The sequence below is a fragment of the Talpa europaea genome, assembly GCF_964194135.1.
Source record: "Talpa europaea genome assembly, chromosome: 4".
Lineage (NCBI taxonomy): Eukaryota > Metazoa > Chordata > Mammalia > Eulipotyphla > Talpidae > Talpa > Talpa europaea.
Window position 1 is genome coordinate 29,965,003 of NC_140070.1, and position 58,117 is coordinate 30,023,119.

General features: G+C 43.6%; 1 protein-coding gene and 1 pseudogene across 2 annotated transcripts; one reads left to right on the plus strand and one right to left on the minus strand.

Annotated features, from left to right (window-relative positions):
- Positions 1-8,075: 8,075 nt before the first annotated feature.
- On the plus strand, positions 8,076-53,646 carry SH2D4A (SH2 domain containing 4A; the record flags this gene model as incomplete). Its single annotated transcript, XM_084231043.1, has 9 exons — positions 8,076-8,256; positions 17,948-18,107; positions 18,802-18,973; positions 33,974-34,054; positions 38,180-38,291; positions 40,161-40,359; positions 43,277-43,401; positions 52,859-53,079; positions 53,554-53,646. The coding sequence occupies 9 exons, from the start codon at positions 8,076-8,078 to the stop codon at positions 53,644-53,646; spliced, it is 1,344 nt and encodes a 447-aa protein (XP_084087169.1).
- Positions 15,427-16,226, minus strand: LOC311169706 (large ribosomal subunit protein eL8-like; annotated as a pseudogene). The gene has a single exon. The product of its transcript is annotated as a large ribosomal subunit protein eL8-like (transcript).
- Positions 53,647-58,117: the final 4,471 nt, after the last annotated feature.

Here is a 58,117-nt window from a genome sequence, read left to right on the forward strand (position 1 = left end):
TGATGTGAGTGATGGAAAGGAGATGAGAGAAAAGGAAGGAGATACTGAGCTCCACACTGAGTGAGTGATTGCACTATTTGTACACTATGTGCAGCCTACGTTCATTTGGGCTGAAAATATCCATTTAATTAATGTGCACTGAGTGTTTATTGGGTGCCTGAGAGCTGGGAAAGATCAAACTTGCAGAGGACTAGTTCTTGCTATCGAATGTTTTCAGGTGTAAAGGGGCATAAAACATACACACTCACAGAGAGTGCTGCCTTGAAGACAGTAGCAGGGCCCCAGCTGTCTGCTATCTGTCCTCCTCACCCTGCCCCTCACTCCGGTGCTCATTAAATGGTTTATTAAGTGGTTCTCTGACGTGTTAAACCCTAACTTGTGATACAAAAGCTATACACCAGAAAGAGGCAGGGACTGTTTCCTGCTGATCAGCAGGAAAGGTTTCCTAAGGCCTGATAGAAGGAGGCGGGATTTTTATAAGCCAAGTTGTGGGGCAAGACCTTTTAGACAAAGGCCACAGTGTGAGCTGCAGGGCCCGTGTAGGTTTAGGGCCTGGAACATGCCAGATTTTATGAATGCAGGGTTTGTATTTAGGAAAATGATATGGCTGAGGGAGATTAGTGTTAGATTGTCCTGGTCCTTGAAAGTCTTACCTTGGATAAGAAGGAGGGGTGGGCATCAAAGATAAATTAGCAACAAAATAAAAGATCAGAGTTAATATTTAAAAAGATGGATCTGACAACTGCATTCACGAATGTCTGACCTGGAGAGCCTGCTGCAGAGTTTCTGAAAGCATGACCTGTAGCCCCATCTTTGACCTGATCACTTGGAGTGCTTGTTCAAAATGCAGATACCAGGGCCTTGCACATACTCTTTCTTCAGTCTGAAGTGAGGTTTTGTGTTTAAACAAGCTTTCTAGTACATGGGATTTCCTGCACAGGAGGGCTAGCTAAAACTGGCTTAGAAAAAACCAGTGAGGATTTATATATAGGTTATGCATTGCCATGTCATAAATTACCCCAAACTTAGAGGCTTAAGACAACACAAATTTAGTAGCTCAACAAGACATGCGAGGAGTTTGAGTGTGGCTTAACTAAGTAGTCTCATGAATTTGCATTGAAGCTCCCAGCCAGAGCTGCAGATATCTCAAGCTTTGATTGGTATTGGAGGATCCTTTTCCAAACTCATTCTGGGGCTTATGTTGGGGTCCTCAGCTCCTCTCCACACTGGCCATTCCATAGAGCTTCTGACAACATAGCAGTTGGTCCCCTGAGAATGAATAATCCCCCCCCCCAACACACACACACACAGTGGGGTAGGGGGGGTGTGTATAGGTGGATGGAGAGGCCAAGATAGGAACAAGGTCTTTTACAACATAATCTCAGAAGTAACATAGTAGGAGGTGGGGATCACTGAGGCTAACACAGTGTAGGTTCCAGAGGGACATGTGAGGCAGTAGCCTGAAATGATAGTGTGCATTGTGAAATAAAGTGAAATGATGTGTTTGAGCACTTACCACAAGGAACTGCTCTAAACACTTCATAGGTACTGACTCATTTAACCCTCACAACTTCTTAATAAGGTACGCCCTGCTAGTAACCATAGAGGGAAACTCAGGTACAGAGAGCCAGCAAAGTGGGAATACTAAGACTTTTCAGGATATAGAGAGCAGTTGAGTATGGAGGGAGGTGCCTGGCTGTTGTCCTAGGAATTTTTCCTGGCTGATGATCCGCACTTTGTAGTTCTTCAGTTGTTCTATCCATGCTGTCAGGATTCCTTTTGCTTTGATCACAGCAGTTAACCAAAGGCAAGTGACACTGCACAGGATATCATTTAATAAGGAGTACAAACCAAGCCTAAACCTGAAATTCTCTCCTGATACGATCCCCAGACTTGTTCCTAAATAACTAGGTCTCAGGACTCCTCTCCTTGTCAACACTCTTTGTAACTGAGTCTCTTCTGCAGCTTCTGAGAAAGCTTCATCCTTTAAAGAGCAAGTGAGCCTTCTGAATGTCTGGAAGAGCCTACTTTTTTGCATGTTTCTCCAACACCTGCGATGTGGAGGATCACCTAAGCAGGCTGTTTCCTCTGCATTCTGGAAGTTCCTCACGGTAGAAAATGCCCTCCAACCTTTCCACTCTGCTTCTGCTGAACTTTCCTCTAAGAGGTTTGTTTTTCCTGTCCTCAGTCAGTTCCTCCCCACATGCACCACCCCAACCTGTTCTTGCTGCAATTCACAAGATTCATTTACCTTTTTTTCCTCCAGATTTCTTTCACTTTCTCTCACTATCTCTGTTGTTTTCCGTTTCCATAGATCCCGTCTTTTCCCTCTTGATCCTGTCCTACAAAGACACACTTTACAGACAAGTGTCCGGGGGAGTTTGGTGGCTTCCTTCAAGTCAACAAAAGGGGCAAGGGGCGGGGGAGTAAAACCCCCTCTGGGGACACAGGAGCAAAACCCAGAGGTGAGCGGACTTGACTTGCAGGACCCAGTCCGGTGTAACTGAGAAGGGCCTGGTTGCCTCCGCAGGCTCCACCTTGCAAGAAAACCTGCGCTCCAGAGCAGAGGGGGCCGCACCCCTGACGTTTGTAAGTTCCGCGGGAGATGGTGGAGGGCGGTGGCCTGGCCCAGGACCTCTGCAGCTGGGGCAGCGCGGGGACAGCGCGCCTGGGTGGCAGCCGCCCTGCCCTGCCTGGCCCAGGCCGGAGCTGGAGCTGCTCCAGACGCCCGGGTGGGGCGCACACCCAGTCAGTCACCCGGCATGTGGGCCGCGGGTGGGGCGGCGCGGGCGGGCGGGGGCTGAGGGCGCTGTTGGCCCACAGCTCGGCCCGGGTGTCGGTCCCGCCAGCCTGTGCCACTCGCGGGCGCCTCTGCCGGCCCCTGGCTCCCCTCCCTGGCCGCCCCCGGACGTGGCCGGTGCTGGGGGCGCTCTGCCGGCGAGCCCAGGGCGGTGCCCAGGTACAGAGGTAGGTGCGGGGTGGGGAAGGGAAGTTGGCACAGGGGGAAGGCGGGACGATCTTCCAGCGCCGACGGGAGGCGCGGGCCTGGGACCCAACTTGGGGCCTCTCTGCGTCTCGGGGCGGCTCAGGTGCGGGGCTGGGCCGGGTCCGGTGTCGGGGATCGGGTGTCTGGAGCTGCGGGCAGGTGAGCGGCGGAGCAGGAGGGCCCGGGGCTGGAGGTCGTGGTAGGGGGAGCCCGGAGGAGGCAGTTCTGGGCTTCGCAGGGGGTTTGGGATCCTGGAGGGATATGGACAGGCACAACCCGCTGGGTACCCCCGGGAGGAGCCCGGCGGCCGGCCAGCGTCTGCGGCTGCGAGGGGGGCGCCAGGCCAGTCTAGAGATTCTGGACTCTAGAAGTGGCCGCGCGTCTCTGCCCTCAGCCTCCCGGGGCGTGGTGACCGGAGCCCCATCTGGTGCGCTGGGGGAGCCAGCACCTGCGCTCCTGTGGGGCGGGCTGTGGGAACAACTTTAGCCCCTTACCTTCTCCCAGAGTCCAGGAAATGGGTTCAGCCCGCTGCGCTGTCCTGGCGCGAGGGCACCCCGAGGGCACCCACACCCAGAGGTGCCCACATGAAGTAGGGGCACCTGGCCACTAGGTCCATTGTTAGGCAGAACCAGATGGCGGCCCTAGTCAGGGAGGCAGTGACATTCTTCAAGCCTGTGGACATGGCTGATGCTCCTAATCTTGGGGTTCTCGCTGGAAGGGTATGGGGGTAAAGAGGCAGTGAGCAGTCACTATTTGTATTTTTCTGGAATTTTTCTTTCCCTCCCCAAGGGCCTTCTCTCTCTAAGCTTTTCCTCACCTAAAAAGGCTTTTGTGTGATTGAACTGATGAATAGAACAACTTAGATACATTTTTTTAAGTAAATAAATGAGTGGGTAAAGATTAGGCAAATGAATGGAATTTTCCAGGTAAATCTGTGAGCACAGCAATTTCAAGTTTATGAAGAATGGGATATGTTTACAAAATTTAACAAGTTGCTCTCATCTCTGGTAATTCATTTTATACTCAGAAATAGCCCTTCTGCAAATAAATTAATAAAGTAAGCTTGAATAAGATAACTGAAAGTCTGAAAATAGAGCTGACTGTTTTAGAAGAATTAGAATTCAAACTATATTCTTAACATTGAGGTTATACTGTCCATATCACAGTATTTTTGTGGTTAAAGCTGTATAGCAGGTCTTAGAGTCTTCAGAAACACTATTTTTGTATAAGAAAAAATGTGGAAGGTGTGAGAGTCAGGCCAAATTTCTGGGTACCTGGAAAATATCTCATCCTATGACCCTTCAGAAATTTGTTTTTGGAATAAACAGCAGCTGTGGATATGTTGCTTGTTATTTCTCTCTTAAGCAAAATGCTGTATAAGAAGAAAACCAAGTTGGACAAGGTTTTCATTTTGTTAGCACTTGCATAACTGGAAGATTGTTGCACTTGATACATGAGGCAGGAGAAAGTCAGTCTGGGCAATGACTGTCCAGTCAGGAGTGAAAATGGAAAAAACCCTGGTGCATTAATTTCCTCATTTCTGTTTCCTCTCCCCTAGCTGCACTTGTCTCTGTAACTTTACCTAGATGATATGACATAGTCCTCAACAAACATTCACAATGCCGGACCTAGTTTACAGATGAGGAAACTGAGTCCCCAGAAGTGAAGTGATAGCCCAAAGTCACACAGCTTCTGAGAGGCTGGGCTGGGAGTCGGGCTGATGTCCCTGCTGGGTCCTGTGTATACTCTTTGCTGTTTCTGAGTTTCCCATCTCAGACAGGAAGAAAAATTCCACAGCAGTGGAATCAGCAGTCTTAGAACAGCATGCACGTTATTCAGCAGCCTGATCATATAAGACAGTGGTAAGCTGGGTTCCAACTTTGTATCTCTGAGGTCAAAGGGAAGTCCATATCAGTCCTTCAAGAGCCACTAGATCACTTGAATACTAAAAAATTCATGTTTGCTACAAAATAAAACAGAATGAAAATTGTGAAAGAGCTTGAGTATCTCATCAGAGAAGTGTTGTTGGACTTGTGAGCAGCTGGACCATTTGTGCCACTCCAAGTAGTTGAATAAAAGGGAAACTGAGGGCACAAAGTGTCCAGAGAGTAAAGTGAGCAAAGAACATTAGCCCCTGGGCCAGCATGTCAGCCAGCTGCAAGCTTTCATTCTTGGGATGAGGTCTTTTCAATGTCTGCCTTCCCTAAGTTCATCTCCAATTATCCTGCTGAGGCATTTTCTCAGAAAGGCACCGTGTACAGCAAACTTCAGTTAACTTTTCTCCTGCTGCAAGAATTTGCCGGTCTTCATTCTGATATTTCACATGTGGTACCACATCCTGATGATGTTCTGATTCTATGCTCAGCAAGAAACATTTTGCACTGGTGAAGGAGTACAGCAGAACTGACCCAGAACCAGACTGCCCAGCCCTGCCACTTTTCATCTCTTCATCTGTGAAGTGGGGTAGTAAGGGAGTGAAGTCCAGGTTGCTGTAGAGACTGAGTGAATTAACACAAGTCAAATGCTGAAGGTTGTAACTGGCACAGTGAACGTTAGCTCTTATCAGACAATCTGGGTAGGGAAGAGGGGAGGAATGTGATTTGATGGTGTCAAGGTTTACCCTCACCATCATTGTTGCTAGGATTCACTCCATTCAAAATGGGGACAGCAGAAACCCTGGACTACTCCCTCTCTACCATGTTTTATTTCTGTGAAATCAATCACTAGAGTCATGGAATGTCCCGATGTAAGAACGTTTACTGGAATGTCAAGGAGTCATTCATTGTGGTTTCTCACCACTAGTTTTTTCACTGGAGTCAAGTGTGCCCAGGAAGTACTTCCTGTGGCTCTTATCATCTGCAGACAAGAATCAGCCTGGAACCTCTCCTTCGGTGTGGACTTTGTTGGCCCTGTCCCTCAAGAAGGTACAGGACCTAAAAGTCAAGACGACATTACAAAACCTCAATTTTGTGACTATTACAGATTTTGAAGGTCATCTCAACCCCAAATACAAAGCCAGGAAGGTGGTTAGGGAAGAGCATGGCTGGCTGAGTTAGATTCAGACACTGCTCTTCATTCTCTCTAAATTTTCTCTTAATGTTATGTCCCATTTGGGTTCTGGTAGTTGAATTCTGCAGGAGATTACAGGGTGCAGCTAGGAAGAAAAGTGGTAGCTTCAATAACTATACAATAAATAGCTAGTGAATCGATCTATGCACTATGCACTTCAACCACACTGGGTTCCTCAGGTGTTGAGCATGCTTATCTCAAAAGACTGGTGTAAATGGAGAATCAGGCTTGCAAGGATGAGGGAAAACTGAAGGAGTTTCCCATAAATGGGAGGAACATCGCCTGGCTGAGGAACAACAAGGTGAAGGAACTAGGAGGAGCCAAGATATGTTAGGGTGACAAGTCTGAAGTTTAAGAGTATTTGAGCTTGCTATGGAGAAACAAGATATTTGAGGTGGCATGGCTAGATGGTGAGATTATTAAGGCATTGCAAGCACCAAATTATTTGTCAAGTTCTTAGGACATAGAGGATACTGAAAAATTGCAGTCAGTAAATTTTTTGTGTATGTGTCATTTTGTATTGAGACAAATTGAAAATCTTTTTTTTCTCCAGAGTGGAAAAATATTTCCTTCTGATTACAAAAATATGAAGACTTACTATTTGTTATTTTTTTAATCAAAAAAATAGAGATGTGGGCCTCCCCGGTGGCGCAGTGGTTGAGCGCTGGGTTGAGAAGCTGCCCGCAGCCTCTGAAGTGTCAGTTCGATCCCCGGCTGCTCCCTGGCCACCGGGTGAGGGTCCCACATGGCGCGCAGACCTCTCCTGCCGCCCGCTGCTCCCCTCAGCAGTGTACTTCGGTCCTTCTGCCTGCTCTGCTCCCCGCTCTGGCTCTGGTGAATTCTCTCACCCTCCCGCGCTTCTGACTGCACCCAGTGCTTGTATAAATAAATAAATAAATCTTCAAATCCTTTAAAAAAAAAATAGAGATGTGTGAAGTAGAATGAAACCTCAGTAGACGTGCTAACTAACACCCCTCTAACCCTCCATGGAACCACTGTAGATAGCACTTGTGCTTGATTCCATGGGAGCCCCATAATAAAGCCCTATAATAAAGTCTGTACTAAAGCAAGGCATCTTTGTAATGAGCCTAATCACCCCTTATTCACCCAGTTATCTAGTCTGTAAATTTAGATTTTATTAAATTAGGTTATCTGGAGGAAGTGCACCTAATACCTGGTGACCTTCCAGAATGCACATGAGTATTCTCTCCTGCACCTGTATTGTTTTCATGGTTCTAGTAGGCATTGTCCTTTTGTGAAGCTGAAAGTGTATAATTGTGTTTATTTAGTGCTACTTTCAAGGGAAAGTAGGAAAATGCATTGTAGTCGAATTTTTATTTCTTCTTTGAGCACGATTCTGTTTAGTTTAGGGGTTATACTCTCTGAAATCTCAAAAATGGTATTTTCTTTTGAAATAAGCTGTTTAGAGAGAGCCTTTTAGTTTCTTCCTGTGCATTTTTGTTTTGTTTTGTTTTGTTTTAATTCTCTATCAGCCATTCAGCTGGTAGTTTGTTAGGCTCTGAGGTAATGTTATGTTTGCTCAGCTGGGAGTAGGCCAAACCTGTGTTACAATTTTTTTATTTCCCTGAGACTGACCTGTAAAAAGTTAGAGTTTGTTTTGTTATTTTTGATAAAGTATCTCTTGGAAATTATAGGATAGAGGTTACACAAGCTCTTAACAAAACTCTCTCAGCCTTTCTTCTTTCCCCTGAAATGAAAAGCGACACTCTATTTCCTTGAAGCTTTATTCTTCAGTCTGTCCTTACCCGGCATCTTCACATTTTAATACTGACTGATTTTTGACTGCTGCTCTTTACAGGCCCACGAACGGCATTTTGATCAGGATGTTTGGTGTTGGAAACCAAGAGCCTGTTTGCTGAATTCTCCTCCAAGTCATTCAGGATCACGCTAGTCTCCGGAAGGGCTGAGGGTGCAGCCAAGTGCCACCCAGGGAAGGCACACCTGGAAGCCATTTTCAAGAACTTTTGCCACAGGTGTAAAAGACTCCAGACCTGCAAAGATGCTGAAACAGATACTGTCACAGATGTACATAGATCCGGATCTGCTGGCAGAGCTCAGCGAAGAACAGAAACAGATCCTGTTCCTCAAGATGAGGGAGGAACAGATCCGCCGATGGAAAGAAAGAGAAGCAGCAATGGAAAAAAAGGAGTTGATGCCAATGAAATCCAGACCCAAGAAAGGTACACTTGTGTGAATGTGTTAGTAGAATGGTTCCCAGCTTGTTTAACATTTCACACTAGTTAGAAGCACAGCAGGTGCAAGTTCCAGTTTGGTGTGGTGTTGAGGTGCTAATAGTGCCTGAAGTCTGTGTGCCTGCACGTACTTACATGCACATGCACAGCATTTGCCATAGAGCTGCATCTCTCTAAGTGGGTCTCTTATTTGAAGCCAGACTGATCTTAAGCTGAAATAAAGTTACCCATTGAATTTGATTTCAGGGGTATTAAGGAGTGTTTCTATCCCCTTTATTGTCACAGATACTGAGTCTTCTCTCAGCATATAAAATCCTTGTATCAGCCTCTTCAAAGCTATCGTGTTTGCATTTCTGGGACTTCATGAGATTTTTCTTTGAGTTGACTTTTTCAGGGAAACTCCTTCTTAAAATCAAATTCTGCTGCAAGGAAAAAAGTCATGATGCTTATTTTGTAGCAGAGTTAAGTTTTCAGGTGTCCTTCCTGACCATAGGGTCACTGGTAGCTTGAGGGGGCTTCTGGAGACCCCAGGGGAGGAGTTCTTTGTGTATCAAGACTTAAAGCATACACACAAACAGACGTAGAAAAGTACACATTAACCACCCCTCCCCACCCCAAATTCTGTCATGGATGAATACCTAAGCTTTAAAAAAAAAAACACACACACAGCCTTCAAGGTCATTTACAGAGGCTTTTAAGACCAAATTCTCATTCCTCATTAAGCCAGGAAAATGAAAATTTGATAAAAGCATTCAGGGTTTCACTTGCATGGGTATATACACACAGACTCAAAAAGGAAGCCAGTGCAGTAACCTTTAGATTCTACTGCCTTTTGTTAAAATCTTTTTCTAAATAAGCCGTTATGGTATGGAAATGATATGGAAATACATGAGTATCTCATTCATTATTATTATATTCTTATCAATAGCAGCTATTTATTAGATACCTATTTTTGCCAGCCGCTACCCAAAACACTTTTATATGCATTATGTTTCATCTTCATAAAACTACTACAAATCTGCTATCAATTTGTCCTGTTTTACAGGTAGAGAAACTTAGAATCAGCAGAGTAAATATATGCAAGGTCACACCCCAGTATATGCCTGGATTACTATGCTGGACTTCACAGTACTCTACACCACTCAAAACAGAATTTTTCCTTCAACAAGAAACATGTCCCAACTGAAGTCAGAGTTTGCCAGCTATAACAGGGCCTTGTTGGGCCCCATGTCAGCGAACATAACATATGAATGTGGTGGGTGACTTTGGGGATGAGTAAGGCTGAAAGATTCTTGCCCCAGTATCAGTGGCCCAGAGTACAACTTTGGGCATTTTACATTTGGACTCCTTGCAGTAACTTAAGATAGTAATTCAGTTTCTTTGCTTCAATTCTTCCTTCGCAGAGTTTTGAATCTGCCTCTCAGAAAACCTATATTACTTTGTTAAGGTTCATGAAAAAACATATTAATATACCTGGTGGAAGTTCTATCAGTTGATAATTTCATGTCAGTAGTTTATTATCCCCTTAAATTTAACACTTGAAAAAAAAAATAAATGTTGCACTCAATTAGTTTCTCTTTTGATTATAGAAAAAGTTTGAGGTTCTTCCTACAATTTCCCCTAAAAAGATAGCACTTCTCTACCTTTCATTGTTTTCTGTCTTTGAAGATAAAAATCTTCACAGATAGTCCAAGGTGGTATTATCATGGCTGGTGCTCCCAAAATCTCCCTTGTGCTGTGGACCCATTAAGCCCCTGGCTACTGTTTGTTGAGGCCTCACCATATGTTTTTCTGGTTTTATGCCTATTTCCCTGCCTCCCCCATCCTACCCAATACAGCTGGCACTGGCCGGGTTACATTCTTCTTAATTCTCAGCCCTGCTGTGGCTTTGGAGACTGTACCTTTCTTGCCTCACTAATAATGTCTCATTCCTTTACACCATTCTAGAGCATCACTAACAGCTCTTTCATTGTCATCTGGTATTTATTTTTCTCTACAAATATAGAGTCTATTATAGTGAGTTTTTCCAAAAAGGATTGCAAGTTGTGTAGCCCAGGAAACTCTCAACCTGGAAACTCTCAACCTTTTAGTAATTGTAAGGCTACAGTAGGAGGTATACTGAAAAACCATCAAAAGGGTGGACTTACTGAGTGATAAATCAGAAAATCATCCACAATGTGGTGGGGAAATGTGCTTCTTTGTGGCAGAGAGAATTATGAACTGCTCTGCTTGCTGGGGTTAAGAAAAGGTTAAGGTCTAGGGCTGCGTCATCCAGAATGGAAGCCATTGCCACATGCAGCTGCTGAGATGTGAAATGAGGCTAATCTAGATTGAGTGTGCCAGAGTGCAAATTACCACTTTTAAAGCCTTCTTAGGGAAAAAAACAATGTAAAATAACTTTATATTATTACATATTGACATGTTAATATTTGGGGAAAATAAAATATGTAATATTAAATTTCTCCTGTTTCTTTTGATTTTTTAATGTGGCTACTAGAAAATGTATACACATGGATATAGATCACATTTGGACATGTTGCTCTAGACTGTAAAAGTAGCTAGCTGTATCAGAGCCTGAGCTCATGCCTTAAATATATTAACTCATTAAATAATCACAACCAAGCCTAAAGCTGAACTGCTCGCATTTTACAGAAGAGGAAAGTGAGGCTGAGGGATACTCACTAACTTGCCCTGGTCAGCAATAGTAAGTGGTGGAATTGGACTAGATTCCACATCAGACTGTCCCAAAGCCGGTGCTTTTAATAAATGTGCTGCCTGCAGTTTCATAATGGTTTCTATTGTCTGTAGGTGTTTGCACACATTTAAACACGTGCTTGCATTAGGGCTGTGCCGTGGAGACGTGTCATGTATGACTTTTTTCCTGTAACACAAACAGAGGAGGGCCTCCACTTAGCAGAGGGTTGTTTCACCAGATCTCTCTAGTTGATAGAAACCTAACACAACAGGCTAGCATCTGATCTCTATGTGCGGTGCAGGGCAGCCTCTGTGTATCCTTGAAACAGATTGGGACTCATGACGCTTCCTCTGCTGGATTCTCCTTGTGCAAAGCCTTTTCTCATTCATTAGAAATAAATAAAGCCATTGCTTTGTGCTCCCCCACCAGGCCTTTCTCCTCTCCTTGCTCTTGAACCCGCTGAGGTGACTCCACTCCCAGACATGGTCTGATATCAGTAGATTCCTCAGTGTCAGGACTGCTGAGCTGCCTCTCAGAGCCTCTGTCTCGGTGTTGTGGGTCATTTGATTGCTCCACGACAGTTTCCTTTTCATGTCTGTCTGACCCTATTTACCCAGGGTTCTGAGGGGGGCCTCATTCTGCACTGGTTTGTAACCCTGAAATATGGAAGAGGGACTCATGGATTCATTTGAAAATTTACTGAAAACTAGGTGCTGGGAAATGCACACAGACAACATTTTGTGTAGTTTCACAATGTTCACAGACTCATAGGTTCACAGCTCCTAGGTATGGGTAAGATCCTGTATTGTTTCCCAGTGTCCCTTTTCTGCCTTTTAGGGTTACCTGCCACCCTATGCCTGTGTCTCTCCAATCCACATTGCTAAGCCAGCCTCTCACCTGCACTTTGGTCTTGTGTCAGTTACCTGGTAAGCATCTCACTGGGATGACTCATAAGTGCTGCAAGCTTGAGGCAAATCCAGTTCATCAGCATCACCCAACTCTCCCCATCACCCCCAGGACTGAGGCTGCCTCTCATTCTCTGTCATGACCAGGGGTGTGGCTTTCTCCTCATTACTAAAGCAAGAAACCCAGGAGCCACCTTGGTTATTCCCAACCTCACCACACACCTAGTCCCTGAACTCCATGGATTTTACTTCATCTGCTCCACTCCATTCCATAGGGCTTTTCCCCCACCACAGTACTGGTCCATCAGTATGTGCCAGGCATTGATGTCTATGTTGTATTTATGCACTTCTATTTAATTCTCATAAAAATTCGGCGAGGCCAGTGTTGTGCCCTACATTCCTACAAATAAGGAAACAATCTTAGAAAACGTAATTTGTGTGGGTCGCTGGGAGAGCTGGGATTTGAATTCATGTCCAGCTCAACTCCAAGTCTGTTCTGAACCACTGGTCCTGGCCCCACCTCCTGCCTCAGTATCTGTCCCTCTAACTCTGAGCTTGCTCCTGTAACTGGGTTTGGCTTCCCCAACATCCTTTCAGTCTTTTTGCCTCTAAAATAAGCATAAAGATTTATTTACATTTTAAAAGATGCACTTTAGTGTTAGTAAGTACAGGATTATACAAAACTAGCAAGCGATGGAGGGAGCAACAGTGGTGAGTCATTTCAACAGGACTTGACCTTGGCCTTCACTAAAATGCACCTGGGCTGGATCTACCCCTCCCCTCCCCCATCCTGATCTGTGGGCAGGACAGAATGTGACGGGGACTCCACACATCCCAATTGGCTCAGCCAAGCCTTTTTTATATTCCTTTCCTGATGTCCCTTTTGCTGGGTTCCCTTTTTGCTCCTAGAAGTGCTACAATTTGGATGTCACATTATGAGGCTGCTCTAAACACAGATTTTTGCAGTTTTGAGTTCTGGTTCTGATTGCACTAGCTCTATGATTTTAGGCAAGTTACTAACCTCCCTGAGTCTCAAGTTTCTCATTGTAAACTTGGGCAATAACCTTAGAAGATACTCTAAATATTCCATGGCATGTGTGGCACAGACATCCATCAGAAGGGACATGAGCATAGCACCCTCCACCTGCAGGCACTGCTACCCAGGCATTCTTTAGTGTCTGGTTCAGGGGGTGCAGTATTCTACAGGAGAGGCTGGTATGGTAGGAGATGCTGGGATGTTGGAAGTTTGGGGAACTCAAATATAGTGATATTTTTAAAACCTGGGTATTGGTCGTTACCCTGTTTATACCTTCCCTGATGACGCCCTAAGTGCATTTAGTATGTACATTTGTTAGGAGGCCCCTGCTATTGAGGCTCCTCGACTTCTGTTCACTCAGTCCTTGGTCTCCTCTTTGTGGGGACAGACTGGACAAATCTCTAATGCTCTCTTACCCTAGCCCCTCACATCTCATAATATTCTTGTCCTTCCAATTGAATCCAGTTGCAATGGAGAGTGGTGCTGACTGTGCATTGTACAGTCCCAGCCCCTGCGGGCCCTGAAAGATGCATGACCTGCACTGGGGCAGAGGGTCCTGCCTGCAGCCCCAGACCCCTGCTGGGCTAACCACCCCTGCAGAAATCTGACACTATGGGGATGTGAGTAGCCAGGCTCTCATAGAAGACTGGAATCAGCCTGGCCGTTTCCTTGCCAAGGATGTGCGTCATCCTGTTTTTATGTGATATTACACAACTCTGCCCAGTTAGCATTCTATATGGTGACTGAGGCATGGATAAGAGTCATTAGACAGTGGTTCTCTGTAGCGTGGTACCAAGCAGAACTGACCCACTATTCTAGAAAGTTGGTTTTAGAAGAAATCAAGAACCCTAAGATAGCATACATGATGAACACTGCAGTATATAAACATGATTCAAGGACTGGAGGAAACTTATAATTAAATGGAAGTACTATAAAAAGTTCCCTCTCTCAATGTCCTCTTATTAAAGAGTGCATATAAATTCAAGGTGAAGGAGACAGAAAATCCAATGTCTGGACAGCATTAAATTAAGGCAAGGGGCAGTGCCTACCTCAGGGTCCTGTGACTTTGTACCTTTTTCTTAAGGGGGTTTGCTGGGGAGAGAAGCGGGGTCCTACACATATCACTTTTCAGCACTGAGAAGACTAGCTCTTCTCGTCAATGCTGTCTTCTTTGCCTGTTCCCGGCACACCCCTTTATAGAGAGGCCGTAATAGTCTTCCTGCATGCTGGTGTGCAACTGAGGGTGCAGAGACAACACTCAGTTTACGGCAATGACTTCCCTACCTGCCAAAACCTTAAGGAGGGACTCGAGTGGAACCATTAAAAGCCCCTCCAGTATCTGGGCTTTCAGATCCCTTTTAAGAGCTTTGTTGGTGAGGAACAATTTGAATAGGGATGATGGAGTACTGCTGTGGCAAGAGTCCATTTTTTTGCATCTGGCTCAATCTGATTTTCTGTATCAAATTCCATCCTCTTGCCTGAAAGAAGCCACTGTTTCTTATCTTCTCCACACTCTGACCTCGCCCTCCTTCACAGTTTCAACATCCTGGGCCTCTCCGTTGGGTCTCTTCTCTACTTTTAGTTTCTAAGCACCCTCTTGTGTTCATAAGCGATGCTAGGATTTCTCTCCCACTCCTCTGGCCCCCAGAGCAGCGGCTTCTCCTCTGAGATTACCCCACAGCCCAAGCGCTCCCAGGAGGTGTTTTTGGGAGGGCATGCACCGCACTGCACCAAGCAGAGCTGCTGGACTGTCCTCATTCTCCTCCTGACACCCTGGCACTCTGCCACTGGCCTCTTGGGTGTCTTCCTGCTGTCAAAAAGTACTAGTAGAGGGGGCCTTCCCAGTGGCGCAGCAGGTTGAGCGCAGCGCTGTGAAGCTCTCTGCAGCCTCTACAGTGTGGGTTCAATTCCCGGCCCACTGGGGAGATACCGACACGGTGCGGCAGACCTCTCCTGCCTTGCCTGCTGCTCCCCTCAGCAGTGTGTACGGTCCATCTGCCTGTTCTATTCTCCACTCTGTCTCTGGTGAATCCTCTCACCCTCCCGTGCCTTTGACTGTACCCTAGCTCTTGTATAAATAAAAATAAATCTTTAGAAATAACCCACACAGTTTGGTTCCAGTACTAGTAGAGTTATTTAGATGAAGGTTGAGAGATGGACATAGTAAAAAGTATTATTAGTGGCCCTGAGAGTGTAATGTACGGAGTTTTATGAAGTATGGCAGCTTTCTAAAGTTAATGAACCACTTGCATTTCCTCAAACACTGGAGCTAGCAGGAACAGCTCATGAGGACACTCTGGGGTTGCTTTTCCTTTCATACTTGGGTGCCACTTATGCTGTTTGTCCACTTGTAAAAACAGGGTGAGACCAGTTTCTCTGAGTGGTACATTTGATTCCTTTTATGGTGAAGACTGATTCTCCCCGCCACTTTCCTCCTCACCCCATCTTTCTCTCTCTCTCTCTCTTTTTTTTGAAGGAGAATATTGATCACTTTTGTCTACAGAAGATGCAACAACATATGTTTAGCCCAGTTTAGTGGCAAATTCTTTAGCCTTTGTCGTCTCCAGCTTGACAATATGAGCCACAGATTTTGGACCAAGGATGTTGCCTATACGATGACAATAGATGTCATCATATCTGTCATTATAGTCAGTCCTGATAGCTTCTACCAGCTTAGCCAGGGTCCCTTTGTCTTCCAAGTTAACCTGTGTGAAGGTGACAGCAGCACACGTTTTCTTGTGGGCTGGACACCCCAGCCTTATCTTCCTTTGTTAATACAGTCGGAAACCCCCATTTTCCAACACAGGGCAGGCAGGAAGATGACCAGCTTGTTGGGGATTATGTCACATGCCGAAACCACCAGCTGGTCCTTCTTGTTCTCCACCAGGGTGGGGACAGTATTAACCTCTGCTTGACAGATAGGTGGCCTCTCCGTGGGGACATCCCCTGAGCCAGCAGCTTCTTCTCAACCCAGGCCAACAATCTTTGCTTCTTGTCTTACTTGATCTCTGATGTGTATTTGGGGACCAGCTGAGGCCTTTGAGCAGCTATTTGGCCATCCAAGGCCTAGTGAACTGGTTAATTGCGGGGCCAGGGTGGGTACATTCTCAGCTGCTTATAGAGAATGGCCCTTGCCACTGCAGCCTGCTGTAGGGGACCATTTGACACAGCGCTAAGTTCCCTTTTGGGCTGACTGTCCTGTTCATGCCAAAGTTCTTAGGTCTTTTCTCAAATGAGATTTGCCACATTGTGGCCTCCTGCAACTTCACACTGGCAGGGTGGAGACCACCTTCTTCCCGCTGGCCTTCTTTCCTTTCAGCATTTTGGACAGCAGCAGGAGAGAGTCCTCTCTCTCTCTCTTCCTTCCTTCCTTCCTTCCTTCCTTGCTTCCTTGCTTCCTTCCTTTCTTCCTTCCTTTCTTTCTTTCTTCCTTTCTTTCCTCCTTTCTTTTTCTTTCTTTCTTTCTTTCTTTCTTTCTTTCTTTCTTTCTTTCTTTCTTTCTTTCTTTCTTTCTTTCTTTCTTTCTTTCTTTCTTTCTTTCTTTCTTTCTTTCTTTCTTTCCTTCTTTCTTTCCTTCTTTCTTTCTTTCTTTCTCTCTCTTTCTTTCTCTCTCTCTCTTTCTTTCTCTCTTTTTCTCTCTTACTTTCTTTCTTTCTTTCATTGAACTAACATTTGTTTAAAATACTGTGGTTCAGCGACACAGGCTCACACATCCTTAAATATATGTCACCACTCCACACCCACCACCAAGTCACCTCTAGTCCTCCACCAGAGTCTACTGGGGGGACTTTCTCTTATAACCTCCATTTCACAGTCAGAATTCTAGGGCTTGCCTTTGGTTTCATCCCATATCTTTATTTAGAATTTTGTTATACTGCAGAAAGTCTCCACTGCACTGAGAGAGGGGAGTGGGCCAACATAAAGAACAAATCTGACTTTGAGTAGCCTGCTTTCTAGAAGTTAACAATAGAGTGGACACAGTGGACAGAAGATGATTTACTTGGAAACCTTCTTCTACTGTGTGTAAGAAGATAAGATCCAGGCCTAGTGGGGCTTCCTATCCTGTAAGCACAGCCTAGCCCAGCTTCCCATCAGGTACCCTTTTCCATATACTCAGCAGGAATCAACTATGAACCAAAATTACCAGGAAGGTCTGTTCTAGGTGCTTAGCTTTAGGGACTGCACCTCTTGACTTTCCTAGATATGCCCCATCTTACCCAGCTTTCTGGGAGGATGACTTGTGTGTCTACATCTCAGGAGCATGGGAACTAGGATGAAATACAACCCCAGCCACCAATGTAAACAAAGGTTATTTAAGTAGCTTCACCAAGTAGCTATCACACTGCCCATAGTACTTTCTTCTCACAATCTGGTGTGAATCTCTGAGTCACCATGTATGTAAATAATAGGAGAGTGATGATAGCAGTTAACCCCTCATGAACTGCTATTATGTGGCAGTCACTAGAGCAGTACCTGGTGCACCTCACCTGCCCACTGCCCTCAGCAATCCTAGGTAGTACATATTAGTATTCCCATCTTGCAGATGAAGAAATTGAGGCTTAAAGGAATTAAATAATTAGTCTAAGTCACACAGTTAGCAAGGGGCAAGGCTAGAATTTGAGTTCTAGCCAATCTAACTCTAAAACATATGTTTTTTACCCAGCAATGAGCCTTAAAACGAGAGTAGAAACACCAACCCCTGGAGCAGCTGTGTATTCCTGGGTTATAGGAGATTCTTAGACTTCAGAGGTCCTGATATCTGTTAGCTCAGTGACCCTAGAGGATAATGCCAACAATGTGTGTCTGCTTCTTAACTTCTTTATTTATAAAATGGGGAATTGCAAAACCCAACACTGCTGTGGCCTCTCCTGCTGCTGCCCCTCCCACTGCTCCCTGGGGTGGACTTGCTCCTGAGCAGAGTGGAAGTGCTTTGCCTCATCTAGTAGTTCCCACTCTCCCCCTAAGACCTAAACTGTCTAATAATGGGAGACATGATCTATGATTGAAGATATTTGTTCAATTCAAGTTTTGTTTTGCTTACAGAAAATGGCAAATCTGTCCACTGGAAACTGGGAGCCGATAAGGAAGTCTGGGTCTGGGTGATGGGGGAACACCATCTAGATAAGCCTTACGATGTGCTCTGTGATGAAATTCTTGCTGAGCGGGCCCAGCTGACAGCAAAGCAGGATGCAGAAGACCTCAGGTATGAGATCTGCAAGTCAGTGAGAGGCTGCCAGACTTTACGGAACAGTGTAAAGAAGCCCCTTCCCCACAGTGAATGGAGTGGTATTTGAGGAACTCAAAAGAACTTTAGATCTCTCTGGAAAGTTTCTTTAGACTTTTGGGGGTTTTATTCCTTCACACAATGCTATCAACTCACCTGTCCCACGCCCCATTTGTCATTCCAGTTTGATCTGGATGTGGCTTGCCCAGGGATCTCTGGATTCACCAGAGCCATCCGTGAACAACATAGACCAACCCAGCTGGTGTCAATGCCCACAAACTCCTATAACTTTAAAACCATGCGTGGGCACATGGACATACAGGAATTGTCTGATCGTGAGAGGGTTGTGTGCTCTAGCCATTTAGTTTCTGAATCAGGAGTTGAACAGACTTGGGTTCAAATCTGACTGTACTGTTAAGTGACTTTGGAGAAATTGTATAATTGTTTCGAGCCTCTTACAACAAAATGAGGATAACAATGCCATCCTCATAGGGTTGACATGAGGGCTATGTTAATTCTTCAAAAAAACCTAGCAAAGGGCTCAGTGTAGTGTAAGTTCTAAGTACATAGTATCTATTACTGTTTTTCACATAATTTGAATGTTGACATCCGATTTGCAAAATCTTTCCATGTTGAAGAATGTTTTTGCAAGTCCTTATTTGTTTCTCTCCAGAAAAACTCAGTCCAAAGAATGCACGAACATCTTGAAAACAGCATCACATAGCTATGATCTGCAGACTCCAGATAATTGGGAGACTCAGAACATCAGTAAGAAAGCAGCAGGAGAGGAAGAACCAAAGCAGAACGCTAGATCAGCACCCACTCTGGAAAGACAGACAATTCCAGTGAGTCCTAATATCGTAAACATGAGGAATTTCATAATGGGGGAGGGAAATATAGGGGTCATTGACATGCGTGGAATCTTAAATTGATTTTTCTGGGAAAAGTCCCTTACAATGTGAAGGCCTAGCTGTTTATTTCATTTTAGGAGGTTTGGCTCACCTTCTACTTCATTAAAAAAAAAAAAAAAAAAAAGGTAAACTATCCCTTTTTCATGGGGCTAAAGGTGTGAGGAAAGAACTCTCGGAATAAAATTCTGCATTTTAAGAGAATTTCGGAGTTTATTTTTCCCAGCCATGTCTTTTGTAACAGGGACTATATTTTTCTGTGAAATGCCAGAAGTAAACATGCAAGGCTTTGTGGGACATTTGCTCTCTGCTCTGTACACAAAGGAACTGCATGGCCTTGCTCCAACAGAACTTCACCTACCAAGACAGGCAGAGGGCTAGCTTTGGCCTGTGGGTGGTAATTTGCTATCCTCTAACTCCGGCACGTTTGTAATCTAGATGATGTTCCACTGACTCTTCTTGCTTTTGTTGAAGACTGAACTTCAGTAGCTCTTTCGCCTCATAAATCCTCCCTGTGATTGTAGGACAGCTATTGCCCTCAAACAACAGAATTTTATACTTGGTTTCTGAGTATAAAATTTTATGTTTCAGGTGGTTTTAAAAGATCAAACATAATTTGCTTCTTGGACTATAGTTTGAAAGAACAACACAGCTATATCACGAAAGTGCCTTCCTTATCAGGAATTCAATTACCCTGAGAATTACCAGGGGATTTGCAGTTGATTGACTTGATTCAAGTCTTAAGTGCCTCCTCACTGCCTGTGTGTGTCCTTGATCCCTTTGTGGTTAGCAAGCAGCAATTCAGTTATCTCTCCTGCCTACTTCATGGTATGGTAATACTCTAATAATTAATAAGCTGAGGGTCTTAAAATGGCAAAGCAAACTGCTAAGTCTCTCATCTAATCCTCACAACAGTATAAAGCAGGGACTGTTTTGTCCATTTTATAGGTACGGAAACTGAAAGTAGGTATGAGTGCTCTACTTGCTCAAGGTCTCTGTGGTTGGTAAAGAGCTGACTCAGGATTCAAAACTAGATCTGCCCCACCCCCAGGTTATTCCTTAACTATTGTACTCAATTGCTTCATTTATGTGTGCCATGTGAAGAAGCTTTATAAATGCCTATAAAAATGAGGCTAAAATATTTAGGGGTACAAAATTCTAAAATGTGGTTATATCCCAGGGTACTTTCCTCACATCTGCATTGAAGCACCTAAGTTTCCCCAGACCTGCTTTGCACTCAGTGTGTTTGATAACAACTCTCTCCAGACACCAAGCCCCTATCTAACACCCCTAAAATGAAGGCCAACACAGCAACAAATCCCCTTCAACAGTAGTTCATATATGTTCTTATCTGTGTTCTTGAATTACAAACCTTTCCTAAAACATATTTTTTTCAGAAGTATTTAATACAAAATATTAAAATAGTAATTAAAATAGATGCTAGTTATTATTTTACTGTATCATAAATATTACATGGAAAGTGGCATGTTCCATTCCTTAGATGTCTGCTAAACTATCATGTGGAAAGAAACTGGGCAGGTGGGGAAGGAAGCATTTGGGTACAAGGAATATTTCAGTTTGTCATATTATATATTATATTTACATATATATTTAGAAAAATAGAATGATTGAGGGATTCACTCATTCATTTCAAAACTGTCCTTTATGTGCTAGTCATGGAATTACAATGTTGGAGTAAAAACAGAACCACTGCTGTCATAAACTCTATAACTGAGGAGGCAGGGGAGACTTCCCATACAATTTACATGACAGTAAGTCTCCAAGGAAAAGGATATTTTTCTATGTGCCTCCAATCCAGTGGAGTTTGAGCAATGCCAGTGATGCAGGGTAGCTTTGCAGAGGAGGTAGAGATGATGGCAGAAGCATGACTGGGGCTGGGGTTCCAGTAGGAGCTGTGGCGTTGAGGAACGAGGCTTTGAGAACCAAAGAAGGCTGTGTGGCTGGAGTGACTGCGGGGAGCATCAGACTAATGAGAGGAAGGGAAAGCTGGACAACAGGATCTTGGGGCTGACTTCACTGTTTTTGATTCTGTTTTCCGAGAACTATTAGAAATTTTCAGTGATTTTTGAACCAGTCTGACCTGATCCAATTTATATTTTGGAAAGAACTGATCATTCTTGGATCAGAGTAGGTAGAACAACAAGGTATAGTATAACTCTAGTTTTTAAGCTTGAATCCTGGGAGAATGGGCGGGTGTGTCATTAGCATAAACAGAACATCTGGAGAAGGACCTAGTTTCAAAAGATAGCAAATGTCTAGTTTGGAGACATCAAGCGTTTCTTATGCTACTCGAGGTTGCAGTAGAGATATAAGCTATTTTTTACTTAATAATAAAGCACATGCAATTTGACTTAGAGTTCACAAAAGTTCTCGTGTACTTGACTCTTCACAACACTCCTGTGAAGTAGTCAATGCAAGTATTATTTCTTTTGTACAGATAAAGAAACTCGAATAGATACTCAAAGAAATTATGTGCCCCAAAATTACAGTTAGAATGTCCTCTCATATAACTTGGACAGTTTAAAACAGAATTCATCATCTTCCCTGCAGCTACTGTCTTAGACAAGAACTCTGGTGAGGAAGGCAGCCCAGCGCTTTGGCAGTCATCCAATCCATATATGATTCCAAATGCAATTCAGGTTTGCATAGTGAAGGTTTCCATGTTTCAGCTGTAATTTATTTCAGCTATAATATCTAGAACAATATTGTCATGCCTTAAAATTGTCATTGTCTATAAAAGGGCTAAAATGTAATGTAAAAGGAAAAATCTTCAAGCAGTTTTTATTGAAATTAGTGATCATAGTGAATAACCATGGAGAAATTTAAAGGGCAATCAATCAGTCTTCCAGAATTATAAACACTTTTCAAGGAAAACTCCCTAAAGTGAAATGAAATGATCGTATGTTAGATTTGTAATTTCCCACATGACAGACCATCACCAGAAAATGTGCCCCATGTTCTAATCAGGATCTCCTGAACTGAACCTGGGAAATGACCTCATCTGAAATCTCAGAAGAGCTATTGAGAGGAAGTGAACATTAAATTCAACCCAAATATTGATGTGCATTCTGCATTGTAGAAGCTCTTGCTAGAAGTCAGTGCTTCCAGTTAGTAATTGGCCCTTACGTTGGTTCCCAGATGTCACAATAGACTAGGTTTCTGCATTTATATCAGTCAGTGTTTTCTCAACCCTGCTCTGGTTAACTTATGAAAGGATCAGAATAGGGCCTTCCTGGTGGCACAGGAGTTAAAAACACAGCACTATCAAGCTATCACCAGCCATTGCAGCACTACTTCGATCCTGGCCAAGGAGCTGACCCATATGGCACAGCAGACCTCTCCTGTCTCACCTGCTGCTCCCCTCTGCAGTGTATTTCAGTAGATCTGCCTGTTCTGTTCCCCATTCTCTCTGGTGAATCCTCTCACCCACCCCCACACACCTCTGGCCTACACCCCAGTTTCTTGTACACATAAATAAATAAATCTTTTTTAAAAAAGAAAGGACCAGACCAACCACTATGGAAAGCTGTGTGGAGATTCCTCAACCTACTAAAGATAGAGCTTCCATATGATCCAGCAATTCCACTCCTAGGTATTTACCCAAAGGACACAGAAACATTAATTCCAAAGAGCACCTGCACCCCTATGTTTATAGCAGCACGATTTACAATAGCTAAGCTATGGAAATAACCCAAATGCCCAAAAATAGATGACTGGATCAAGAAGATGTGGCACATATACGCAATGGAATATTACTCAGCAATCAGAAAAGATAAACTCATGCAATTTGCAGCAACATGGATGGAGCTGGAAGGGATCATGCTCAGCGAAATAAGCCAGAAAGAAAAAGAAAAATACCGGATGGTCTCACTCATAACAGGAATCTAGAAAACCTAAATAAGGGACCAGGAAAAGGAATAACTATAAGAAAAAAATCAAAATCAACAAGCAACTATAAACCAGAGACACACTGTGGGAGGTGGCAGGGAAAGAAGGGTTGGGGTCAAAATCAGGGGGTTACAATTGTATGGGGAATATAAAAACAAAAAAAAAGAAAAAGAAAAAGAAAGGACCAGAGTGAACATGTGGGTTCTAACCCCTATGGGCCTATATAGGACTTGGGGTAAATCCCATTCACTCTTTCATTATTGTCCCCCTTCCCCCAGTAATAGTTCAAGTAAGGTGAAATCACGTTTAAAAGAATGTCAAAGCTGAACATCAAGGGAAGAAAAAAGTATATCCTAGGACCCTGGAATGTTCTTTGGGGGGGCAGGCAGATTAGCCTAGTAACTGGTGATAGTGGTAGGGCTGAGGAATTGGGCATTTGACATAGATGTAGCTCTGTACAGCTTTCAAAAGACCTAGATTCACTCTTTCACTTCATCGTCACAACAACCATAGGAGGTATGAAGCAGAGTATTGAATTAAGGACATTGACTTTTGTAAGAAGCTGAGCTGTAACTGGATCCTTCACTCTGGCCAGCCCCAGGGGAAGTTGTCACACCTGTATCTTAACCATCACTGTTGGGATTAGTGATTTCGCTTCCACTCTCCCCTCCTGCCCTTTGACAGAATGTTTTAGATCCAGATGCTATTCATTTTTTAAAATAGAGCAGAAGGCCTTTTGATAAGAAAACATGGAGAAAGAGAAAGAGGAGTGAGTGAGGAAGCAGTGGACAGAGGAGTAAATCGAACTTCCTGGATATCTCCAAACTATCTGATTCAAGTCAGTGGTGCCTCCAGAGTTGGGGCTCCACTGTGCCCCTTCCCGCAGCTGTTTCTCACATTTCCGGCAGCCTTTCTACCCTGCATCAGGACAGCATTGAGCTGAGGGCAGGGTTTATCTCAAGGGCTGGTGGATGGGGAGTGGGGGCATGGGAGACAAATTTCAGAATCTTGTGACGCTTCTGTTTTCTCATTTTTTTAGAAACTGGGAATAAGCAACCTGCCTTGTTTATCTCATGAGTATTTTTTTTTTTTGGTACAAATTACATAATATATTTGGAAAACTACAAATGTCATTAGAATTCCAAGGTGTTGTTTTAACTAGAGACACTGGAAGCCTTGTCACCTCTGTCTGACAGGGTCCTACCCATGGGCGGCACTGTTAGGCTCTGGGATGAATCAGTCCTTCCCTGAGCAAATATTTGTCAAGGGCTTAATATGAGCAAGGATAGATATTAAGGAGCTGCAAGGGAAGCACAGGACAAAGTCTTCACCTCTCAGGAGTTTTAAGCCCACTGAAAAGAAAAGAAGCACTCAGAAAGGGCAGTGTAAAGCCTAAAGTGGACACACTCAAGCTCCAGGTGGGGGTGGCTGACTGGTTTGTGCGAGACAGGGATGAAGCTGGGCTTGACATCTGGGGAGGAGGAGCCTGCAGTTCTAGAGAGCAAAATGTTAATGGTAAGAAAGTGAAAAGTACCATGTGTTAGGCAGTCAGGGAGGAGAGCAGCCTGGCAGGATACAGTGCTTTGGCTGGGGCTTAGGGAGGTAAATTTGAGTAGGTGTTGAGAGGCCTCATAACAGAAGAGGAACTGGGCTTGTCCCATTATTAGTTTTTTTATTACTGCCATAATATGTCACTATAAACTTAATGACTCAATATAATACCCATATGTTATCTCACGATCCTTAGGTGTCTCTTAGGTCAGTCTTCTGATTTAGTGTGGCTGTGTTTTCTAAATAGTTTCTCACAAGGCAAAAATCAAAGTGTTGGTGATGCAGGTTCTTATTCAGAAGCTCTGGGCAGAACTGCTCCCATTCTTACAGATTGTTGGCCAAATGAGTCACCAACAGCCCTGTTTGCTAGCTGAGTATTAACCTAGGAGCAGCCTTTGGTCCTGGAGACTGCCCATGTTTCTTCTCAGGCTTTGCAAGAGCCCTCTTCAGTAATGGTAGATCAAATCCCTTTCCTTCTTAAAATTTAGAGATATTCCAAGATCATAGAGACTTTACCTTCTGCTGTATCTCTCAGACTCCAACTGGAGAAAGTTGTCTGCTCATGTGATTAGATGGGGACTACTGGATAATCTTCCTATTTTAAGGTCACTAGTTCATAATAAACATCTGTGAAGAGCCAGACATTAATACCATTTATTTACAAGTTCCAGGGATTAGGGTGTAGACATGTTGGGGGGCCATTTTAGCGGCTTACACCTCTGTAGTTCATAGAGTATAGTACAGGACTGCCATCCCTTACCCAAAACCTCTGAGCCAGATGTGTTTTTCAGATTTTCAGGTCTTTTTAGATTTCATAAAGGAAAGGTTGTACGATACTATATAATATATAATTATATAACATATAGGTGATTTCTCCTCTAAGTTGTTGTCCCTGCAGTTCCACCACGGTAACACCAGTGGTCCATCTCCCCCACGTCTTGAGATCTTTCTGACCCTATTTTGATCCCTCTCTCTCCCCCTCCCCTGCTGTATGCCTCAGATCTATGGTCAGCTTGCAAATTTTGTCAAAGATCTCTCAAAAGCGAGAGACCTTTAAAACAGTTTATAACCACAAGCACAGGGCCAGATCATTCCCATGGCGGCACCCAGGTAGACATCACTAATTCACTCACTGCAGCGTTCCTTCCTGACCTACCAGGGTAGGCCTTACACCTGTGAACAGGCTGCTCCCAAGAGTCTGCTCAGTCCCAGCTGGAAAGATGCAATTTGTTTGCTGAGATGATTCCTCTTAAGTTTCCTCTGGCTCTAAACTGTCATGATTCTCAACAATACCCATGTCTCTTAGACCTGAAGTTCAGTATTTCCTCCTATCACTACAGCTGTTAAGGGAGAATTCCATACCATTTCAATGGAGAAGCCCCACCACAGGCCTGGGTTTTCCTAGTCAGTGACAGTTAGGTAGGTATGAGAGCCAAGGTGGACACAATCTCATTTCTGGAAATAAAGCACAAATTCTGTCTTCCCCAGTCACATGGCAATGCTATCCTAGCTGTTTTTCACTACAGTCTCCACCTAGACTCAAAACTGTTACCTCTTGGCTTACCTGGGAAATAGCTAATTTTCTCACATGTAATAAATGTAGAGTTATACCCTCCCCTCAGGGAACCAGACAGTAGGCGGCCCAATCTGCAGATTTGCACTTAGATTATTTTATACAATGGCACAGTGATTTATTTTCTATCTTTGCTAGCTCATGGCTTTATACAAGGAAATCCTTTCTAGCATCCTTTCTAGCACAATGAAAGGTTAGCCTTAATTCTAAGGGTGAGGCATTTCTCAGCAAATCTGGGTTTTGTTTTGTTTTGTTTAAAGATTTATTTATTTATTTATTTATACAAGCATTGGGTACAGTCAGCAGCGTGGGAGGGTGAGAGAATTCACCAGAGCCAGAGCAGAGAGTAGAACAGGCAGAAGGACCGAGGTACACTGCTGAGGGGAGCAGCAGGCGGCAGGAGAAGTCTGAGCGCCATGTGGGACCCTCCCCTGGCAGCTGGGGATTGAGCCAGCGCTGCGGAGGCTGTGGGCAGCTTCGCAACCCAGCGCTCAACCGTTGCACCACCGAGGAGGCCCGCAAATCTGGGTTTTTGAGAAGAGTTGTTTGGTCCCCACTTTGGAGGGGACCAAACTTGAGGTCTAGTCTCAGAGCATCTTTCTACACATTCGGGATAATCTTTGTAAAAGATTTTTTAAGAATATATTTATGTTGGTTTAAATTTGTTTTACCTAGCAGATAGCCAAAAGTCAGCCCCCCTAATTAAGTACCAAACACCAGGAAACTGCACTGCAGGCCCAGTGTAAGACCTGTAGTCTAGGATGAGGTTTCAGTCCTCAGATGCAGCTCAGGGACTGGGGCACATCCTTTAAGGAATCCATTCCACTATGTGTGCTAAAATTAGCAACACTGTTTCTTCACCAAGGGAAACTGAGAAGATTTATAAACAGGAGGATGCTTACTCAGTATCATCTGATGGAAGTAGCTAGAATTATCCCTGGAAGTCCTACCCTAATAAGATCTGGTTTTATCATGAGCCCCACCTTGGTCCCTTTCATTTTCTACATAAATAATTAGAGGCAAAGGAACCTGGGTAATTTGTGCAACCGAGAAAGAAGCTGAAGTGATGCCTAGATTACAGTGCAATGCATGATTTCTATTCTGCCAGCCTGGTGTCCTCTACAAAATACCTGCCTTGACCTTGTTTCTGGCAATGAAAATAGTGTGGAAAACTCAGAACTGATACTCTGCATAAGATTAGTGAGTGTTGTGGCTCTCAGTGAATCACAGTTAACACTTACTGTTATTGGTGCCTATCACTGAAGAGAGATGATAGTAAATATCAGGATTTAGCTGTCACCCAGCCAGGATCTGAGACATGCGGGTTGGGAAGCAGATGCCATTCCCAGGTGAAGACAAACTGATGAGTTAATAGGAACCAGAGTATGTGACAGGTGCAGGATGTGAACAGATACACCCTCATTCTGGGAAAATTAAGAGCACCCACAGCTGATTGGGGATCCTTAGGAAGCCTCAACATGGGCAGCCCTCTGAATACAGTGTTTTTCTCCCTCTCCTGCAAAAGAATTTGGAAGAAAAAAGAATAGTTCTGAGTGTCATTGTGAGAGTGACATGAGAATGCTAATTCAAAGATCAGCCCCTTTGAGGTTTTTCTGCTTATATGTAATCTATAGGTTGGAAACTCATTAATCACTAGACTGTCCTTGTCCCATAGGGGACCTTACATAAAACTGTATCTGCTCACTTTTAGATTTTATTACCAAAGAATTTCTCCTTGTTCTTACAGAAATGGCCTTCAGCTGGTAGGCCATATTGCAAAACAGGAGATTAAAAAATTAGAAAAGAGTCATCCCAGGTTCAAGCATACCCCACAAACATACCCCAAAGACCTTGAGGCTGGCAGGTTAAAAAGATTTTTCCTCTTTATAGCTTCATTAATCAAGTGGAGTTAAAGGCAAGACCTCTTGCCCTTCTACCTTCATCATACACAAGTGAGTACATGTGTGCACCCCCACATATAATACACACACAAACACACTTCCCATACTAATCCCAAAATGCTGATATGTGTCAATTCACAATAACAACTGATAACAAAAATACATACTAAATAGTACATTTTGATACTAAAATTGACATTGAAACCTTGGTAGTTTTCAGATATACTTTTAAGTGTCATTCTAACTCACAGCAATAGGTTCCCATCAGTAGACAGCAGTGAAGAAGCAACCTGTTAAATGTTTTTTTGACATACCGAAAGAATTTACCTTACATCTTCCTTCTTCTATATACCCATTCCAAACCCATATTAAGCTCACTATCTACTCTGAAACCAGCACTTCCTTGAAAGAGTAGAAAAGAACATGCTGAATTTTTAGGGGCCACTTACTCACCTCAAGATGCTACTGCAGAGCAATCAAAATTTGGGTTTTATGTGATTCGGGCTTTCTGTGAAGAGTGAAAAGCATGGCCGCCTCCCCTGGTGGCGCAGGTGGTTGAGTGCAGCGCTGTGAAGCTGTCTGCAGCCTCTGCAGTGCCAGCTCGATACCGGCCGGCTGGCGAGGGTCCCACATGGTGAAGCAGACCTTTCCTGTCTCGCCCGCTGCTTCCCTCAGCAGTGTATTTCATCAGTCTGCCTGTTGTGTTGCCCCTGTTCTGTTGTCTCTGGTGAATCCTCTCACCCTCCCATGCATCTGGCCTGTACCCCAGTTCTTGTATAGATAAATAAATCTTAAAAAAAAAGGGGGGGGGGCAAAAAGCAGTGGCAGAACTCAGCTCCATAGGTCATTTAATCCTTAGGTGAGTATGGAAGCTTAGTTAGAAGATGAGGTGAAGTCTGCACTGGAATCTGGAGTAGACGCTCTGACCAGGGTTTGGTGGAGCCATCGTGGTGTTTCCAGGCTCCTGTATGCAGGCAGCCACATTGCCAATCCCTGAAATGGAGTCAGGTTCATCTTATAACAGGGAGCCCACTGTAAACAGAATGGGGAAAGTATCCCTAAAATGTAAGCCAAAATTTTGAGTAGTGAATTGGATCTGAAAAAAAGAGTAGGTCTTAACCTAGCGTTTTGTTTTCAAAAGTAAGCTTTAATCTATAAATTCATTTTTATTTTCACCATAAAAATTGAGTGCTGAAAATAGTCATCTTATTGGGATTCTGATTTGTCTGAATTAAAGGACTTGGCATTTGATTGCACAGCCCTACTTTTAAGTAGAGTAATAGTAACAGAATGATATGTTTTTCAAGCTAGTTTAAAGTTATTATGCTTAGAATAGGGGTCTCCCTTGTGGCCCAGAGGTTAAAGACACAGTGCTATCAAGGTATCACCAGCTGCTGTAACATGAGTTCGGTCCCTGACCAAGGAGATAACCCACATGGTGCAGCAGACCTCTCCACTCTCACCTGCTGCTCCTGTCAGCAGTGGATTTCAGTATATCCACCTGTTCTGCTCCCCACTCTGTTTCTGGTGAATCCTCTTACTCCCCACACCTCTGGCCTGCACCCCAGTTCTTGTATGCATAAATAAATAAATCTTTTAAAAATATGATTAGAATAATCCTCATATGACATATAGTCTACAGAGGGAGATACTATTTATAACCATATAATATTGGTGTTGCTAGAAGCAAATTTTGATAATCTGATTACGTAAATTTGAATTGTTGTACTTCTAAGTTTAATGCTAGTTAAATATATACTCAGCATCCTTTAGTCAATGCAGATGGACTCTCTCCCAAGTCTAGCCAGACTGTACTGATTAGAGAGTCATTCTGATCACGTGGTTGCAGGAAAGCCACTTGCTTCTGATGTCATTGATTTCAAGATTTTTCTCTTTTCTTTTGGAGCTTTGCATAAATGTGCCATGGCAGTTTTATTTATTTATTTATTTTTTAAAAGTTTATTTACTTTTTATACCAGAACCGGGGTATAGGTCAGATGCGCGGGAGGGTGAGAGGATTCACCAGAGACAAAGCAGCGGGGAACAGAACAGGCAGACAGACTGAAATACACTGCTGAGGGGAGCAGTGGGCGAGACAGGAGAGGTCTGTCACGCCATTTGTGTCTCTCCACAGCTGGCGGGGATTGATCCGGCACTGCCAAGGCTGCAGACAGCTTCACAGCGCTGTGCTCAACCGCCTGCACCACCAGGGCAGGACTTTATTTTTAAATAAAGCAAATGTGAAAAAGATAAGATTGCTTTAACTCTGCCTATACAGTTAAAGCAGCTGCAGAAGTTTCTGTGATGTCGTGATAGGAGGTGACTGCTGTGCTGTGGCTCCATACATGACAACAGACACATGTTCTCTCAGGCATCCCATGTACAGAGCAAGCTTAGACACCAAGAGGACATGGGTTCACCTCCTTTCTCTTATTACAGGTCATTAGTTCTTTGGTAAAGGGATAATTACTTTTACCAATCACCCTTCTGGAGTTGATTTGAAAATCAAACAGTATACTTGAAGGCCCAAAAATTCTGTAATTAAGTAGATGGGTAGTTTTCTTTCCTTGTGTTGCAAATAGGAATAATTAAAGACATATTCCTAGAACATAGCATCATGTCCAGAGAGGAGGGTGTGACCTCCTCTCTAAGGCTCCTCCTCACCCTGGGAATGCTGATGGCAGCGTCTTGCCAGAACTTGTCTTTCACTGTATTGGCATCACAAATCATCACTTTTCAACCAGTAATCTGGCTGTTTCTTAATAGAGGAACTCTCAGATCATGATACTTTTCAGCCTATTGCATTGTTCTTGGTTTAGCTCATGGATTTGTGTATGTAAGTGTATCCAAACAAACATGCTTTCCTTGGTGCAAGTAAAGAAAAGCAAGTCTAAATGAACATCCTCAAATTATTTTAATGCTTTGGAATAATGGCAAATCTTGGTTCACCCTGAAAATCAGAATTTTTATAAATGTGGTTATTAGTATGTATGGATAGTTTTAGAATTTATAGTATCTTTTAGACACAGAATTATTTGAATAGAAGTGCCTCTCTCTGGGATGGTTGTTAAATGAATCAACTATTTATGCTAAGAATCTGCTACTCAAGAACCAACTTTGAGCTTTGATATACTAAAAACAAAGCCTAACACTTCAAAGAAAGGATGCCAGCTCTGTCTGGTACCAGCAGATGGTGCTGACAGCCACAGTGGTCCCTCCGGTTCATTGTCTGCTCATGTGTCTGGGCTGAGTTTTGAGTTTTCAGGAAGGCAGTTACCCCATCCTGTATGATTAAGTGCAAAAACATGAGCATCGTGAAAGCGCTAATAAGAAAAGGCATATGATGGTAGAAAAAAAAAATTAAGGTAATTAAAAAAACAAGTGGTAGGAAAACAATGTTGTATGTATACATGAGATGAATATTTCAGATGAGGGAATAATTCTAAGGGACAAATAAATCATATCATAGTCTAAAGTGTGGTGTTTATGCAAATGACACTAATTGGTGTTTGACAAAGTAGACAGCACTTGGAATCTATGAGTGAGAAGAGCTATGTCTGGAGCCTATTAACATGATGCTAATTCAGGAAACTACTAAGAGTTTGTTCAAGAGCTTAAAGTCTGAGCATGGTAGAGGCACAGCTAGCAAAAACTCAGTCCAAATCTCTGCTAGTTCATAGGTCCAGCTCCTTCTGCAGCAGGCAAGGCTGGGAGCACAGATAGTGAAGTCGCAGCATCGTTTATTATACCGGAGGGGGTATCAAGGTCTCCTAATTTTCAGCATTGAATTAACTGATTGTTTTTGCAAAATGATGCCCCACAGATCTTATATCACCAAGGAAAAGGGGAGTGAGTCTGTGCTTTAAGCGCACATTCATTATGGTGGAAATGTATTCAGAAAATGGATACTGGATACAAGCCCTTCACAGTCACCTTGGACTTTTGAGCAGACATACTTATGTAAGGCCTGTTGGGACAGTTCTAACCTGTTCATAAATAGAGGGTTACTGAACTGTACTGTTTCAGATGCAGAACAGCTATGTGTCCTTTTATAATATTAAAATTTAAATGAGCTAGAATAGGGCAAAGAACAATTGTGAAGCCTAGAGGATGCATTATTTTGCTAAGTAATGAACATGAAATCTTTTGTCCTACATCTCATTTTTCTAGCATTATAATGTGGACATAGTGAGGAAAACACAAGCTCTGGCACAAACCAGTATGTGATCCCAATTCTCCTGAGAATACCTGTCTTCGCCTACATTGCACCTAAAGGCGCCCATCCATCAGAGGTGTTGTGAGGAGTGAAAACAATACTAGTCACCAACACAATGCCTGGTCATAACAGGCTATCGGTGATTCATAGCAATCAGTGGAATGACCATTAATAGCACTCTCCTGATTAGGAAAAAGTCTCAGGAGAGAAGATGAAATGAGCCACCTGCAGTTTTATGAGTTTATTTAGATTAAGTTGAGACTACCAGATGGGGAGGAAGAGGGTGGAAAGTAAAGGGAGGAGGGGCCCAATGGACCGTAGTGAGGACTACAGGTGTGCTGGTGGTAGGTGTGATGTGGCGGCATATATTTAAAGAGTTATCACCCTATATCTCTAAATGATATATGGTGCTGTAAACCAATAAAAAATAATTCAATTAAAAAACACATTAGAAGTTCATCTTTTTCCTTATAACATCCAGGTAGACATCTGGTCCAGGAGGATCCAGACTCACACATTCAGGGACTCATGATTTAGGTGGCTCTGTCTTCATGGTGGTGTGACTGTTGTCACAATTCCCACCCAGAGGAAATGGGAAGTGGCCTGGAGGCAGGTGTGAAGAGGGTTTGAAGGGCTTGCATAAGAAGTGGCAAATACTAATTGTTGCCTGCACTATATGACTTAAAGATAAATTATTTACAAGGGCACACCTAGGTGCTAGACTGCTGGGAAATGCAGTGTAGGTGGGAAACCATATGCCCAGCTACTGTGAAAAATGGGCACAATGTGAGGTAACCCCACTTGTGTATTCCTGGGCAGCAATGACCCTAAGTACCCTCAGTGTTTCATATTGAATCCTAGTACCAACCTTTTTCTGGCAGTTTTGATCTGTGCCAAAATTCAGGAGTGGGTCCTCAGCAAAAAGCATGTAAGTCATGTGTTGTGGAGGGGTGCTATATGCAACTGTATAGGGCATTTGTCTACTCAGGCTGGGACTTGGTCCAGACTCGGCACTCAGATAGGAACAGGGTGGCAGAGGCCTGTGTAACTGACCTGGCCTTCAGAGGCACCCAGTGTGATGCCAGCTGGGTCATTATGCCAGAGGGGTTAGCATACAGCAGGCAGGAATGAAGGAGGGAATCCAGGCAGTGTGTCTGGGAATTCCACTGGCAGGAGCTATCTCCTGGGAAATCCATCTAGAACAGCTGAAACCTACATGGTGGGCTGGGTAATGAGGGCAGGAGGAGGAGAGGAGTGTGATCAGGCAGGGAAACTGGGCTTGGCTCCCAGGCACCAAACTGGTATTCCAGGCATGCCTCCATCCTAGAGGGGGAACAAGGCTTGATTAAATAGCAGAGACTAAGTGTTTTCTCTGGTCTGACCTAAAACAGGGGATGGAGTAGAGCAGGGATTGAGAGGAAGAAGAAAATTTAAATTAGGGAGTAATGTTAATGTCTAGAAGTCATCCTAGAGGCCCCAGGGGCAAGCTCAAGCTGGGAGCAAGACGCACAAATACACTTGTCATAAGCAAACAACAATTTCTGAGCTCCTGGGCAATAATTCATTTCTAAGCCTTGGAAATGGGGAGGCTGAGGCTTCACACAGCAGCTGCTTCTGTCAGGGTTGGCTTGGGAACACAGGTGTCCATGAGAAACTTTGGTGGATCCAGCTGTCGAGTTGGGGACAACACTAGGGAACGTAGAAATGAAGAAAGCATGAATGGATTATCTTCTGAAATTGCATTGCAGCTCTAAATGGCATAAAAATTTGTTTCATTTAATTTTTAGTCACCCTCCTGTTCCCCAAGAAATATTGAACAAATGTTGGCAGATTCTATCAATCGTATGAAGGCATCTGGATTTCACCAGGTAAAAGACTTATATTCTGTCTTCAGGGGGCTAAATGCATAGCCATTTCCACTAATGTTTCACAGGCTGGTGTATCAGTCTCATGCAGACATGTAATTAAGCAGCAGAATGTGAAATTTGTCTTAAAGGCTTGTGAGTATAGCTATTCATCTTTACCTACTTATCTGGAGTTGGAACAGTCTTAAGTATCATGGAAATAACAGATGCCAAGACGTATCTGCTAAACTCACCCAAGATCTCAAGCAATGACGCTGTCCTGGGCAGCTGCAGACACAGAGGGAAGACTGATTTTGGAGTATGACAGGCAAAGCATTGACCTTGGCAAGAATCTGTGAATTCAGATAAAGTTCCTTTTGTGTTTGTGGCTTTGTGATCAGCAGCTTCTTATGCACCGGTGTCAACTATGCCAGTATCTTTTGGGCACACAGAACACTCCCATCCATCTGGATGGGACATCCCGCTGGATTGTTGCCGCATCCTTATTTAGCTCACAGCAAATGAGGTATAGGCCGGCACTTAAAATCTTAGGATTTGACCCACAGAAATTCTGAAAAAGTGGATGCAGGCTGTAGAGTGAAGGGTCTGCATCATCACAGGTCTGAGGTCATGGCTGTGGTGGAGGCCAGTCTGCAATCTGAGCTCCTGTGGACAACAGAATCGATTTCTTCACTCCTCTGTAGGGACATGCATGAACTGAGAGAGCTCACACTTTTGAGACTTCAATAAATCATGATGAATTTTTTGGAGCTATAGTCCTGGTATGCATACTGCTGATATATTATGTACTTTCTTTCTAAAACCACAGCAATAGTGTCTAAAGGAAATTTTCAGTGTATATCATTTTAAATAAGGACAGATGAGAAAAACAGTGTCATTTATTCAACCAATGTTTATTGAGTTTCACCTATATGTTAGCCACTGTTAAGGGCTTTGAAGAAGGTGAATCAAACAGAAGAAATCCCTACTCTTGAGAAGCTGATGTTCTGGCTGGGGGAGTCAGACAATAAACATTTCTATGAAGTCAGGTGACCGTAAGTGCTAAGGAGGAAAATAAGGCAGGACAAGGGAGCTGAGGAATGATGAGAGGATATTCAGAGAAGGCCAGGCCTAGAAGGTGATACCGAAGGGGTGAGGAGGGACCCTGTGGAAAACTGGGGAGAGTGTATTCCAGACAGAGGGAAGAGCAAGGATGAAGGCACAGAGGCAAGAGCTTGCTTAACACAGCGGATGAATGTCACAGAGGCTAGTTAATGAGAAGGGGGAGAAAGGTGGAGAAACCATGTATGTGTTCTGTGGTCCTTGCAAGGAATTTGGTATCTAAGTGTTGTTTCCAGCCATGACTCAAAATGAGATCATTTGGAGAATGAGTTTAGCTGGAAAGAGAAGTGGTCAGAAGCACCACAGAATTTAGACTGGGTCTGAGGTCTCTTGCCTCTAAAGCAAATGGGGTGGACTAGATCGTGGTTCTCACATATTTTCAGATGTGACACAGCCAGACTTGCACATTTCCACATGCTCTCATGAGCGAGCCCGAAGCCATATGCCATTCATTCCTCCTTCCCTAACTGAAGAAGTTATATCAATTCAAGAAAATGAATGAGTACTTACTAATTTCTCTGTTAGACAAAGGTAATGAAGTAGGCTTCCTACTTCCAGAGTGAGGGTCTAATGAGGAAACTTCCTCATGAGGAACTGCTTGCATCCGCAAGTACAGATGACAGGCTTTCTACAGACACATCCACACCTTGATGTTGAGCGTCCAGACCACTGTCTAATTTTTGTCCTTTTGTCCCTTCACTCCAAGTGATTGCCTGATTTTCCCAGGCCTGGTCACAGTCCCCATCCTACCCTGCAATACTCTTCTAAAAGACATAATGATGATTTTCTAAATAAAGACCAACTTGTAAAGTATTTGCTAAAATACTTTCCTGGAGGAATTCTTAGAGAAACTCTGAGCAAGTTCTTAAACTTTCCAATTGCTTTGAGTAAATTCAATTGCCAGAGCCTATTCCATCTGTTATTACTTTCTGAAACTCATTCATGTGTCTCCTTTTCCACTGTCCCATATATAAGTACACCGCAGATTTAAAAGGAACATGACTTACTAAATATAGCATATCAGCATCATCTTATCAACCAAGGACCTGCATTATTATTTACTTAATATTTTTCCAAAGCAAACTCACTTTGTAAACTGTCTGCTTATCCTAAGCAACAATATCCACGCTATCATATTTTAATGCAATATCTATATCTTTTCTAGTCATTTAAAAATAAGTACGTATGGGGCCTCCCCAGTGGCGCAGCGGTTGAGCGCTGGGTTGCGAAGCTGCCCGCGGCCTCTGCGGCGCCGGTTCGATTCCCGGCTGCTCCTCGGCCACCGGAGGAGGGTCCCACATGGCGCGCAGACCTCTCCTGCCGCCCGCTGCTCCCCTCAGCAGTGTACTTCGGTCCTTCTGCCTGTTCTGCTCCCCGCTCTGGCTCTGGTGAATTCTCTCACCCTCCCGCGCTTCTGACTGTACCCAGTGCATGTATAAACAAAACAAACAAACAAACCAGCAAAACAAATAAATAAAGCATGCCTCTATTAAAAAAAAAATAATAAGTACGTATGCATGTCAGAGATGAACAAAACTCAACTTTAATTTTTTTTCCCATTTAAGCTTATAAATTGCCCGCAGCACTCACATATTTCAGGGTTGTAAATAGCTTCAGTTACTGGGTGGCAAATTTCAACAGCCATTTCAAACCACAGAAATCTGTGTTTTGGTTTTTATAATACTAGCAGACAAAGGGGGCTTGGCTCTAGGCAGGAAAAGAATGTAAGGATAAAATGAAAACAGTAAATGCAAAATGTTTAGTTACTTCTGAAGTGAAGAGCAGATTGTGAATTATCACCATGTTCTATGTCAACTGAGATTTGTGACTTCCCACAGTGAAGGAAAACAACTTTTACCACATCAAGGTTTATATTTTAGTTGTGAGACAATTCAACAGTAAGACAGTCTTTATCTTTCTATAGTAAAACACAAAAGAAGAAAATCTGTCATTTTTGTGATAAAGAACCCAGCCGACTTTTTTTTGACCTCAGCTTGTTTCATTCTTTACTAGTCAAGGCTTTTATTCAGTTACTGAGTTGTTAGTTTGCTTGTGAGCACTCAGAAGCTGTATCAAAAATGCAAAGTGCTATTTAGGTCTGAGTTGGTATGTTACTTCCTTGTTAGTTAAAAACAAATTCTCTTGACTGCACATGAAGCCACAGAATAATATACTTACAAAGGGGTTATGTGGTAACTGTTATGTTATATATATTTCACGACAAATAAACCCCACCAAATTCCTTTTTAAAGGAAGACTTGCATTTCTTATATTTTCCCTTCTCACAGAGCATGCTTTTTAAAAAAGAAATAGTTTTCTGTTATTGTTTCAAAAACAGAAAAATATTCTTTGTTGAGCCACCTAAAATCAAGTGTAAGCGCCACACCCCCAGGTACATGGGTGAAGGGCATGTGGAGGTACAGCTGAGATGGCTCAGGAATGCGCTGCTCTCCTGTGGAAGCTGCCGTGCTGTAGTGTTTACTCCAGTGCCAGGAAACGGCCTTTAGCCACCACCTCAGGGAATTCATTTTGACGCAGATAAGTGCTAAGTCTGAGGGAAATGAATATTTATTGAGTTCTTACTATGTGTTACACACTTTGCTACCCACTTTAAAATATTGAACCCTCATCATAACTGTGTGTGTGAAATATTTTTAATTTTCTAATTTTACTTAGGGGGAAAGAGCTGAGAGAGTTCTAGTAGCCAACAAGTTGTATAACTAGGCTGTGGTGATCTGGCTGCAGGTCTGGCAGCTACCAAAGCCTGGGCCTTACCCACAACACCAGACTGCCTCCCCAGGGGACAGAGGGTGTGCAATGGAAACCTGGAGTTCCGCATGCCCTCCTTGGGCAGAAAACTATGGGAATGCAGACAAATGTTTGCCTTTTTATAAACTAAGGTATAACTGATGACGCATAATACTGTATTAGTTTCAGGTGTGCAAACGTCATGCTTTGTTATCTCACACATTAAGAAATGTGTACCACAATATGTCTGTTTAACATCCTATTTGTTTTTTTAAACAGAAGAAAGAATCCATGAAGAAAACACAAGATGAAGAAATAAAGCAAGTAGAGGATGAGAAAACCAAGCAGATTTATAAGAGCTGGAGGGAAGACTCGGAGTGGCAGGCTTCCTGTGAGTGCCCCAGCCTCCCGGCCCCTGTGTCTCTCTAGGGTGACATGCTCACTTAATTAAATGATCCATTGGGGAAACACTTAATGTGGTCATTGAGAGATATTTTCACACTAAATTGTTACTCAAAGGGTTATGAGCTCCTTGTTGAATAGAAGGAAGTTTTTCAATTCAACTTTGCACTATAAAAATTAGACTATATCGAAGTGACAGAAGGGTATAGAGCTATGAAGAAAAACAAGTTTTGGGAGAGTGTTTAATGGCCTTAGAGTATGTTTTCATCTTTTAATCTTAGAGAAGAAGAAAGCAAAATAGTATGAAAGATGTCCTATGTTAAAACATCTAAGGAAATAAAGGAAAAATTGGAAGGTTATTAACATGTTAATATTAGTTTTCTTGGACAGGTGGGGTTTGTGATTATTTCTCTGAAATCATCTTGTTATTCTGTATTTTTCTAAATTTTCGACAGTGAACACATCTTAACTCGGTTTCAGAAGAGCTCAGGCTTACAGACTGGGACTATCTGCTTCCTCCCAAGTCCATGGCCCAGCCCTGACTCCTTTGTAAGTTAGCACTGCCGAGATGCCCTCCTCAGGAACTCGTCAGTGCATATGGAGGCAGGGCAGACATGCCCAGGGAACGCAGGAAATTCAGGTTTGAAACAGGTCTGCAAAGAAGCCTGTAGGCCACTTGAGGAAGAGAACAGGGACAGGAAAGTGAGAATCCTAAATTGAACCTTAGTGACATTACAACAAACATCATTAATATGTCAACTTTTGTGAAATGAAAATATTTGCAGGAGCCATTCATTTCTACACCATGAAATCCTATGGTAATGAAAAATTGTTGGCATCTTTGAAGTCAAACATTACAGTCATGCCCAAAGTGTAAATACACTCAATAAATATTGTTCTTAGATCCCTTATTAGAGTCCTTTAATACCATGTTGCTAAAATAAAACAAAATGGTAAGCTGTCTATTTTACAAAGTGATACTAAAAGGCAGCCCTGGGGAAATTTTATGTATACCAACATCTTCTCCAATTACCTATGATCAAAATATCACTATTTTTTTTTTTCCCCCCTTTGGTCTGTTTGGCCAACTCATGTTTGGTTCAGCTCAGAGGTGGTCTCAGAGTGTTACCACCTTGCTGCTCTGTCACTCTGTCCCCAGCCACAGCACTGAGGAGGTCCTGCTGGCCCAACCTTTGCTAGCGGCTCAGGCTACATAACGTCCCGAATTTGGGTGTGTGAGGGACATGACATCACCTCTGATGACTGAACACTCCGCACCCCTTGTGCCACAAGCTGGATACTCACTCAGGCTCCAGCTCATCATTTAGCCTTGCCAACTGCAGGAAATTCTTCAACATGTGGTTTTTAATTTCTGTCTCGTCCCTTCTCCTCTTTCTTCTTGCTCTCTCTCGGAAAAGTCCCCAAACTCCTGTATAGAAAGAGGAATGCTGCAGGGCCTCCCTGGTGGTGCAAGGAGTTAAGATGCAACCTATGAAGCTATCTGCAGCCTTTGCAGCACGAGTTCGATCCCCAGCCAGGGAGATACCCACATGGCGCAGTTTTTACCCCAGTAAAACCTCTGGCCTTTACCCCAGTTCTTGTATGCATAAATAAACAAATCTTAAAAAAAAAAAAAGAGGAATGTTGCAGCGAATGCTGGGCACTTCTCAACGTGCAAGCCCTATCTATCTGAATCATAGGTGTTGGCAGTGATTGTGCATTACTGTCAGCGGATGACAACATCTGCTGAAAGCCTGCTCTGGTGACCATCTGCAGCTCTGGTGACTATCTGCAGTGCTGACTCACCAGCCAGCTGTGTGACTGATGAGTTCCTTCTCAAACCCCATTGTTTTTCTAGTGCGGAAATCCAAAGCTGCCGATGAGAAGAGAAGATCCTTAGCTAAACAAGCCCGGGAAGACTACAAGCGCTTATCCCTAGCAGCCGAAAAAGGAAGTAGTGGTGAAGGGCGCCCAAGTATTCCACAGAAAACAAAAAGACCCCCTCTTCCACCCAAGCCTCTGTTCCTGAGCCCAGTAGGACTCCTTCCACAACTTAGGTAAGAAGCCACAAAGGTGGGTTTAAGCATAAACATTGAAATGGGCTGATTAAAGGCAAGTTGCATGATGGGCCACAGGAAGTGGGCACTGAAGGAGCAGTTGGCCCCTGTGTAATTAAATTTGACACCACCCCCCAAGCTGGTCTTCCCAATGTACCTGGACTGACATTCATGGCCTTCGTATTGGTAAAACATCCCCAGCTGTTATAATCAATACAGATGGACCCTGACTTAAGATGGTTTTTTGCAATGGTGCCAAAATGAGGTGGTGCAGTCAGTTGAAACTGCACTATTTTTTTTTTTTTTTTTTTTTTGGCCTTTTCCTGGGCTAGCGACATGCAGTATCCAGCTTCCCTGTGCTGCTGGGCAGTGGCAGCGAGCCACAGCCCCCACTCAGCCTCGTGGTCATGAGGGTACACCTTCCACTTTTCACTTTCAGTAAGTATTCTATTAATACAAGAGATATCCAACACTTTATTCTAAATCAGGCTTTGTGTTAAATGATGTCGCCTAGCTGTAGGTTAATGTGAGCGTTTTAAGAACGTTTAAGGTAGGCTGAGACTTGGTGTTCAGTAGGTCGGCTATATTTGGTGCATTTTCAGCACACAATATTTTCCATTTACAATGGATTTAGCAGGACAGAACCCCATGGTAAGTTGAGGTCTGTGTACCCCGTCACTTAAAGAAGTTGCACATTGAGATGGATGCACTTCCTGTGTCACCTGCCCTCCCACCCCTACCCCATCCAGTGCCAATGGGGAGCTGGTGAGGGAAAAGAGGAAACAGCTGGGATTTAGTTACCATTCCACATAGCTGGTGGTTGTAAAAGAACATCTAAGGAGGCACCCAGTTCTTGCTGACCCATGACTTCAGGAGAGCTGCATTAGCATTGCTCAGTGTTAAAGATTCGATGGTAACTCTCATTCTGGAATACATAGGCTGAGAATTTGGAAATGCTTCTTTTTCAAATGAACACTCTGATGTGGAGATAATCTTTGCCTTCTAGGCTATTGGGGAATTAGGCAGAACAATTTGTTTTAATAAACCTCTGAGGAAAAATACAATGTTATCACAGCAAACACTTCATATTCCATATGTGAACCAATTATAAAATTGTTTTCTCCTGATTATTGATATGATTTGTTCATATTATAACCATGTAGAAAGAGAACATTTAATATAACCAGGAGAAATCAAATACTTATTGAAACAACTTTTTAGAAACCTTCCTGCTGAAATTAAACTAAAAATACTTCTGTTACATGTACAAAGAAATAAAAGACAAACAAAAATCTCTTTTTACTTGGAAGATAAGTAGTTATCTTCAAGGTTTTCCTAACAGAGATTATGAGTCAGAGGAAACACAAAGGTGGACTTCTTCCGCTACTGTAATTATTTCTACTTACTCACCTCAAAGTTTCTATTTGGGGGATAGGGGAGCGACACAAAATGACATGTTCTACAAAGTGACGGTTTGGGGAATGGCTCTTTTCTTATGGACAACACAAGGAAAGTAATCAGGAAATGGGTGTCCTTAAGGTTTGTGACCAGGTCACAAAGGAATGAGTGAGCTCCTGGGCAGGGCCCTCTCTGGAGCCCACACTGGCCTGTGTGCCCTGGCCACAGCGCCCCAGTCCTGTCCTCCCTCTCTCAAGTCTCCCAGGGGTGGGAACTGGACTTGTGATCTACCCTTGCCCTCTGAATCTTAGGGCAATGTGACTGAGAGCAATGAAAGAGAACTTTAATAAGGGCATGCCATCAACTCATTTTTTCCAACTTAAGACACTTAATGCTAGATTGTTTTAGGGCTGGGACATGATGAAGTCAGCTAGGAGCCAGCCCACAGACAGACTGTCTCCTTCAGTGTCCTTGGAGTTTTTGCCTGATTTCCAAAGACCACAAGGAAAAAAATTTAACATCAAAGCTAGTGTGAAAACTGATGATGTATTCTCATGTGTGTGCTCCCCAGGAAAACCAAACATTAGGCACTGCCTTCTCCAAATTGCTATGCATGGATGCATGCAATGTGTGTGTACATGTCAATAGGTGCATCTAACATGTCACATGTATCTCATAGTTATGTGTGCTATAAAATGCATCAAGAACCATAAATTAAATTACGCGAAAGGACATTATCATCCAAATTTGTTTTTATATTAAACTTTGCTCAAAATTAGTGGACTGTTGCATGGGACTTGGAAATAGGTTTATTACTTTGCAGTGCTACATTTTATCATGGAAATTGACTTCCATCCCAGAACTTAAGTTTGCTACTGAATTTATTTCAAAACTATTTTTTCTGCCTATATCTTTTTCTTAGCAAGCTTCAAACACTCTTCTGTCTTTTACTTCATACTTCTGAGACTATCTTTTGGCAGAACCAAACCTCTTCAAAGAGTGGGAGTGAAGAAAGCAAGTCAGGAAGGTTAGTAGAAACAGGAGGGACTGAAAACTGAAAATGTAAGGAAAGCAATTTATGTTATTGAATTTGATTTATTTTGTTTGCAAGTACATGCCCTCCAGGAAAATAGTGCTGGGCATGTATTTTACTTTTTAATGCTGATTTTCTCAAATTTTAATTGGGAGTTAATGAAGCTTCTAATTCATCTTTAAAATGAATTAAAATCTGTGTTAAGACAGCAGTACGCATGACTAGCCCTATAGGGCAGGAAGTGAGAGTTGTGTTCTTTCCTATTTCCTGCCCTTGAGGGGATTGTAGAATGGCAGAATGTAGGGGTTCAGCCTCTCATTAGGCTCAGCCATATGATTAAATTTTCATATGTATATAGTTCCCTCCCCACCTCAATTTGTGTGTGTGTGTGTGTGTGTGTGTATACATAAATATGTTAGAGTTTTTTTAGGCATTAGCTTTCCAAATTAGTTAAATCTAACTTGAAAACCTACTCTTACATGACAGAAATCCAAGTGTGAGGACAGCATCCAGCTCCGCCCAGGAGATCATCCGCTGGTTTAAAGAGGAACAGCTGCCGCTGCGAGCAGGGTTCCAGAAAACCTCAGACACCATAGCCCCCTGGTTCCATGGTGAGTGCCAGGGCTCCTCCATGGATCCTCTCCCGTAGTGGGGAAAACCAACCAATTCACCACGAAGGCCAGAAAGAATAAACACTTCCTTTTATTCGTGCTGCCCAAGAAGAATCTTTGAAATGATTCTCACAAATCCATTTCTCTGAGGGTTCTTGGTGAGCTGCATCCTATGACATGTTTGGAAAGCAGTCCACAGTAGGAGCACTGCTTGCATTGTGAGTAGTTCATCACCATAAATAAAACAGCACTCAGTGGTGTTTTACATACAGCTGTACCTCCTGTTCACGAGCACTGGGCACTTGGCTGTGACTCCTATCAAATGGCAACCAATGCCTGTGGTCCACCAGCCACAAGGAGATGCAGCCGTGGTGTGGTGGGCTGGGCAGCGTCTAGTAACCGAAAGGTCAGTCCTTCATTAACTAGTTGCATCACCTTAAGCAGATCATCCTCTCTCTTTGCAGCAAATCAATTTTTCTGAGCCTCATTTTTCTTTTCTATTAAGTGAAGGAGTTGTACTTTATGATCTTTAACTTAAAAATTCTGTTTTTGATCCTTGTTTCTGGTACATAGTTAAGGCTCCAAATTGGATTTGTTGGAGCCTGAGCCGATATCAACTAATAAGCTGTGTCTTAATTTGACCTTAGGAAATTGATTAATTCAGGCCTGTGTCTGTCCAGCTCACACTTCACTGATCTCTCAGTTTCTTGAGCTTCTGGAAAAGGAAGTGGCCTTTTCCCCCTGTTGGCTTCCATGAGGTCTGCAGTTGAAGTGGACTAATTGGCTCTATGTAAAACAAAAGTGCTTTAAAACAAAAATAACATTCCCTCACAGAACGTGCTTCTCTAAGAATTTTTTAGGGTGTCATCCCACACAAAAGTACATCCACAAAATAAGTTCCCAAACACATAACTTGGCAAACTCTTCTAAAAAGAACAAGATGATTTGTGATAGGCATTACATGTTCTTTTTCTTTTCTTTTTGCATTACATGTCCTTTGGCATCCAGACTTTAGTAATTGTCCATTCCCAGGTAGCTCCTCTCCCTCCCAGGACCAGGTCAGGAGCCTCCTTCCTTTCCATTCTGCTTTGAAGATGTTGGGAGAAAGAGTGACAATGGCGAAAAAGACTAATAGCAAGAACCCAGTATAATTACACATTTGTCATGGCTGGCTCTGCTGTTTCATATTGTCTCTTTATTTCCCTTGTACTGTAAGCTCTGAGGCAATCAGCCACTTTGTAATTTCTGTGTCACTGGGCAAAAGATGCTGTCATCCCTTGTTACAAGGGTGGCAGATTTTTTTTAATAGCAGGAAGTGAGAAATTGGAAACATTAGCTGATGTTTCAAAAATCCTGGTACTTGAACGGGTAGCTCTATTTGAAATAGATGCTCAAAGCTAGGAAGACAGTTAGACTAAAAATTCATTTGAAGTCTCGGTTAAAAAATTAGACTCTTGAATTTTACATATAAGGACTTAATCAATTATCATTATTGATTTGTTTTCACTTATACAAATATTTGTCATAAGTAAAATTAAAAATGTTATAAAAATATAATAAATAATACACAGCCATGAAATCCATATAAATTATTATCTTCAGTTTTAGGGAGATAAAATTTTATGTTTTTATGAGAAAGAGAAGATGGATTGCTTGTTATCTTTTTGAAATGTAATCATTTATGTTATAAACATATAGATCAGGGATGGAAGCTCTTCTGTATTGATCTACTATCTTTCATTATCATATACTCCATAAATTACCCTTCTTAAGTTATTTTGGTCACCTAATTTTTTACCCCATAAAAATTGATACTGTCACTTTTTCATACTTGCACTTTTTCGTTTCTTTTTTTTAAGATTTATTTATTTATTTATACAAGCACTGGGTACAGTCAGAAGCATGGGAGGGTGAGAGAACTCACTAGGCAGGGAACAGAACAGGCAGACTGATGAAATACACTGCTGAGGGGAGCAGCAGGCGCAGCAGCAGAGGTCTGTTGTACCATGTGGGACCCTTGCCGGTGGCCGGTGATCAAACCAGTGCTGCAGAGACTGTGGGTAGCTTCGCAGCCCAGCACTCAACTGCTGTGCCACCAGGGGAGGCCCCCATACTTGCACTTTTTCATACTTTCACTTTTTCACTTTTTCTAATTGGTCTTAGATTGGGATGGGAGTGGGTAGGAAGGGCATGGGAAATGAAGACAAGTGGATCTTTGGTTTTGGGGACTGGGTGGAAAGTGGCATGCTGTCTACTGAGAAAAGGGACATAGAAGGGTGCAGAGATTAGGGCAAGGGAGAAGAGCAAGAGACACACTGAAATAATTTGCTGGACTCTCTTTCCTGAATGTCTTTTGATGATCTCAAGGAGACCTAGATATGCCAAGTCTCCGCACATCTGTGCTCAGGAAGAACTTAACTCTTTTTTCACAGAGCACACAACTCTGGGAACACACTGCCTAGGTTCACAGTTCCCCACCAACCAAGGCCATGTGGCCTTGGAGAAGTCACATGACTTCTGCACTTTTGTCCCTCAGCTATATAATGCAGATAGTACCTGCCTCAAAGGACTGTTCTGGAGATTACATGGGTTAATGTATCTCAAGTATTTAGAACTGTGTGGCACATAGGAAGCCCTAGCTAATGAGTGTTAGCCATTAAGGTAATGAAGTGAGAGCAAATGTCATTTCAACCCTTAGGTTATTAAGGAAACATTATGAATAAGATTTTAAGAGCACTTACCATTTTTCCTCATCCTTGAGGTCTCCAGGGAGAGCTCGGCATCATAGTGTCTCTTTTTGTACTGAGGGTGAGGCAGTCCCACAGCTGCTCTGAAATTGCTCCTTTAAATGCTGAATGGTGAAAGAAATCGAGTGGAAGGCAGCCACAGAGGGAAGCATAAAGCCCTTGTCTAAGTTCAGGACTTCCAATGGATAACATGGACACACAGAACCAGCCAGACTTGCAATTTGGACATAAAGTCTTTCATTTACTCCTTTCTCAAGGCAGATTGCAGTGTGGGACTCTGAGGCCACTTTAGCAGAGATGCATTCCTTCAGAAATGTTGTCACCATGCCACTGTTCCTGCAGCAGTCCAGGGCAGAGCGCAGGACAGAAGAGCTCCTGGCAGAGGTGCTATGGTGCAGCACACAGTGGCTTCCCTGGGCCCAGGGCCTGTGTGGCCCAAGAGACCAGGAGGCTAGAAGCACTCTGGAGCTTTTCAAAACCCTATGGCAACAGGGGCCTATGCTTAGGGGGTGCAGAGGTCATCATCTCCACTGCCAGGTAGCTATACTTAGTCACTGAAAAATAAGCCTTCCCTACATAGTCCATGGAAATGAGCACCTCTTGCTGGAAAAACATGCTCTTACTTTATTTTCAGTCCATTCCAGGAAAATTTCTTGAGCCCAGTCTAGTGCCACCAAGCACAGGATAGGTTTACTATGGATTCAGGCTCTGAAGAAGAGTGGATTTTTCAAGTGTTGTCTCTCAGGGAACCAGGCACACAGGGACACCAGGCAGGGAGGCTGGCATGCAAGGAAGCAGGCAACTGAGCCTCCCTGCCCCCCATGAATTTTTATGCTTTTTCTGGGCTCTCTGACATTCTCTTGTGGTCTCGCATCTTCCGTAGTCACAACACTCATCCTCTCATTGTCTGACTCTCTGAGTGATACCACCCGTATCTCCCTGACCTCTAGGCTCAGGTGTGTATAGTTACACATGTGTACACACCCATACTCCAGCTGTCCACAATCAGGCGCCCCATGCCCCATGCCCACACTCCCAAGAACCTGCTGCATTAACATGATCAAGGCTGCAGGTTATAGCCACAGAGGCTAGTGGTGTAAAAAGCCTGATTAATCCACTTACCCTACACCCAGTTACAAACCAAATACTAGAGTGGGGCATGAAAGACCTGGGCTATAACTAATCCAGTAACCTTGGGCATATGCCTTTTTTACCTTAGTTTTCCCATCTGTTAAAGGGAGATGATCATGTCCATTCTTTCTGCTTTAAGTCCTTTGAGGATTGAATGAAACTGTCAATGGAAGCATGTTCAGTGTGATGTGGCCTGGGTGGGGGTTTCTGGTCAGGCAGTGAGAAGCTGGTTTCTAGGTTTGGACTGTGGCCTTCTTCTGGCCTGAGCGACCTCACACATGTTGTGCACTCTCTGTGATGCAGGTTTTCTCCTGAAATTTGAGGGCAGTAGCAGTTCTGATCTTTGTCAGGCCACTGTGAGGATTCAAATAATGTGAAACACACTTCGGGGAGTTCCAGGCAGAAGTTAAGAACTCTAAGTGCTGTTATTATTGGGTTGTCTCCTGTTTGGTTTAAGTGCATATTTTCCACATACCAGAAGCGGGCCACATGATGTAGACATATCAACCAAGTTGGGTCTGGTTGTGCTTCAGACCATTAAGTGTATCCCGCCTGTGCACACTCTGCAATTTTCAGACTGGAGACAGTGGCTGAAGAGATGTGTCCTAGAGGAGGAGGACTTGATTGCAGGACAAAGTTCTCTATTAGACCTTTTCTGGCAGGTGCTGACAGTATGAAAATAAAGACAGTGGCCCTTTAGGAGGTCACAGGAGGTGGGCAGGGAAGTCCAAGCAGAATGTGCTATGAGCACTCTGCTGGAGCTGTCAGTAGTGGATGCTGAGCTGGAGGTGGAACCAGGTGGGACCTCAGACAGACCAGGGAGTATCCAGGTGGAGGTGGGAACCAGGTGTTCAGCAGGTCTGGAAGAACCCCAGATTTGCTGCTCAGAGAGAAATTGGAAAGCATTGTGCCCTTGAGTTGAATCATAAAGAATTTTGACTGAAACTGGAGAAGACCTCTGCAGTGCCAGCAAGACATGGGGCATGCTCTCTATCCATTCGTGCAGACAGGTAAAGAAGAGTCCCCGAGGCCTCTGTGGCTGTTTCGGCCTTTAATGCTCTTCCTATGCCAATTGTTGTGGGGCAAGCCCATAGGCTGGCAAGGCAGGGAGGCCAATGGCTGGGAGGCTGGCAGGCCTCCTAGCTCCCAGTGAATCTTTACACTTTCTCTAGACTTTCTCTGGCACTCTCTTGTGGTCTTCCTCTCGAGAGTAGCTGTTCCGCTGTAGCTGTTCCTGTGTGACGCCACCCTTATAGCCTCAGCCTCCAGGCTCAGGTGTGCACATTTATGCAGGCCCATACCATACTCCAGGTGTCCACCATCAGGCATGCATGCCCTGAGCCCAGGCTCCCAAGCGCCCCCTGCATTAGTGCAATCAAGGCCATAGGTGATAGCCACGGAGGCCAGCAGTGTAAAAGCCTGACAAATATTTACCCTACAGCCTCATTGATCTGTCTTCTTCCTGTGGGGTAGCTGCTGCCTCTTGGATCTCCAACCAGGGCCCTGAAAGGGTTTCTAAGTTACTTCAGGCCCCTTAGGGTCTGCTTACCCTCTCCTGTGCAAAACATAGTTCTCCTGGTCCTGTCCCGGTGATAAACCTTCGCTACAGAAAGGTTACAGCTGTGCTGTCCAGTAAGGTAGCCATTAGCCACGTGTGCTTCCTTATCTTAAAAAATTAATTAAAACTAGTTAAAATTTGAGTTCAACTAGCCATATTTAAGGCGCTCAGTGGCCACAAGTGGCTAACGGCTGCCACCTGGCTAGCACAGACGACGTTCCATCATCGTAGGAGGTGATGTCGAGTACCATGCTCTAGAGGGTGCCTGTTCATTTCAAAAATTGATGAAGTAAAAGAAATCTCTTTTTACTAGCACAGAAATCCTCATGTGACTGCAGATGGGGTTGGTGTTTGTAATACGGATGCAAAGAGACAGTCAGCAGGAGGTGGCCTGGAGGTGTCCAGGCCCAGAGCAAGGCTGGGAAAAAGATCACTGCTTCAGAACCCTAAATGTTGTGCACAAGGCAAATCAGGGGAGATTAAAACTGTCAGGGGGTTTCCTGAGTCCACAGAGATTAATATCTGACACTGGATTTTGGTTTCGCATTCAAGAACAGTGAGTTCGGCCAGGCCCCCTTGCACACTGACCTGCGTCATCAGAAAGGCCAAGAAAGAGAGTGTGCACTTCAGGAATAATAAGCCTGTTGTAAAACCAAAAGAACAAAGTCTAGTTTCCAGAGTGCTTACCTTCTGAACCTGCCGTCAGTGCCGCTATGTTCAGGGAGTTTCCATTATGGCCTGTGCTTTGCCATAAAATCATTTTATTGTCTTCTGTTATCTCTGGAGAGTAGAAAGTGCCAAGACCTGTGCGTAATGGGTAATAATTAAAGAGTGAGAGGCTCACAGGCAGTTTGATTTACAGCTACAATATGACCTGATTTTAGGGGAATTTGACTGAAACCCAGATTTAGTTATACTTTTCCAGAACAGCTTTTACTTTAGGAATACAAATCCATCTGGATAACATCCAGATGTTGTAAATTATAGCATCTGCCCCATCTGTTGAAGAAACTTGGAATTTCATATTTAGCTTCTTAGTAAGTCTAGGAGGAGAAAGAAATCTTTTCCCAAAGTGCTGCTTTCCTTCACTCTTGGCCTCTCAGCCTCTCTGTTACGAAGGGGAGTTTCCAGTGTCAGTGAGAAATATCTCTGGTTTTATAGACAGTCAAATTCAGTCTTCAAACCTCAGACATACGCAGCCCCTGGGTAATCTGTTGCCTGTACATTGTTTTTGCCTATCATTGACATCTGTAATTTATCAGTGGGACCAAATGTGTTTAAGTTTCATTTTTTGTTTTTTTGGGTTTTTGAGGTGATGCTGGTTTCCAACACTGTACATGATTTGGGAAATAGGTTCAGACCTCCTCAGGTGTATGTCACCAAACCACACCAGCCATCTAAGCACCCATACATAGTCCTTCACCGAAGACCTTGGGCCCCTCCCCCTCTTATCTCTCCCTCCATCCTCCCTCTCTAGCAGCCTTAGTTCTGCAGTCATATTTCTAGGGTTTGTTTTGGTTTCGTTTTGTCGGTTCCTTAGTTTTTGTTTGTCAATATTCCATATATGCGTGAGATCATCTGGTGTATGTCTTTTTCCCTCTGACTTATTTCCCTTAGCATAATCCCCTCCAGTTCCATGCATGTTGTCACAAAGGGCAGGTATTTTTTTTTAGAGCTGAGTAGTATTCCTTTGTGTACCTGTTTCACATCTAATTTGTTTTTAATTTTTTTAAAGATTTATTTATTTATGTATACAAGAACTGGGGTACACGCCAGAGGTGCAGGGGGTGAGAGGATTCACCAGGACAGAGGCAGATCTACTGAAATACACTGCTAAGGGGAGCAGGTGAGACAGGAGAGGTCTGCTGTGCCATGTGGGTAGCTCCCTGGCCGGGGATGGAACTGGTGCTGCAGTAACTGCGGATAGCTTCATAGTTCTGACACTTAACCCCTTGCACCACCCAGGGAACCCCCTGTATCACAACTTAATCCACTCCTCTGTTACTGGGCACTTAGGTTGTTACAACTTGGCTATTGTAAATAGTGCTGCAGTGAACACAGGCCAGGTGTATTTGGAAAGGTGAAAGAGACAAATGAACCAGCAGTCGATGCTGTGGGAGTTGGTACAGCATCATTCGGGCCCCTGAGGTGGACAGTGCCCAGCTCCACAGATGCTGGGGCCACTGTCTGCAGTGTGTAGGGCTGGGCTTTGTTAGGGGAAGGGTGAGAGGTGACCGGTGTCAAGACCCTGCTGGGCACCAACACAATTGTGCCAGTGTCTATAGGAGAGGCCACAAATCTTCATTTCAGGGACACTTCCTGTCTATGAATGGGGTGCAATGCCAGGCCTTGTCACCACCCAACTCTATCCCACCTCTCACTGTGGTGGAGCCTCCTGTGCTGGAATTTTGAAATGCAGACCCTGGGGCCTCCTGAATAGTGCAAGGGAGAAGAGGAGGTGGGACAAGGGATGGTGGGTTGGTCCTCACTGGGGGAAAATAGGTGATTTTTTAAAATCCTCCCCTTTATTAAGTCTATTTGCTAAGAAAAAGAATAGAAATGGTTTTATTTCGCTTTACTTTGGATAATTAGGGTAAATTATCAATTAACTTTACTAACAAGAAGACCAAGTGGCTGTGCTAATTCATTGCCTTCTCATCAGGAGGCTTTTTTGGGTCTTTTTCCTAGTAATAAGATGCTGAGTACAAACAAGGAGCTAATTGTGGAACAGACAAAAGAAGGCAAGAACTTCTGTCTGCTGGAATAAAAAAGAACACTAGGAGAACACTGTTCTTACACACACACACACACACACCCTAACTAGTTGTGACTAAATAATTCAGTGACTTAACCATCCTCCCAAAATGTGTTTGTATACTTTCTATATGTTTTATAACATTATCTATTCATCTGAAGAATTGCAATGAGAACAAGAAGGGGAATTTGGAAGATGAATCAAACCTTATGAATCTGGAACAATCTACCTCTCTTTCTTACACACACATACACCAATCTTAATATGTCAGTTTTGTTTTTTAATATATGTGAAGATATGTAAACATATTTGTGTACACACATTTATTCATTCATTCACTGATTTAGGAATAACTACAGAGGGTATTTGGTAGACTTTTGTCTGTCGTGGTTTTGACTTTGGGGCATTTTGTGTTGGGTGATTCTTTGCTGGGGGGGGGGGGCGGCTGTCCTGTGCACTGTAGGATGTTTAGCAGCATCCCTGGCTACTGGATACTAGAACCCCCATACACATGGCCCTGAAAACTAAAAATGTCTCTCAAACACTTCTAGACATTGACCTGGTTGAGACAATCTAGCCCAATCAAATGATTCCATAAGTGATAGGGTCCTCATGGGTAAACTGAGGTGGCTAGCCTGAGGAGACATCTAAAGTCCCTCTTCAGCTCTAATACTCCTAGTGTGACTGTCAAGGATCCCACCAGAGCCTCCCTGGGGGCCAACGGGTTAAATCTCAGTGTTATCACCAGTACAGCCTGAGTTGGCTCCCTGGCCAAAGACCTTACTCACATATGGCACAGTAGACCTCTCCTGTCTCGCCCTCTGCTCCCCTCAGCAGTGTATTTCAGTAGATGCACCTGTCCTGCTCCCCACTCTGTCTCTAGTGTATCCTCTCACCCCCCACGCCTCTGGCCTACACCCCAGTTTTTGCATGCATAAATAAATAATAATTTTTTTTTTTTAAAAAAAGGTCCCACCAGACTCAGAAGCCACCCAGTACCTGTGTTTGTTATAAGTGGGTGTCTGAATGGAGATGGGTTCTTCTGAAGGTTAAACTTTTACACATCTCATCATTTGCTTCTGGAACCTACCCTTCCCAAGTTTCCAAATACCAGAAAATGAATGATACTTTACTATATTCCTAAGAACCACCAAATGCACTTAAGATTGTCCTTATTTTTTACTAACCTTTATCCACACAGATGTATTTAACAGGAGAGAGTTTTGGAAATGACTTGGCTGGAATACTTGCCTTTCTTTCCCATAGGAATTCTCACACTGAAGAGAGCAGATGAACTTCTGAGCACCTGTGTGCCTGGCAGTTTTCTGATTCGTGTCAGTGAAAGGATTAAAGGCTATGCCCTGTCTTATCTGTCTGAAGACGGCTGTAAACATTTCCTCATAGATGCTTCAACGGACTCCTACAGCTTCCTGGGTGTGGACCAGCTGCAACACAACACCCTGGCGGACTTGGTGGAGTATCACAAGGTGATCCCATGTACAGACTTAACTTGCCCTGGGAATTGTCTTGCAACAGCTCTAACAATGAAAAGCAATTACAAGAAAAAGGATTGAAACAGTAATGGGGGGGATTAGTGTTTGATAATTCCTCCTGATAATCAGGATTCTTAATTGCATTCCCATTATCATGGAACCTAGTTCTTCCTTGAACACTCAGGGAGACTTTGGGGGGGCAGAGAATACAGGAAATGCTAACAAATCTGTGCTACTCACTGATCATATTTGAGAACACTCTAGTAAAGAACACCATCCTGGGAGGGAGAGTACATGGCAGTTTGCAGACAATCCTTTGGGATTGTCATAAATAAGAGGTTGTAAATCAAGGGTGCGGAAGAAGTTCTATTCTCTGGAGAGGTAGAAAGAGCATGGTGATATTATTTATACTGTCTTAACATCTCACTCACCCACTGCCCCATCTGACCTGTGACTTCTGATTCCCAGGAGGAGCCCATCACATCTCTGGGGAAGGAGATCCTTCTGTACCCCTGTGGTCAGCAGGACCAGTTGCCTGACTACCTGGAGCTCTTTGAGTGACAGTCCCCATCATGCCATTCTGCACTCCAGGCTGAGTTTTTCTCTGGACAGACGCCATGTAATGGGCATTTGTGTGTGAAGCCAAAATCCCCCCTTCAGCAGAGCCAATATTTATCAACTGAAAGTATCCTTCGAATTCTATGGAAATCTCCCTTCTGCAGAAATGCTGGAGTTCAATGTTGTAAGAAGAGGACCTCTGCCTCACATGCATTCCCAAAGTAAAATGAGGGGATTCCCAATTTCAGTAGCTACTTGACATGAAGGATACAACTCTAACGCTGTCTATAAGCAAAAATGAACAAAAAAGAAATTGTAAACTTATAGGAATTCAGGTTTACTTCAAAAACCAGTAGCTTGTGTGAAGGATTTCATGACCTCTCCCCTCCCTCATTGCATCACCTCAAAAGGTCTCAGGTCCTGCTTTGTGCATTTTGGAGTCAGGATAGAAGAGACAGAAAAACAGAACTTGGGAATGTAAATTGAATGACGAGTTTTAAAACGCAGGATGAGAGACCTAACATGTACAAAAATACCAGACGGCAGGAGAATGAGCACACCTTTGTGAGCATGTCTCCTCATTCTGGAGAATCAGGACGGCACCTGCCTGGCTACCTTGGCTTGATCTGAGCATGGCCCGGGAAGGCTGGCACCCACTCAGAGGGGCTGCTTGCTGGTGCTGATAGAGAACAACACAATAGTGACCTATTTGGATACTACTTGTGCATTGAATTGCAACCCCAAAAGATATGTTGAACCCTCTATATCTGTGAATTTCACCTAATTTGAACATAGGGTCTTTGCAGATGTAGTCAAGTCAAGATGAGGTTCTAAATCCAGTGACTGGCGTCCTTACGAGGACATAGGGATTTGAAAACAGAGATACATCCACAGGGAAGAAGGCCAGAGATGTGACAGAGGCAGAGATTGGGGTGATGTTTCCGCAAAGCAGGGATCGCCAGGGCTGGTGTCCACCAGGTGCTGGGAGAGCTGCCTGGAGCTGTCTCCCCAATCTTAGATGTGAACGCTCCCTGCTGCTGATACCTTGATTTCAGACTTCCAGCCTCCAGAACAATGAGAGAATAAATTTCTGTTGTTTTAAGCCACTGAGTTTATGGTAATTTCATGGCATCCCTGTCTTAGGAAATTAATACTGATGTTTTTGTAATTATTGAAGCTGATATGCATTTGTACCATTTGTGACTGTGCAGCCCGCCTTCCTCATAATGAAGTAAAAATGGGAGATGAAAGGAACCTCCCAACTGGCTGTTTTCAACTCTGGGAGGGAAGTTCGTTCAGTCAGGAATCCTGTGCCTCACTGCACCCCACCCCACCCTCCAGTGACTCTCCAATAAGGGGGGCAACCTCTGGGCAGTGACAGAGGGGGCTCAGAGCAACTGAGACAGTTCTGGAAAGAGGGAGACTTACTTGCACTTCCCAGTCTCACTGCCTGGCTCCCTATTCCTTTAAAGGAAGGTAATTGTTCAAAAGGATGTAGCAGTTTGTTCTTAAGGTTGTTAGTTTTGTAAAATACTCCTTGACAGTGTAAAACAAAGCCAGAGAAGAGGGCAAGTGATGTGCCTGTGTGTGTGCATGTGGCTGTGTGTGTGTGTGTGTACACGCGTGCATGGACACGCCCATCTTTAATGAAAAAGTATTTAAACACACTACATTGGTAAGTGTTTCTTGGTATACTCCATGTGGTACCTACTGTCTGAGCTAGCCCAGTTTTGTGTTCCTGTGACTCAACAGTCATGATATTATAGAACTGTAAAGACAACACAGGCTGAAGTCAAAAACTTCTATTAGGTTCCCATTCCTTCCTGCCATTAGCTGTGTCAGCATGACCAGGTCACTTTACCTCTCTGAAGCTCAGTTTTCACTTCTAATAAAACAAGGTTTTAATTAGGCAATCTTTAATTTTTTTCATCCAGCTTTGAATAGAAAAGTATCTTATGGTCATTCAAAATTACAACATCACCCTCTTCTTAAAATTACTTTGGTGAAAATAAATACAGTTATATTCAGACATAACTACTACAAATGACCTCCCTTTGGAGGAAGATTTAGAAAACAGGAAAATACCTGAATTAACGTAATTATTACAAAAGGAAGAAGATTGGAGTTCTGCTCTGTCTAACCCTGTTGGTTATTGATATTCAGAGGAATATATTGTCCAGTGTTGATGATATGATGGCCCAGAGTAATACCTAGAATACTTAAGAAGGGAGAATGGTTTATATAATTGAGAAACGTTATGACTAAATAGGCTTGAAGAGGCCTGAATTCTCACCCTAGTTTTGATATTGGTCTCAGTGTTTATGGCAAGTTTGTTTAACCCTGGGGATGTCCATGCCTTCTGTTACCCCAACAAGTTGCCCAGCACCCTCACCTGCCTGCCTGGGATTTCTTGGTTTAGGGTGTTTCCCTTGTGTTACTGTCCACGTTCTCAAACCAGGGCTCTGCAACCTAACTAATTCTTTGGGTGTGTGCACAAATGCCAGTTCCTATGCCCATAGATTCTTGTCTTCCTTGGCTCCCTCACGAGACTGTGGAGCCTCCTCGTACAGTCATCCCAGATGCTCTGGCTGCCACCTCCCAACTGCCAGACATGCTTCACAAATCGTATGGAGAATAACTTTCTTAATGTCTGATTTTGACAACCCCGGAGTTAGCAGTGACCAATCTTTACCCCATAACTGGTGACTGACAAACTGATTCTTGGGACTCCTGGTTACAAATTCCCAAGTAGTCGCCTTCCTTTTTCACCAGAAAATTTAATACAAGCCCAGACCCCTTTGGGATTCACTCTGCCTTGCCCCGTAATATAAATCAGTTTGTACTTTTCTTCAGATTAAGATTTCCTTCATGAACTCTTCCCACCAAGACTGGGTCAACATCACTGAATCTCAACATGCACTGAACCTCAGCAACCAAACAACATGGCAAGCCCCTCATCTTTCAGAGTTTCTGTGGGTGCTGTGGCAGAGCTCCAGAAAAGGCTTCCCAGACAGTCCACCCCCTACCACTCCTGAAAGCCCCACACACAATGGGTGGAATTTTACACCAGTCTTGCTTGAGGTTAATAACTAGAAGAATGGACAAGCAGTTAAATACATTTTCCCTTCAGTCTTTTTTTGAATTTAATTGGAGGGCTTTACTATATGTTTTTAATTTTTTTCTATTTAAAATTTTCACCTTTCTAATGGACCCTAACATCTTAACAGGCCAGGTGATGTTTATTGTTGTAGTTCTCCAAACATTGGAGTTGGAAGGGGATTTGGTGGTGGGCTGGGATTAGAAGCTTCGGGAAAGATGACTGGCATCAAGATAGAAGAAGTTGCCAGTGATATCGTACTCACCCTGTTTTGTGTTAGATTGTCTCTCAAGTTGATGAAGAGTAAGTCCGGTCTCCAAGCCTCCCACCTGGACGCTGCCTGCAACAGGCAGGTCATCTGCACAGCAGCCCTTCAGGTGGAAGGACATTCCGGCAGGCCAGGAGGCAGAGGCAGAGGCACTCCCTGCACCTCTGGGTGTCGGTGGAGGCATAGATAGCCCTAGGGAAGCCCTTGTCTCCCCCAGTTGCCACCTGTGCTCCCTTCATGGGCCCTGGGGTTGACTACTCCTGAGGGCATGTTCAGGAACTCAGTAATGTCAGGATGTTTTGAAAGGCACCTCTACTGACCGAGAGAACACAGTCTGTTGAAAAAACCACCACCCAACTCCCCCAAACCACTGGCACAAACCCCATAGCTTTTGGCAGTAAGAGCAAAGCATTGAGTCTTGCCAATAGAAACAGCTTTGAATTCAAATATAAAGCTAATCAGAATATGGATCACACTAAGCTGCCAGCTTTTGATGGGTGTTGGGAGTCAAACACACCCACCCTTCTAAGGGACCGCTTATGGGCATTATCTCTAATCAGCAATTCTCAAAAACAAAGGTCAAACCTCTTTCAAAAAAGCAACTATTCCCACCTGCTGACACCTCCAGGCAGGTTTTAACCTTTACAGATCCGGTGGGGGTGGGGGTGGGGGTGAGCGTTCAACCTCCTGGAGCTAGGTAGAGAGGGGGCCTGGGGGGCTCAGCATTTCTGGATCATTAATCACAGTTATCAAGTTTTGTTTTGCTTTGAATGTTTACCTTCCTTTATTAGCACAAGATCCCTGACCAGGACACAGTGATGTATTTCCTAATCAGAGATCTGTGCACAAATGGCATACTTTCCACCTGCCCAGATCTCCTTACACTTTGCCTACATCATACCTGTTATCATTCACTGTCATGGATCTATCAGGTGGGACTGGAGAGCAGTCAAGGCACAAGAGTCAGGCTCTGGACTTGCCCCAGGCCTGGGCACACTCCCCCAGCCCTTTCAACCTCAGGAGCCTGCCTGGGAATGGAGGCGCCAACCACTTTCTGGTCAGGCCTCTGAGCAAGTTCGTTAGCATTTCTGAGTCTCGGTTTTCTGCAC